Below are 72,089 nucleotides of genomic sequence, written 5' to 3'. Positions count from 1 at the left end.
TTTAGATGATATAAAGGACGAATGCCGGCAACATCGTCTGCGGTGGTTTGGTCATGTCAAACGAAGTAGAAACAGTGCCATAACTTCTCTTGCAGATGTTGAAGTACCTGGCACACGTCCCAAAGGCCGTCCAAAAAAGTCCTGGTCGCAAGCAATCGAGCAACACATGAAAGCTCTAAATTTAAATAAAATGGATACAACTGATCGTCTAATTTGGCGCAAAAAGTTGATGGCAAAGAGAACAACGTCCTACCTCGGGAAACCGAGTCTCTGGACGAAAAACGAAGATTGATTAATTGATTCCTGCAACATGCTCACTATGAGCCACGCATCCACCGTTCTCCTACCAGGCAGAAACCCACACTGCATTTCATTAAATGTCACCATATTTCTCAACCTCCTCTCAAGCACCCTCTCCACTACCTCCACACCCCTATATGACCCACAATCTCTCACATCTCCTTTGCCCTTATACAACGGCACCAACACACTGCATCGCCAATACTCAGGTATACCTTCATCATCAAACATACTGTTAGCAATTCTCATCATAACTTCAATTCCTATCACCCCACTCGCCTTTATATGTTCCGCCGCCACTTCCGAAACCCCTGTCGCCTTACCTAGTTTCATTTCTCTAACTGCTTTCCCTACTTCCTCCATCGTCCCTTTCTCTATGGGTCCGTGTGTGACCGCGGATTCCACATCTCCATCCCACTCATTCTCTTCATTCATCAACCTTTCCATATAGGCTTTCCACACCTGAGCTTAGCAACAACAACAACAATAATAATAGTATAGATCTTTTATCATCAGAAAAGCAAGTAAAAATTTAAAAGCCAAATCAAATTCAATGAAATAAATAAAAGTGGGTACATAAATAAAAGTGGGTATATAAACAAAATTTTGAAAATTTCCGACCTGCCCCCGCAAGTACGGTTAGCCAGTACGGGTTCTAGGTCAAAATGTCCCCGGTCAAAATGTCCCGGTCAAAATGTCCCGGTCAAAATATCCCGGCCAAAATGTCACCGGTCAAAATGTCCCCCGGTAGAAATGGCCCAAAAGTCATGTTGAAAAATACAGCTATAATAATAATATAATAATATAAGTTACTAGCTGTTTGCATACGGCTCTGCCCTTACCTTTGATAAACCTTGATTGATGTAATTCCTGTTACCTAATAAATCAAACCATTTTTTGATATTACATATTAATTAGAATCAATCGGATGTATAGACGATGATAATTTGCATTAAACTAATACCCTTTCTTTTTTCCATATCTTACCAACGACGATGATGGCAACGACGATGATAAATTTGCATCGAATCACGCATCGAACGAAAACCCTCTCTTTTCTCAATATCTTACCAATTGAACTGCGTCTTGATAGCATTTCAAATAAGTATACCAAATTTCAAATCAATCGGATATATAGTTTCTGAGATCTAGTGATTATTAGTCAGTCAGTATCTTTGGTGTCTTTGTTTCTTTGGTGTCTTTGTAGCCGGATGTAATAACCAATAAACACAATTAGAAAGAGCGAATTTTAGAGTCTTGTATTTAGTGTGTAAGTTCTTAAAATCTTTTATTACTCATTGAAAACCGTAAGCAATGCTTGAATTCATAGTCTCGCAGAAGGGAACGCGAAAATTGGTGATAGAAGGTTTCCTCTTTACGAAGCACCGGAATGGCGCAGAAGGTAAAGAAATTTGGAGGTGCGAAGAGCGTTAGTGTCATGTGAGAATCCACACCAAGGACAATGCGAAAGTAGAGGAAATAGGCAGTCATAATCACACACTTGTACATAGAAGAGCAGAAGTCGGAGGGGCATTGGCAAAAATGAGAAGAACAGCTGAAGAATCTGAAGATCCTACGAGACGTATTGTACAAAGAGCTCTTTTGGAAGTTACATCTGAGGCTGTTCACCTACTTCCAGATCGTGAATGTATGGCGCGAAACGTCAGAAGACGTCGTGCAGCTTCACAGAATGCTGCCACCGATGAAATTTGTCGACTTACGCATGAAGGACATCGGTTCCTGCGGACAGACGAAGGAGATGATATGCTAATTTTTGCAGCTGACGAGGATCTTCAATTTCTCCTGAAGTCTGCTTGCTGGTTTGCTGATGGAACATTTCGCGTGACGCCTGAAGGGTTTCATCAACTGTATACGGTACACGGATGGGACAAAAATTGTGCATATCCCTGCGTTTACGCACTGTTACCAGGACGAAGTGAGGATGTCTACCGTCGATTCCTTGATTTTGTATCGTCGCTTCGTGAACTCGGCAGTCCTCAGACTTTAGTCACTGATTTCGAGCTGGCTGCCATCCATGCCTTCCAGGCGAAATTTCCCACTGTTGTAATTGTTGGGTGTCTGTTTCACTTCGGGCAGTGTATTTGGAGGCATGTGCAAGGAAGTGGATTCAGTGAGCAATACAAGACAGATGCCGCGTTTGCTCTAAAAGTCAAACAGCTTATCGCCCTGGCATTTGTTCCCGTTGACGACATCATAGAGACCTTTGAAACGCTGATCGATAGTCCGGATTACAATCTACAAAATTCGATTGTAGATTATTTCGAAGACAACTTTATCGGACGTCTCCGGAGAAACCGAAGAGCAGCACCAAGACTTCCAATAACAATGTGGAACCAGCACTGTCAGGTTCTCCCAAAACAACCAAGAAGCAATAACTTAGTGGAAGGGTGGCACAATGCGTTCAACAACTCTGTTGGTATCGCCCACCCGACTGCTAAAATGTTATCAAGGAAGCTACAACTCGAGCACACAGCATGTATCTGCTTCGGAGACAAGGAGAACTTGGCCGTGAACGGAAAAAGAAAACTTACAAAAACATTGATTCGGCTCTGTTCACAATGGTCTCGGATTATGCGAACAGAGAAAGACTGCAATATCTGACTGATATTTCTAGAGTGCTGAACATCAATGTTATCTAACATTTGAATACTTGATTTGAACTACGAAGGCTTTGTGACTGTTTGAAAACAACAAACTGTTTTTATATGTGAACTTATATGTGAACTTTTGGATTTTTTAAACATTTTTAAAACAACAAACTGTTTTTATATGTGAACTTTTGGATTTTTAAAACATTTTTAAAACAACAAACTGTTTTTATATGTGAACTTTTGGATTTTTAAAACATTTTTAAAACAACAAACTGTTTTTATATGTTAACTTGATACTTGATTTGATTTTACATTTTGACCGGGAACATTTTGACCGGGGACATTTTGACCGGGACATTTTGACCGGGACATTTTGACCGGGGACATTTTGACCGGTCACGGCCAGTACGAGTACGAGTTAGCCAGTACACCATCTCTCACCACGACCAAAGGTGCATTACGCTGAGCACCTATCTCGTTCTAGTCGAGACGCGTTTCGTCCCTTCAATTCGATTTACTATATTAATAAACTAATTTTTCGCATATTATGAAAATTTCTTCCAGAAAATTAATTCCCAAAAACTGTTTGGGAATATATAGAAATAAATAAATTGATTATCTATATTTATGCAAATGGTTTTGACAAATTTAAGTTGCCCGAACTTAAATAACAATAATTTAAAATACATGATTTTAAAAACAATATTTTGAAAAAGAAATCATAACTAATTAATCTAACATAATAAATTGCATAATATAGAAAAAATGATACATTTTTACTAATATAGTGTAAACACAAGAAAATCACAAACTTTATTGAAGCCTTCTATCGAAGATGCTAAATGTTCTGACGTTCTCTATTTTAAAATGTTAGAAAAAATATATAAATCACCAAATATGCATATTACTGAAAGTAAAAGCAAATAAACATTAACCTTCATTTTCAATTGAACAATAATGATCCGAATTTACCCTGAAAAATTTTTAATCACAATAAAAGTGATAGCAATGGCAATAAAACAATTGGACAGTAATTTTTGCGCACAAATAATGTTTAGCATAAAAAGCCAACAATTTAGATCTATTTTTATTTAGATTTATTGTAAGTCAATATTGGTAAGACGAAGGTAATGGTGAGTGGGGAAGGTGGGGAGCGAGTGATAAGTAAAATAGACCCCTGTGGGGTATGTGACTGGAGAGTGAAGGCTAACTTGGTGTTGTGCATAGGATGTCAGAAGTGGGTGCATAAGAGATGTAGTGGTGTGAGGGGGCACTGAAAAAGGTGGAAGGCACGTTCAAATGTAAGAAATGTGTTCATGGTGTTTAATAGGACGGACGCAAGGACGGGGTTGAGTGGTGGTATTGAAAGAGTGGAAAGCCTTTTATTTAGGGGTTAAGCTGAACGCGGATGGAAGATGTTTGAGCGCTGTTACGGCTAGAGTTCGTGTGAAATGGATGAAATTTAGGGATTTTGGTAGGGTATTGTGTGGAAAGAAATGGTCAGTGAAGATGAAAGAGAGGGTATATAAAGCATGTGTGAGAGCAGCGATGGTATATGGTGGTGAAACTTGGGTGTTGATGAGAGAGGAGGAAAGTGTACTGCAGTGGGGTTAAAGTGAAGGATAGGAGGAGTAGAACAGAGCTGATGTCGATGATGGGACTGAATGAGGACATTGATAAGGAGATCGAGATTGCGGTGGTATAGACATGTGTTGAGAAGGGATGAAAGGGTCGGGATTAGGCGAGCGTTGGAGTTCGAGGTTGAAGGAGTGGTAGGAAGGGGTCGTCCGCGATTGGGATAAAGAGAGCAGGTGGAGGACAGGGTGAAAGCGGGGTTGCGTGATACTGAGGCGAGTGACAGATGTGGATGGCGTCGAGGGGTATTTCGGGTTTCATCATAGGTAGCCAAACGGCAACCCCCGATCTCGAGGAAAATGTCGTCTAAACGTGTGTTGTTGTTATTGTAAGTCAATGTTATATATATAGATACCACACATCATTAGTTTAATCATTACATCCTATATATGAATATGTGTATATATATATATATATATATATATATATATATAGTTAGAAGTAGGCCATATTTTATACAGTATTGTATATATAGAAATCAATTTGTGTGGTTGATGGTCCACTTTTGAATTTTTTGCAACATCCCCCGCTATTGGATACTTCCCAGGAATTCTTGGCCCCCCTTGACCACTTAAGGCCTGCTGGGGACTAGGGGCCGTTGTTTTTCTTTGTGATGGCATAGGAATAATTTGGAGGAAAATTTTTACATCCGGACACCCATCCTGACAACAACCACCAGTTATAAGCGGTGGGCCTAGCCTTTTGCTCAAAAGCATGCAAGGCAGTGTGGATGCAGTTTTATGTCATGCCCAGGACTAAAAACAAACAAGACTAAATAAATATAAATAAGGAGCTAAAATTTACCTAGATCTATTTTTAACTCTATGCTTACATATTTTGGGATTACCCAGTACTGATCTAAGATTTTGCAACAAACAAACGTTTTTGAAAACACGTTTGCTGACTTTCGTTTTTTAGACAAGTAAAAAAGTCTGAACTTGAAAATTTTCATAAAAGTTATTAACATAACATTCATTAAAATTTAAAAGGAGCAAGAATAGGAAAAAAAAATTTTTATCAGACTCCGACCTTTGTCAGTATTTTAACTTTAGTAATCAGATTAGTAATTATATCTCACAACTTTTCTTATCTATTTTTAATTCAACAATTTAACAAACAGCTTTAAGGTAATCTCGGAGACGGCGAAGTGGTTTTTCCAGCAATATATATTTATAGTCAACAGTTTAAAAAACAACACACAAGCTCCCACGGTACAACTAAAAGTTAAACTAAATAATAATAAAAAACATCGTAAGCTTGTGAAAAGATGTTGAATTTAAAAAACATATTTTAGAATTACAAAAGCTACAAAAATCAAATTTTTAAACCAATTTTGACTAGAAAAACAACAAAACCTCAAAAAAGTTATAAAAATATGAAACATTACAAAATGTGTAATAAAATTTTAAACGTGTCTGATGAAAATATAGTTTCACATAGAAAATCTTTGGAAATGTGCCTAAGATAAATTTAAACGGATGCATGGCACCTGCGATGCTCACATCTCATTGTATCTGGATGAGTTTATGTGGGAGTGCGGTGCTAAAGACCGTGACGAGCGGTTCCAAAGAGCTCTTAAGCTCATCCGTACATATTATTTTGTATGAATTATTCTTTTTTTGTCAAACGTTTTTCATTCATGTTTTTCAATTTTAAATTCAATAACATTTAAAAAATAAAAATTCTTCAAAAAACCGTTTATTTCCTTTTAATTTTTACTTTATAATCAGCAGAAAGATATATTTAGTTTAACCTAGAAGCCCCTCAATGATTATATCTCAATGGTTAAGTATTGACGTAGACAGAAACTAAGCTATAACATTTCTCAATGGGAACCAAACACTACAATTCAGGTTAGATTTTGATCCGAAATCGTTTAACGGTAGATTGCATTGTCAAGAGTTTTACATTTTAGTTTTTTTTTTATAATTCAATAACATTTAAAAAAAAATACTCAAAGAACCGTTTTCCTTTTTTTAGTATTCTTGCTGTTGTGTACATTATAAGGCCGCTAACCAACGAACATGCAAGCTGTATTTAGTTTATTAGTTACACCGTGGGTGGAGCTTGTGAGTCTTTTTAAATTAAACTGTTGACTATAAAATATAAATAAATATTGCTGGAAAAACCACTTTGCCGTCTCCGGGATTACCCAGCTTTAATAATTAGTTTAACATTAATTCTAATTCGATAACCGATATTATTCAAAATCATTGAAACACGAGAAAAAATATTCGGTTAATACAACTCCTACCTTGCTTCTATTAGAAAATTCGTTTTTCATAAAAAATTAATAAACATGAAACCAAACACACGACGCAAGCAACGAATAATAACTTGGTAACGTATCCAGTTTAATCATTTTTGTTTGTACGTATTATGGATATTATGGAATTGTTACAAGCCTAATAATTTTGCTTAGTTCTATGGAATTAAACGCGTAAACAAACATTTTTTTGTAGTAATTGACATTTTATTGATTTTTTACAATGAAACGTCTTACTATAAACAAATTTTTTAATTAAATGTCAATAAATTGACAAAAAAGCAACTAGAACGATGATCGCTAAACAACCGGCTAAAAACTGATTGTTTAATTTAATTTAAATTTATTTTTCAACACATATTTGTTGAATTGATTTTGATATTGTATATATATATAAACAATGTGTATATATATATATATAACGTGTCTGCCGACGACCGTCCCAGACATAAATACTTTTACCCAACGTCTCAACAGCTAACTTTCTAGCCTTATTAGTTTTTTTTCAACTCGCAATTTTAATATCTCTATTTCTAAATTTTTCATAACACTGTTTACACCGCACCTAGCCCAATTTCACTACCACTGTCAAGTCAAAATTAATGGGCAGCTCATGCCGCTTGAGCACACTCCAAAATTACTAAGCCTAGCTTTCGACACAATGCTAACTTACTTTCCACACAACAGATTGTCAGCCTCCAAATCTATCAGCGGCACCTTTTATGACCAAGATAAGAAGACGCAAATCTATAGGTCAATGAAGAAATATACGTGCTCCACCTGGGTGTCACTAACATCGGATTCTAGTCTCGACCGTTTACAAAATGCCGCCTTGCGCATTGCAACTGATTGTCATAAAGCCATTTCAGAAAAACATTTTGCTTTTTGAATGCTGAAAGCTCTCGATCAGAAAACACAAAGGTTTCCTCTCTTTACAATTCTTTGCACAATGCTACGATTTTCAACATCCATGCCATGTTCTCGTGACCCAAGAACATTCACCCCGGAAAACAAAAACCAACTTGACGTCGAAATGGACTTCAACATTACAATCCGCCGTGCCGATGTTCGAAAGCCGTGCCACACTAAAAGCAGCTTTAAATTCACTATATGGCAAAGCTGCTTGGCTCAAAGAAAATTTTTTCTAGAGCAACAAGAAGAACTCTGGCTCAACTTTGATCTGGCCATTGTATTTTCCACAGCAGCTACAAAGGAAAGATCAACAGCGGCATAGACACCCGCATGTGGACGACGTTCCCTTTTTGTTCAGCTGCCCTGAAAATTCCACGGTTCTCACTACAATAGATCCGACGGCGGTTGCTGATCGGCTCAAACGTCGCCTGAACCCGATGGAAATCGGCTGAAGAGGCAACAACAACAATAACAACAACAATAGTAATGATATTAACAACAAAAACAACGACAACAGCAACATTATAATGACACTAACAACAACAATGACAACAACGGTAATGCCATTAACTGCAACAACAACAATAAAATTTAATAACAATAACACAATTATACTATACTATCAAAATGTTATGTCTTCGTCCTACAAAACTGATTGAAATGATCATGAGGAAGATAATCCATAATAATATTAGACCAACAAACCGTAACAATAGAGTAAAATTGAGAATCGTTTACAAAAATTACAAACCATCTAATCTTTTAATTTTGAATAATTGCCTATCTTGCAATACTTCCTTTTTGAAACGTTGTTTTCTCGGATTTAAAATTTCTTTTCCTATTGACGACGGTGCGCGTCTTCAAATTTTCCATGTAGTAATGACTACTACAACATTATTGCGTAGATTTACTATGCACAAAAGAGACAATACAATTAAAAATCACCTTGGAACTTTTTACAACACTCCAATAACTAGGAACCTTCCAGATAACAACACGAAAATTTATACAGCCATCAACAACACTAGAACCTAAGAATCGCGGAAGCCATTTTCATCGAATAGAAAAAAACTTCCATCAACATCCAACAACGAATCACAGCCACACTTTCAACTCGAAAAATTGGCAACAGTAAAGTTAATCGGGTCCTCCAGCAATTTAGAAATGACGATGATGACGATAATGATAACAACATCAACAACAACAATAAAAGCATTAATAATAATAATAAAGCAATAATAATATTAATAGCCTTAGCCATGTGATCTCTGGATGTCCTGCCCTGGCATCAACTGAATACACCAAGAGACACAATCGAGTTTTGAGCTTTATCCACTGTTTGATTAGAGACATGTGTAGAATTATATTACAAGCATAAATCAAAAAATTAACAAATTATATCAATGGTAAAATTTTATAGGACAAACCAGTTATAACAGATAGAAGCAAACAGATCAAATTATATTGTCCAAAAAAACCGAAAATATATGCCTATTAATAGATATTTCTGTTCCAGACGATTTAAATGTTTTTCAAAAAGAGTCGAAAAAGGTCTGTAGGTACAAAAATTTTCAAATTGAGATACAAAGAAATATTGCTATCGATCAGAAAACTATATAAATAAATAAATTTAAATATAAATAAATAATGCGCTTAAACGTATGTTATATATGTCTATATCAAAATAGCATTAAAAGACAACAAAAAGCAATCAAACAACAATGTTAATTTTATGATCATAAAGAAAATCTTTGTTGGCCATATACAAGTCAAAATTCTTCTTGAAGTTGGAAACAGTATCTGATTCAACAACGCATGTCGGTAAATTGTTCCAAATATAAATCACTCTGTTAGAAAACGAATACTTCCTTGTATTTGTATGGAACTTTTGAATATGTCTTCTATAGCGATGCCCTCTTGTTGAAAATCATTAATATGTCTTCACGAACTCTTCTAAATATTAAAGTTGGCAAGCCAAGAAACTTCAATCGATCCAAGTAACAAAGGCCTTTGCAATCCCTGACCATCTTGATTGCCCATTCCTGAACCCGTTCCAATTTGTCAATTTCCTTTATTTTCCAAGGAGACCATACACTGACACCATATTCAAACTTTGACCTAATTAAAATTTATAAATCAAAGCAAATGACTCTTTAGTTAAATTTTTAAAGTTTCTGTATAAAAATTATAAAAGAACAAAACATTTATTAATGACATGATGTATATACTTAAAGAAGCTCAGTGAAGTTCAAACAAAACTCCCAAATCGTTTACTTCACCACCGTTTGATTAGAGACATGTTCAGAATTATATTACAAGTATAAACCGAAAAATTAACAAAATATCAATGGTAAAATTATATGAAACACACCAGTTATAACAGATAGAAGCAAACTGTTCAGATATTATTGTCCAAACTGAAACCAAAAATGTATACCTTTTAACAGATATATCTGTTCCAGACGATTTAAATGTTTTTCAAAAAGAGACGAAAAAGATCTGACTTCACTTACTTCACTTTACTTTATATGGTACGGTTACGGTCGATCAATCAATCAATCAATTAGCCTGTAAAGCGCTATTTCCGCGATGTTCAACAGCGCTCCTTAATGAATTTGAAAACAGATGGGTCTTGAGATCCGCTCTGAACTTCGTAAGTGATGGAGAAGTAGTCAGAGAAGTACGTAGAGAGTTCCAGAGAAAAGAATCAGTAATATTAAAAGAAAGGTGATCAAGAGAATAGTATGATCAACAGTATCAAAAGCCGAGGAAAAGTTAAGAAGAGCAAGAAGAAGAGTAAGATTACTATTGTCGCTAGAAAGAAAGATATCATTGTGTATTTTGAGTAAAGAAGTTTCAGTACTGTGAGCAGGTCTGAAACCAGATTGAGATACAGGTAGCAAGGAGTTAAAGTTTAAATAAGATGACAATTGATTAAAAACTACTTTTTCTATTATTTTAAAGATGAAAGTAGTATTAGTAACATGTCTATAATTAGATAAAGAGGTAGGATCTAAGGATGAGTTTTTAGAATAGGAATAACAATAGAATTATTATAAGAAGTAGGAAATTTGGAAATGGGAAGAGATAAATTAACTAATTTGAGAATAATTGGATAAAATATTGAAGAAAATTTTCTAAGTAAATTAGAAGGAAGTAGATCTAGAGAACAGGTTGTTGACGGCATAGAATTAATAATTTTAGTAAGTTCTAGAAGATTTATTGGAATAAATACAAAAAAAGATTCAGTAGTAAGTTTAGTAAAGTTATGAGAAGAAAAATTATAATTAGATGTTCTTAAAGAAGTAATTTTATTTACAAGAAAGTCATGAAACTGTTGAGCAGAAAAAGATGAGTGAGAGGATTTCTTATGAAGAAGTTTAGATAGAGCAGACCACCTATTTTTAGATGTTGAAGCAGATGTTATAGAATTTCTAAGAAAAAAAGAGAGTGTTTAGAGAATAGTAGAAATTTATAATTAATCAATTCAGATTCATAGATAAAATAAAGAGTTGGATGGATTTAACATATAGGATTTCTCCAGTCTTCTAACACTTTTCTTAGCTACTACACAAGCATAATCGAACCAAGGAGCTTTACGAGAATAGAGCCTATAAGTAAAAGATTTTAGAGGAATAAGCTTATCAAGAATAGAAGTAATGTAGATATTAAAAGCACAAACAAAAGGATCAACGTCAAAAAATAAGGTAGTATCAAAAGTAGTTTCAGTAAGAGATTGAAGAAAGATATCTTTATTAAGAGATGACCAGCATCTTTTAGAAATAGACATAGATGAATTTGAAAGAATGAAAAAGAGAAAAGTGAAAGAGGAAAAATCTTAGTGGTTCCAGATAGAAACTGGTTTCAGACAAAGTTGCATTCTATCGCCGATTTTATTTAATATCATTCTGGATTAAATACTGAAAAAACTGGAAAAGCTCGAGGATCTCAGAAAAAGCATGACTCCGATGGATATGCAGGATGCAGAATATGTCATCTACAACTTGTTCTCTAGATCTACTTTCCTCTAATTTACTTTGAGAATTTTTTCAATATTTTATCCTATCATTCTCAAATTAGTTAATTTATCTCATCCCCCCTCTAAATTTCCAACTTATAAGAATTCTATTATTACTATTTTTAAAAACTCATTTTTAGATCTTTCCTCTTTATTTATTATAATTATTAGACCCGTTACTAATATTATTCTCATCTCTAAAATAATAGAAAGTTTTTTAAAATCAATTATTTTATTTAAACTCAAACTCCTTGCTACCTGTATCTCAATCTAGTTTTAGACCTGATCACAGTACTAAAACTTCTTTGCTCAAAATACATAATAATATTCTTCTCTTTAGTTATAATAGTAATCTTACTCTTCCTCTTGACTTTTCTTCTGCTTTTGATAATTTTGATCATACTATTCTCTTGAGGCTGCTAGATCAATCTTTTAATATTACTGATTCTTGTCTATGTTGGTTTTCTTCTTATTTCTGTAATCGTTTTTTCTGTTGTTCTTAATAATTTTACTTCTAACTCCTCCACTCTTACTTTTGGGGTAGCTCAGGGTTCTATCATTGACCCTATTCTATTTATACTGTATACTTCTGAACTACCTCGTATTATTAATAATTTTTTTTTCACTAGTCAACTATATAGGGATGATTTTCATATTTGTACTTTTTTTCTTCCATCTTATCTCAACAGTGTTCTTCATAATCTATCTCTATGTTTTTCTTCAATTATCGCTTGGTCTGATTCTATGTATCTTAATCTAAATCCTTCTACATTTGAATTAATTTGTTTTTGCTATCCCTTCTATTATCCTACCTGATTTTAAAATTCTTTTTATTTCTCACAAGTTTCGTAGTCTAGACTTTATCTTTGATTCTTGCATGTCTCTTCAGATTATTAGTGTTGCTGCAAGTTTTTACTTTCACCTACGTAGAATAAAAAAAACTTTTGCCTTTTTTTGACGATCCTACTTTTTTCCTTCTTGTTACTTCTTTAGTTTTATCTAGGATTGATTATTGTAACTTGCTCTACTATGGTCTTCCTGATTCTACACTCTATCCTTTGAGTAAAGCCTTTAACTCTAATTGTCGCTTGTGCCCCTTTCCTTTCTCCATATCTTGTTCTCTTGCACCGGCCACCTATAATATATATATAATAATTTTTAAAATTTGCACATTAATGTTTACGTCTCAATGTAAACTATTTACTAAGTACTTATCAGATCTTATTAATTAAACTTAAACGCTCCACTTTACGATCGTCTTCTTATTTTTACTTCTTCTTAAATTGTGTTAAGCACATTTTTGCTTAATCTACATTTGCTTTTTCTGGCCTTTTTCTCTTGAGCTAACTTTCTACCTCCTTCTCTAACTACTTCTCCATCGCTTAAGAAGTTAAGAGCGGATCTCATGACCATCTCATTGAAAAATTCACTGAGATGAACATCGCGGAAATAGCGCTTTATAAACTAAATAATTCATTGAAAAAAAATTTGCATTGTTCTGAATCGTCGTGTGTAGATAAAAAACGAAATTATCCACCGCCAAAAACTTTGGGACGAAATAAGATATGACGATGTTTATATAGCGAAAAAGGCACGATTTAAAATTTTACTATAGAGACAAGCTCGTTAAGTCAATTGAATTAAAGTTTGAATGATTAAAATTAATTTAATTGAAGCTTATCGAATAGGACACGCTCGTTGGATATCTTATCCTGAAATAAACCCACTCTGAAAGTTTCAGCCGGCTAGATGAATTGGATGTGGTTAAAATTTTAAAATAAAACATCAATAAAAGGGGGAAAAGACTTAAGTTTTGATGAAAACTCCTATTGGGGGAAATCATGTATATATATATAGAGTATAACATATTGTTGCAACTCGACTCTCGTAACTACCGGCACCGATGTTATAACTTCAAAGATCTCTAAACACCAATTTTGTAGCTTCAGGTGTCCGTTAATCCGTAGGTTCGAGATTTCCGATAGATGGACACAACTGCTTCAAACGCAAACTTTGTTGAACGTTTGTTTGAATACTAACAATAAGAGAAACATTAAACTAATCCAAGTAACTACATAAATCACATTTATGACTTCGCTTTCTCTGCTGGAAACCTGACCGCAAACCTCATCGCTCGCTCCATCCAGCAGGACCTATAATGTAGCCTGAACGGTCGATCAAAAGATTACGAATATCTTTTTACGATCCTTTATCCAAAGATTACAAATAAAGCATAGATATTAATAATTATACAAATAATTATTGCGCAATTTGATCATTCTAGCGGTTATAACAATATATTGAAAATTTGCCGATTTTAAGATTAGTTAAGAAAATACTCTGAAATAACCCATATCGACTTCAGACTGGTAACTTAACAAAAAAAAACCTACGGCTTAACAAAAACGTAAAGAAATAAGGCAAGCAAAAAATATTTAAGAAACTGTTGTGCAATGTCATTTGGACTTTTTTTGACCATAAACATGTTTGAAAACTTAACAACATTCATAAAAAAATTGGTAGAATTGAGTGTCGGAAAATATTGTAAAAAAGAAAATTGAAACTACAATATGATTAAACGCAGAAACATTTCGAATACGTCCAATATTTATTTTGTTTCAAAATTATTCTAGTTGTACGTCATGTATCTAGGAGTAGCGCTAAACTTTGCATAAGCTTTAATAACTTTGTTGACGGCTTCTAAAAAGTCTTTTTCTGTAGCCATTTTACGTCGAGCTCTGATTGCAAACATACCGGCTTCAGTACAAACACTTCTTATTTCTGCACCTGTATAATCATTTATTTACAAAAAATTCTATTACCACGTTTGAAACACACATACCAGTGCTATTAGGACACAGTCTGGCTAGTAATTCGTATCTAATATCTTTCTCCACGCTCATTGATCGTGCGTGTATTTTGAATATATTAGTTCTGCCCTGAAAATTTAAAAAGATTTAACTATAGCTATTAAACCATAAATGAACTTAAAAAGAAAAAAAGGTTAAAATATATATATATACTTCAAGATCAGGCAGGCCAAATTCAACCTTTCTGTCCAATCTGCCTGGTCTTGTTAGGGCAGGATCTAATGTGTCTGGCCTATTAGTGGCCATCAAAACCTACAAGAAATCGTAACTCCGCTCTAAACATTGTTTAAATAAAAATAAAAACAAAATTCTTGCAAAGTACTTTAATGTTTCCACGAGGATCAAATCCATCAAGTTGATTTATAAGTTCCAACATCGTTCTTTGCACTTCATTATCACCTCCAGCACCATCATCAAATCTAGCGCCACCTATAGCATCTATCTCATCAAAAAAAACGATGCAAGCCTTTTTGGTACGAGCCATTTCGAACAACTCTCTTACCATTCTTGCACCCTGTGCAAACACAGACAAAATAATTTCCCAATTAGAACTAATTAATTTCATTTATTAGAGTGGAAAGCAAAATTATTTTCTAATTCAAATCGTTAAGCGTAAAATGAGACATAATAATCAAACACATTAACATTAGGCAACATATTAATCAAACATTATCAAAAATTTTGATAAAAAAAAAATCAACTTTACCAATAAATCTTGTGAATAAAAATTATGGGATTTACTTTTAAAATTTATTGATTTTTCATGGCTTTCTTATTTTTTCATTATTTTTTAAAATGTACGCCATTTAAAGATAAAGAGCAATGACAAGTCTAAAAAATGAAATATAAATTATAAAGACTAAAATGTAAAAACTGAAAAATAAATTTTACAAATTTCGCATGTTCAATTGATAAAAAATTTTAAGTGAAAAACAGTTGTTTTTAAAAGTTGATATTGTTACAAAAATAACGTTTTTGTGGTTTAAAACTTCTAATTTGATTAATTGACTTCTAGCAATAACTAAATCACTAACCTCTCCGACATATTTTTGAACTAATTCTGAACCTATGACACGAATAAAACAAGCATCTGTTCGATTGGCAACAGCACGTGCACACAATGTTTTACCAGTTCCAGGTGGACCGAAAAGGAGGACGCCTTTCGGAGGTTCTATGCCGAGGTTTACGAATCTTTCAGGCTGCATTAAGAAGATCATTGCGTTTTAATCATCACTTAATCATTACCAATCTTATTTTGTGAAGATCGAATGAATAAAAATTCTTCAGATTAATTTTATTCAAAAATTTGAATGCACCAAGAATGACTTATTGATAAATCATTACCTCTTACGTATGAACCGCTATAAAAAATAAGGTATACATACAGACTAGAAAAAACAACTAACATGCAAGAGAGGTACTTCAACAACTTCTCTTAATTTTTCAATTTGTTCTTTACATCCACCAACATCGCTGTATGTAACGTCAGGCTTTTCTTCTACCTAATGGATAACATCAATCTATAAAATTAAAAAATCACTTCCAACATATGTCATCATCATCATCATCATCATCATAAACGTTTAAAGGCGCGTAAAAACCCAGGACTTAAACCAGAATTCAGTCGTTCAAAGTCCTGGTTAGACCATGTTAGACATTAAATGGCTTTAATTAAAAAAAAAGGCTTTTTTAATGAAAGCCATTTAAAAAATGAAAATTCCTATATGGGTAAGTAAATAAATATAATGAATATGAAACCTCCAAAACCCACTTGGATCCTGGCATAGGTTAAAACCTAGATTAGATAGCAGTCAATGCGTCCACGTCCTGGGAGATGGGCAACAACATAGTAGGAAATGTTAAGACGGGAAAAGGTCGAGGCTGAGTTCAATCACAAGCCCAAATTACTTGGACTGTAAAAACGGTTAACCTGGTAGCACCAGGTGCTGGCTAAAGTTAGAGTGATCAGAGGAAAGCCTCTGTAAAAGGGAACATAGCTGCCTTGCTAAGAAAAAGCTAAAGATGACCCTCCAAATCTGTCAACCAAGGCATGAAACTATAGCCATTGCTGAAACTGGAAAGAATACCCTATCATCAATACAAGTTGATGATAAAAACAGGGAAGGAGGCAGTTTACCTTTATCGACAAAAAACTTCTGCGTTTTAATGTTGATGTTGCTGCCCTACAGAAAACTCGACTTGCAGAGAGTGGTGTTATTAAAGAAGCCAATTATACAATCTCTTGGCAGGGAATGTCATTGAATCAACCTAATCAGTACGGTGTCGGCTTGGCAGTAAGGCATACGCTTTTTAGTTGTACCAAACCGCCTGCTGCAGGCTCGGAAAGATTGCTTACCCTTGGCTGTCGACGTCTTCTGGCACAGTCAACGTTCTCAGTGCATACGCTCCAACCCTCTACTCTGCTCTTAAGAAGATAGACCAATTTTACCAGGATTAGGATAAGGCGATATCAAGAATACCTCAAAATGAAAGCCTCGATCTTCTTGATCATTTCAATGCAAGGTTGGGTGTAAATCTGGAAGCCTGACCAGTATGTCTAAGAAACTTTGGAATCGGAGAGAAAAAAATGAAAACGATCAGAGACTGCTAGAGGCTTTAAATTACCACGGACTGTGCATGATAAACACAATCTTTCAGTGCAAGAAAATTCATCAGATATCATAAAGACACCCACCTCGCGCAAGTGAGATCAACCGAACCTCGTCATCACCAAAAGGGCAAATATTAGTAGCGTCTTATTTCATTCATTCATTTCATTTTCAAAGTTTATTCATAATCAACAACATATCAAACAAGTGAATGAAAGTTATGAAGTTGAATATGCGGAGACTGAATAAGGCTGTATGTCTTGTGGTGGTCACCGCAGATACCACGGACTGTGGTATTCTTATATGAATAGTTAATGAAATAAAATAAGAAAAATAACTGAGGCAAAAAGATAACTGAAGATAAATAAATAAACGTTCGTGCATATAAATTTATAAATGTCTGCTCAGTACATATGTAAACATACAAATGTTTAATCATTCATGAAAACCATTCATCCGCTCCATTTGTTCTCACGTATTCATAATATAGTATTAGGTGGTGGAGTCGAGATCCAGTGTCAATAAAAAAAGCATTACTTGAAATGTTATAGGTTTATAATGGCTTTTTAATGGGGAAGTACAAGTTCAGTCTATATTTTAGGACCAGCTATTCTTATGCTTGTCTGGATTAATTTGAGGCGGTGGTTGTAGATTGGATGGAGTTGCTTAATGTGTAGAAGTTAGGTGGAAGAAGATTGCTGATAAATTTAAAAACGAATAAAGCAGAGCAGTAAAGGTAGATGAAGTTAAGTGGTAAAATATTTTTTTGCTAGGAAGAAAGGTTTAGTATGAGAACAAGGTTTGAGGTTAAAAATTAAATGTATTGATCTTTTTTGGGAGAGTATTAAATTATTTAAACGACTTTTTGGACTAGTTCCCCATAGTGTGATGCAGTATGTTATATAAGGGTAAATGTAATATATAATAAAGCGTGTGTATAGCAGAAAGAGAGAGTTTATATTTGATTTTTTAGAAGACGCCAATGAGTTTGTTGATATTGTCAGAGGTAGTTTGTAGGTAAGAATTCCAGGAGATTTTCTGTGACTGTGATTCCAAGGAATTTGGTTGACAGGGTGCGGTTTATAGAAACGCCATTAATTAATTAATAGGTTTAAGTTAGGAGCTTGGTTGATAAGTATTTTGGGGCCAAAGATAATGTGAGCACATTTCAAATAATTTATGATTAGTTTGTTGTTGGATAACCAATTAGAGTAATTTAGGAGTTCGAGAGCAATCATGCTCTGGTGGTTAACAGGCGTCTTAAGCCAAAAGGTTGCATTATTCTAAAAGGAAGGGACGCCCACGCATTAATACTAAATGTATTAATAATCCAGAAAAAAACAGCAGTTCATCAGAGGTTTGGCGGACGTCTTTAGTGGGAGTTGTAATATCGTGACTAACATCGCTCTCGACTCCATCTTAAAGCTATTTGCTATGGTGGAGTTGGACAACCTGATTACTGAAAAAGTGCTCGGTAAAGCCATCGACCGTCTTACCTGTAGGAAAGAATCCCTCCGAAGATCTTATAGAAAAGTAGAGGGGCTAATGCACGAGTTGCTCTGTCTTTGCTGGAAGCAGGGTCACAGTCTTCAAGATATGAGAGACGTCAACATCATCACGTTGTGCAAAAACAAAGGCGACATGGCGAATGCGATAGCTACCGAGAAATCCTATCGCGTTGTCGGTAAAGTGTTTGCTCATGTTGCGGTTCTCACTGAGGCGTCTTAGGTGGCTCGGCCATATAATAAGGATGGATGGTCGTATCTTCAAAAATCCCCGGTACGGTGAATTGGTCGAGGAATGTAGAACAACAAGGCGTCCAAGGCTTCGGTTCTATGACATTTGTAAGAGAAATATAAAAAGCTGCTCCATCGATTTCAGATCTTGGAAAAACTTAGCCGTCGGTCAAATAGGGTTTATTGCGTGCTGAAAATGTTGAAAAAACCGGATTGCTGCTATGGGAAGATCTAGGCGGAATAATCGCCTAATCAACAGCAGCAGCCGACGACCATTATATGTGGTAGAGATTTTCATTCCAGAATTGGATATAGTCGGCGGTGCAGATCCACTAACTTTGGTTATAGTTTCACTATCGTCTCTCAAGATGGGAAGATGCCGATAAAAAATATAAATACATATATATACATATATTCAATTCAATTCAATTTATTCAGCAAAAAGCATGGAGACACAGAAGCTCAAACGAGCTTGTACGGCCACCCAATCCAAACCAAATAAAAACATAGACCTACATGAAAATAATAAATTAAATGAAAATAAAATCGTATAGCTAGCCAATGAAAACAAGTTAAATTTAACCAAAAATGAACAGAAATTACTTAGAACAAAAATGATCAGCAAAATTTATCAAGTTAAACAAAACAATTGAATTCATATTAAAAGTTTTTCCTAATAAAACAACTTAAATAATTGAAATAATTAAATCATATCCTGTAAAAAAAAGTTGTTCCTAATTAAGTCAAAAATCGATTTTTTAAATAGCCCATAGATAGATACTTGTGAAACTAATCACGGTAATTTTGACCACAGTTTTAAACCAAAAACTGAAGATGAAAATAAAACAGTTCGAGGAAAAATACAATTGCATAAGGGAGTGTGCCGAGTTGTTCTTTTGCAATATTCAGAAGATTTAATTAAATATGAATTAAACATAACAATTTTCTTCTTAACTATAGCACTAAACAAAAATAATAATAATCTGAGAACGTTCAGTTTAGGAATAGACAAAAAATTAGACAACAATAAATAATCTGAAACATGATCATCATATTTTTTCAGGTCATAAATAAGAATAAAAAAGTATAAACATCTATCTAAGATAATAATATGAGACTTAATGTAACGACCCCAAACTACAATACAATAAGTGAAATAAGGATAAATAAGAGAATAGTATAAATTAAGTAATACACTTTTCGGTAAGAGAATTTTAGTCTATAGATTATTCCTAGATTTTTAGATAAATTGTTGGATATGCTAATTGTTGCTCTTTCCAACTTAGATTGCTTGAGATTGTAACACCTAGAAAGACTAATTTGTCCAATCGACCTACTAAATTGTTATTGTAGAAAATAAAGAATGTTAGTAAATTGGTGACAATTTTAGGACCAAAAAGAATCGCAAAAGTTTTTTTTTGATAAATTAATTTGCAGTTTATTATTTATCATCCACAAGTGAACTCTTGCTAGCTCTAGTTAAGAATACATTCAACTTCGGCTATGGAATCGCCAGCCGCCAAAATGGTAGTGTTATTCGCATACATAATATACTTTACAGCATTTTCTTTTCAATTCTTCTCCATTCTGTGCCAGCATAGACCGGACGCATTGCTTGTCCTATTCCTGAAAAAGTCACAAGCCCTCTTGACGTCATGATGTCCCTGAGGGATTTCTTTGATGTCGACCTGAGTGACCTGGGGCCTCTCACTCCTCTAGCGTAGAGTGTAGATCTCCCGATACTCGAAAGCTTCGGGAAATCCCATATGATTTTTTATTTTTATTGGTACTCATACTAGGTTTAGGAATCCATACAACTAGATTGTCAAGTAAAGATTTTACCTCCAACTCACCCTCACCACTTTACCCGGGCTTGGGACCGGCATTTATGAGGAGAAGAATCATTCTGATTGACATGCTTCTATCTTCTAACAACAGCATTGATACATGGCGGGGATATACGGACACTGGGCGGTTAAGCATCCGTGGCTGAGCGCCTTAAAACGTACATGATATATATATATATATACATATATACATATATAATACATATATATAATTAGGTATAAGGCCATTACGTAAACAATTATCATTAAATTCAATCGCTGCATTATCATTTATTAATAAAAATAAAATTAATATATATATTTATATATATATATATATATATATACAAATCTAAATTGGACAAGCCTGCATCATGGTCACTGTTGGATCAATCTTTGGTGGCAATGGAATATGAATCTGGTATTTGTTGCGATCGACACTATTGGACAAAAATTAATTAAATATTAAATATAACATTAATCAAGTATTAAATATAATTATAATAAAAATAATAATGTCATTTATTAAAAAAAGTTGAGCATTGGAAGATCAAATTGGTTTATGTCGTGTATGCATATAGTAGGTTATTGAGGTACGCTGGGGAATGTGCAGAATGGAGTTTGATGATAGTGACAGAAATTTTGAAAACAATGCAATAACGAAAAATAGCCAATACAGTTTAGAAAATTTGATGAAGTCGGTGAAGTCAATGTTGAGTTTGTGTTTTTGCGATATGCCAAACATTATTGAATTGCGAAAAATCAAATTTGGACAATACAACACTGTGAAAATTGTGCTAAATTACTTGTAATTGTGCTAAATTACTGACAAACTCAGTAGATAAGCACGTCTGATATGTCGTGTTTTTCTTATGTAATAATTACAAGTTCTTGTTATTAATGTGAGTAGAAAAAGCAAGCTTTTTATCTGTAAATCAAAGGTTTTGAACATATTTGATAAAAGGACCAAAGCGAAACCTGAATTGAAATCAAGTTATGTAAAGCCTAGAAAACAGTAGTAGACATGTGACGCAATTTATTCAGAAATCGTTTTGATATATACGATAAATCGTTTTCGTATATACGATGACCAGCGGCGTTGTTCTTTGTCCCATCTACCGTCGTTTTTATAGCAAAATGTATATAAGATGAAATGAAATCTTCATTTTGAAAATATAGAGGTACTCCCTATTTACGACTTTGAAAATGTCATAGAAATCAGGCCTTAAAAGGGAGGGGTCTTAAATGGGAAAAAAGCATATTTATATACATTATTTTTTATTAGTAAATGCACACTGCATTGTATTATATTCATACAAAATATAATTTAAAAAACCTATGTTGTATTGTTAAACCAAAAATTTAATTTATTTTGGGAAAAAATGAAATGGAGTTTGCACAACTGTTGACTTCTTTTGAAGATGTTTAGTTTGAATTTGATCATGATAATTTTCCAAAATTTCTGGAATGGCTTGAAATTCATGAGTCAGTGAAAAATGAATCAACTGTGTAGTACTTTTAGCAGAAACAGAAAAAGAAATCATTGGCTCAATTATTTCCTCAGTTCTATCTTTTTGTGACATTTAAAAATATCTAGATCTAACAAAGTTATAAAACTAATAAAATTATTTAAGAAATGAAAACAGTTTAGCTGAACTGTTTGATTAAGCTTGGCAGGAATTGCTAATTAACTGGTGGCGTTGGTGATAGTATTAATAAAAATTTCACGTTTGTTTGTTGTTATCTTGAAACAGTTCTAGTTCTTGGTCCTGGGCATGACATAAAACTGCATCCACGCTGCCTTGCGTGCTTTTGAGCAAAAGGCTAGGCCCACCCCGCTTATAACTGGTGTTATAACCAAAATCCCTAAATTTCATCCATTTCACAAGAACTTTAGCCGTAACAGCGCTCAAACATCTTCCATCCGCGTTCAGCTTAACCCCTAAATAAAAAGCTTTCCACTCTTTCAATACCACCACTCAACCCCGTCCTTGCGTCCGTCCTATTAAACACCATGAACACATTTCTTACATTTGAACGTGCCTTCCACCTTTTTCAGTGCCCCCCTCACACCACTACATCTCTTATGCACCCACTTCTGACATCCTATGCACAACACCAAGTTAGCCTTCACTCTCCAGTCACATACCCCACAGGGGTCTATTTTACTTATCACACGTTCCCCACCTTCGTCTTACTAATATTAATAATATTAGTAATATTAGTCTTAATAATAATATTTTAACCCTTTCTTTTCGATAACACTTTTCCATCTGTCAAATTTCAACTGCAATTATTCCATGCTATCAGCCATCAGGACTAAATCATCTGCATACAAAATCTCAAATAACAACCCCTCCATTATGTTTCCACACACAACATCCATCAAAATTGCAAACAAAAACGGTGATAACACTGATCCTTGATGCACTCCTACCTTAACACTAAAAGCGTCCGACATCCCCCTTCCGACCCTCACCTTTGTCTTCGCCCCTTCATACAGCTGCATCACAGCTTTAACAAGTCTCTCATTCACTCCTTACTTCCTCAACGCCCATTCAATGACCTTCCTCGGTACTCGATCAAAAGCCTTTTCTAGATCCACAAAACACATGTCCAATCTTCGTTTCTTTTTTCTATAATTTTCCTGCAACATTCTACGTACTTAGACTTAGTATGGTACTTGGTATGGCTCTATGGTACTTAGACTTGGAACGCTCAATGTTGGATCACTGACTGGCCGCAGCATGGAAATCGCAGAAATGCTCGAGCGTAGAAGGACTGACATCTGCTGCCTTCAGGAAACCCGATGGAAATCAAATGGTGTCTATCATGTCAACTCAGACAAAGAAAAATATAAACTATTCTGGAATGGTCAAAAGACGGCCAAAAATGGTGTTGGAATTTTTGTCAGAGAACTGCTAGCCCAAGAAGTACTGGATATTAAAAAGATTAATTCACGTCTCATGTGGATCAAGCTTCGCCTAGAAAAGCAAACAATGATTATTTTTTCTGCATAGGCACCACAGACAGGCGAATCAGAAGAGATGAAAAATGACTTCTGGGCTGCATTCTCTGACTCCATATCAACATTACCAAAATCTGAAACAATCCTGATTGGAGGCGATCTCAATGGCCACGTTGAAGAGAAAACAGATGGTTTTGACAACGTACATGGCGGTTTTGGCTATGGAAAACGGAATGAACATGGCAACCGCATCCTTGAGTTTGCTGAAAGTCACGGGTTTTGTTTACTGAACACATACTTTAGAAAGAGGTTGGAACATCTCATAACATACAAAAGTGGACCATCAGCCACGCAAATTGATTTCTTCGCTGTCAAGCAACCACACCGATGGCTGTTCAAAAACGTCAAAGTTATACCTGGCGAATCATGCGTCGTCCAACATAGACTCCTTGTGGCAGACCTGGTTGTCGAACTGTCAAAACATAAGTCTAAACAAATGCCTCGGAGAATCAAAACGTGGAAGCTGAAAAGCAATATTCATCGAGAAAAATTTCAACAGATTGTCACCCTACAGTTAGACCACCAATCGCAAGCCAGTACAGATTGGAGTACATACAAAACCGTTTTAATGAACGCTGCAACTACAGTTTGTGGGAAAACTGGTACAAAACGTCAGCATGAACTTGGTGGTGGAATGACAGTGTACAAAATGCAATAGCTGAAAAGAAAGTTGCATACAAGCAATGGCAAAAATCAAAGTCTGTTGATGACCATAAAATTTTTCGTGAGAAGAACAACTATGAAAGACGTCAAGTTGCACTGGCTCGGACAGATCAGTGCAGAGAGTGGCTCACTAAAAGCAAAAGTAAATAAATGAAATCTCTGTATCGTATAGCAAAACAAGCAAAGCGTACGAAAAAAGACATAGTTGGTGCCTCATGTATCAAAAACGACAAAAATGAGATGGTTCTTGAACAAGATGAGATCAAGCTACAGTGGAGAGAATACTTCAACCGTCTGTTAAACGAACTAAATCCCATCAATGTTAACTGACGCTCCACTCATCGAAGGTCCGATTTATGACATCACTGTAAAGGAGCTTACAGAAGCTCTGAAAGCTATGAAGGTTGGAAAGGCAGCAGGGCCCTCGGGACTCACAAATGACATTATCAAAGCATCTGGTACTGCAGGTATCCAAACGTTACTACAACTTTGCCGTGAAATCTGGAGAAATTGCTCAATGCCGACTGAATGGAACTATAGCATGACAGTTCCGCTATACAAAGGCAAAGGTGATCCATTTTAACTGTTCATCATATCGGGGTATACGTTTAATAGAACACTCCTTGAAAATTGTCGAGAAAATCATTGAGAGAAGATTAACGTCGTGCATCACAATTATCAATTAGGTTTCCTAGCGGGGAAATCAACAATTGATGCAATTCGCATCCTTCGGCAACTGCAAGAGAAGTACCTCGCAAAACATCAACAACTATCACACATTTTTGTAGACATTGAAGAAGCATTTGATCGAGTTCCCCGTGAAGAAATCAGGTGATGTCTACGTCGACAACTCATTCCAGAATACCTTTTTCGACATGTGATGGAAATGTATACGAATACTAAGACTCTTGTCAGCACAACAGTTGGAAACACAGATGCATTTGACATCGGCGTTGGAATTCACCAGGGCTTGATTCTCATTCCACTGTTATTTATAACTGTGATGGAAGAAATCACAAAACCGATACGCCTTAGTGACATTTGGAATCTAATATATGCTGATGATATCGTTTTAACAGCCACGTCTGAGCCGAATGCAGCACAGATGTTTGAAGATTGGAACACCAGACTCACCGATCATGGTTTCAAAGTCAACATCAACAAAACCAAAGCAATGAATACTGGTGAACACATCCAATCCACAGCTACTGGATGATGGCCCTGTTCAGTTTGTAAAGCTGGTGTAGGTAACAATTCAATCAAGTGTCAGCGGTGTAACCAGTGGTGTCACAAACGTTGTTCAAACATAATTGGTACTTTATCTAAAATGTCCAATTTTGTTTGTCCTGCTTGCATCAATCCAAAACAACAAATTCAAAACAGCAATGTTTTTGAAGCTATTAAGGTAGAGAAAGTCACATCGTTTCAATATCTAGGGGATGTTCTGGATTGTACTGGAACTGCTGAAGCTGCCGTTCGAGCACGCATACGTGCAGCCTGGAATAAATGGCATCTCCTTGCCTCTATATTGATGCGGCGTGACATCCCACTACCACTACGATCAAGACTATAAATCTGTGATACGTCCGGTGTTATTATATGGTGCAGAAACATGGCCAATGACAACCAAACTGGAACAACAACTTCAACGAACCGACATGAAAATGCTCCGATGGATGCATCGAATTAGTCTGAAAGACAACATCAAATCTACCGAAATACTGGATCGTGCTTGTTTAGATGATATATAGGACGAATGCCTGCAACACCGAATGCCGGCAACACCGAATGCCGGCAACACCGTCTGCGGTGGTTTGGTCATGTCAAACGAAGTGGAAACAGTGCCATAACTTCTCTTGCAGATGTTGAAGTACCTAGCACACGTCCCAAAGGCCGTCCAAAGAAGTCCTGGTCGCAAACAATCGAGCAAGACAGGAAAGCTCTAAGGAAATGGATACAGCTGATCGTTTAATTTGGCGCAAAAAGTTGATGGCAAAGAAAACAACGTCCTACCTCGGGGAACCGAGACTCTGGACGCAAAACGAAGATTGATTGATTTCTATCTTTTTGTGGATATCCTTCAGGCTGTGTGAATATCCAAGTTATTCAATAGTCTATTCCAAGATTTAACATCTCAATGCCCTGAAAACACTTGGGTTTGGCACTTTTTTCTATGCTTCCTATGCACATGCCTTTAATTTTTCTCATGTGACACTTGCGCACAGTAAAACAGTGTTTTGATGTTTTAATGCCAGCTACGTCATCCCCTTTAACAATCATTGATTTGGCTGGCAACGCTCGAAAAAATGTCCGGTTTTGTCAGCATTAAAAATTTTTTCAGGAGCATAGCTTTCACAAATGACTGGCATTTTTTGTCCAATCCTCTATTGTTTCCTCAGAAACCTGTGCTCTGTCTTCGGAAAGAACAGACGAATGAATGTTGTGACGTTTCATCCACTTATACAGCCATCCGTTTGATGCCGTAAATTCATTGTGTTTTTGGTTGTTGGTAGCGTCTTTATTATTGACATGGATCTTGTTGATATAAATTTTTATCTTCGTACTTTGCATTCTAGATTTTGTTGAAAATTCCTATTTCTGTAATGAATGGAAGTATTATATTGGTGATTTTTTGGTCTTAGAAAAAATTTTGAACGTCTTTTGGAAATAGATATTTTCTTACAAGTTGGTCATATGCAACAGTCTGATATTGCATTCGTTACAGTTTAGAGATGGCTTTTTGTTGAGAAACCAAGATGTGCTAAATTAGTATGTCCTATTTTTGTTTGGAAAATTCTGTCCATCAATAAATTTTTTGTTTGCCTTTTTGTTAATTTTGTTGTGGCTAGATAAATGGAATTGATGTATTCATATCAATGTAAATGCCATTTTTTGGTGACGTAATGTTTTACAGGTTGTTTACTATCGTTGTATGGTAGCAGTATGTTGGAAATTGAGAATGAGTAGGCCAATGTAGCTGCTTTATTTGTTTGCTCATTTCCTTCAACGCCTATATGGCTTGGTATCCATTGTTATTATTAAATTGTTACTTTCAATTAGGATGTTGTGTATTTTTGTTTGAATCAGGTTTATCAGAGGATGTTCTTGTTTATAATTTTGTATCGCTTCTAGACTTGATAATGAATCATAAAATATTATGAATTTGTTATCCTTACTTTATATTACATATGGCTATCAATTCTGTGAAAATAAACGTTGGTTCAGGTAGATGTTGCATGAGTGTAACTTTATGATTGTTGATTGCTGCTGCTGTCTTTAAATTGTTGATTTTTGATCCATCGGTATATATTTGTGTAGTTTGAATATTTATGAATTATTTTTTTAACGTAACTTTTACTATAATAGAATATATAATACGGTTATATGATTGAATATAATAAAAGAAAATAACAAAAACAGTTGAAAATGGTGAAAAAAATCCTACCCAACTCTCATGCCTTCCTCGATGTCAGTGGGGGCAACATGATCACTTAAGTCAACAACAAACTTTGCAAACTGTTTAACATTTATTATATATTTTGGATCATCTGAATCTGCATTTATAATTTTTGTGCAACGTGCCACTTGCAACGGCTGTTCACCTTTATAAGCAATAAAATTAAAATTATTGTGTTATTCTCTTTTGTAACAATCATTAAAAAATAGTTTTTTCTATTCAGAAATCACTCAAAAATTCACATTATGAGTTAATTTGGCAACTCGATAATATAATCAAATTAAAATATGAGCGAGGAGCAACATTAGCAAGTATTTCTGTTTATGAACTTGTTCTATAATATTTGCATATAATTTTATACCCATTTTAAACAATTGTAATTTTTTAGGATAATAAAATACACAATTTGTAAGAATTGGAACTGCCAAATTTTCTGGCAGTTAAATTTTAGAATATCTTACTATAACATTATATATAGCTATTATTATTATATAGAACTATAACATGTAGCATATAAAAGTTAGTACTATAACGTTTTCTAAAGTAAATTAATAGTTAGTGAGTTAGTCCAGTCTGTATAAGCCACTGTTGTTGCACGATGGCTATGTTTGAATACTGTTTGATGAAATGCAAAAACTATCTTATGCTTTATGCATATAATAATGCAGTGTTGGTTAGTACTTAAAAGTGTATGTGTACGTCGTTCGATGGAGATGTGCAGCGTTTGCAGCAAAAAATTTAACTGTAACTAAATAAAGAATAAAATGTAAAGTTGTGCGGTTGTCAAAACTGGTTTACATACCAAAAATGTTACAAATAATAATATTATTAGCTATTTTTAATAATACAAGTGCTCGCCAATTAATTCAGCATTTAACTGCTAAATAAAGCATTGAAACTGTCATAAAAGTTCATCACGCTAAAATTAAATGTTAAAAAAAAATTTTTAAAATATAAATGGAAAATGTCAACTTTGTAAAGTTTGTTTGTCAGCTGCAAGGTCCCAGTGTGCAGGGGGAGCTAATCCAGTGTCTGACTCTTTGATTCCTGTCAATTCATTAACTCTTTTTAAAATCCCTTGGATATCATCTTCTGTACTCTTTATTGACTTGTAATACATGCCAACCCCCTTTAAAATTAACACAAAATTAACATGCGTATCGATAAAAAAAAAAGAATACTTACATATGTCTTCAACAAAGCAATATCACCTTCATCAAGCACTGAAAAAAATTATTTAACAATCTTCATCAGTGAATAAATAATGACTAATTTAAAAGTTGAGATTCTTGGAACACATTTCAATTATAAATTTTTGGTTATGTAATGACAACATTCACATCTGAGTTTATAACTCGAAACCAACTTGCATAAAGTTAATTAAATCTGGTTGTTTTTATACAATACGTTTTGTTTTTTATTGTTTGAAAAATAGTGCTTAAATATTTTTAACAAATTTTTATAAATGTTATAAAAAATTAATGACAAAATTATTTACACGTTTATAATTTTTTGTGCTTTTATTGCAGTGCTGTTAATTTAGATGGATTTAAATATATATTAACTAAAAAAAGAATCATATTAGATAGCATGATCCAACATGGAAATTATTTTTTCTTAAATGTGAAACTAAACTGCAAGGAAATTTTTTTGGGCTGTAAAAAAATGAACTAGTGGACTACAGTTTACTAGACTCTGATCTACATTATTATTGACAATCATAATTTTTATATGATTTTCAAAGCAGCAACTGTACTTGATTCACCATTAAACTTTCAAACAAGTCAACGACATTTTTACACCAGACATTTGTAATATAAATTTATTGCAGCTTAATAATATACATCAAATGTTGTGTAACAAGTAGCAATGTACACGACAAAAAAATATAATTATACCATGATAGCTGACAGTTAAACTTGAAAGATAAAAAATCCTACATAACGAAATTTCGAATATAACAAATTTGTTCCTGGAACTATCAAATTTGTTACCCGAAGGTCCAACTGTACTTTTTTAATCATCATGATAATCAAATTTAACACATTAACAATCATATTGATCAAAAAAAACCTTGAATTGGTTTATCATCTTCATTGTTATCATCAACAGTTTTCCTCTGATCTTTGCCTAGATAGTCTTTCATTATGGAATAAACTAATATTGAAAATTTTTAGTCAATTAATCAATGAAAAATATTAATGTAGATGATTTTACAAAATAAAAAAAAGAAATAAATAAATTTGTATGTTCATAACAATCATTTACATTATAATTTCTAAATCCAACAATGCAAAATAATATTAAATATACTAAGAAACCAGGGAGGTAGCTGCTGAGGTAAAATGAAATAAGAAAATAAAAAAAGGTGAGACAACAGGAGTTGAACTCAAAAGATGCAAAAAGAGGGTGCCCATTATTGTAAAGCAAATGAATGCAAACCACTCGGTCAAAGTTCCTAAGAAAGAGTATGCAAAATTATTTAGAATCTATGTAGGCGTCACTTTACACTTAAGTGGTTTAGTATAGTGACAGAAATGCAAAACATTCCAATTGATGAAACAATACCCAAGCATATGACAGATAACTTCTTTATTCTTTATTTAATAGATATCAATACAATAATTAGGTGCATGAAGTTAGTTAAGAATTTTACAGCCAAGGATTTTAATATTAGCATTACATAAAAAAAAAACTCAAGTAACTTGTAAATTAACAATCAATAAAAATGCTAAAATTTAATGAATCTATTTAAAAAAGGATCTATTTTTTCAAAATGAACATTATTCATTTTATTTTTATTGTTTTCAGATATTCAGGCAGAGCAACAAAAATTTTTACATATTTTTTTATATAAATATAAAATAAACGTTTTGCTATATTCGTTAGGTGGTGAAATGACAGTGTACAAAATACAATAGCTGAAAAGAATGCTGCATACAAGCAAAAGCAAAAATCAAAGTCTGTTGATGACCATAAAATTTTTCTTGAGAACAGCTATGCAAGACGTCAAGTCGCACTGGCTTGGACAGATCAGTGCAGAGAGTGGCTCACTAAAAGCAAAGGTGTGAACAAAATGAAATTTCTGTATCATATAGCAAAACAAGCAAAGCATACGAAAAAAGATATAGTTGGTTCCTCATGTATCAAAAACGACAAAAATGAGATGGTCCTTGAACAAGGTGAGATCAAGCTACAGTGAAGAAAATACTTCAATCGTCTGTTAAATGAAACAAACCCATCAATGTCAACTTTGACACTCCCCCATCAAAGGTCCAATTCCAGACATCACTGTAGAGGAGCTTACAGAAGCTCTGAAAGCTATGAAGGATGGAAAGGCAGTAGGGCCCTCTGGACTCACAAATGGCATTATCAAAGCATCTGGTACTGCAGGTATCCAAACATCCAAACGTTACTACAACTTTGCCATGAAATCTGGAGAAATTGCTCAATGCTGACTGAATGGAACTATAGCATGACAGTTCCGCTATACAAAGGCAAAGGTGATCCATTGAACTGTTCATCATATCTGGGTATACGTCTGTTAGAACACTCCCTAAAAATCGTCGAGAAAATCATTGAGAGAAGATTAACGTCGTGCATCAAAAACAGAAATGATCAATTTGGTTTCCTAGCGGGGAAATCAACAATTGATGCAATTCACATCCTTCGGCAACTGCAAGAGAAGTACCTCGCAAAGCAACATCAGTTTGTAAAGCTGGTGTAGGTAACAATTCAATCAAGTTTCAGCAGTGCAACCAGTGGTGTCACAAACGTTGTTCAAAAATAATTGGTACTTAATCTAAAGTGTCCAATTTTGTTTGTCCTGCTTGCATCAATCCACAACAACAAATTCAAAATAGCAATGTTTTTGAAGCCATTAAGATAGAGAAAATCACATCGTTTCAATATCTAGGGGATGTTCTGGATTGTACTGGAACAGCTGAAGCTGCTGTTCATAGCCTAAAGTATGGGTTGGCAAACTACAGTCATTTTATACCATTTTAAGCGGCCAAACTTGGGTATAGAAACTTGAGGCAAAGGCAAATTTAAGAAATATTTATTTAAAAGCACTGATTGTATATATAGTCGACAATCAGGAAAACAATATCATTCTTAGTGTCACTATTACAAGTCATTCAATAATTTCCTAGTTAAATACTGAATATTACTATTTCTTAAGCTTTTTAAAGTTAAAACTGCATATCAATAAAATATAATTTTTCTATATTTAATATTAATATATGAAACTTCAAATTTATCCAAAATGTGCATGTAGAAATCTCATATTTAGTTGCTTTAAATGAAGCATTGGAGCTGTCTGCATATTTATAAAAAAATCAGTTATTTTTTTATACTGATAACAAATTTCTAAACTTTCTAGGTTTCTAATATGTTATGTTTGAACAAACAAGTATTCAACCTCCCACAGAGAAGAAAGTGAAGTGAGAACGCTTGAATCAACTCATGAGAGGTAGTGATAGTCCAGTGATATAGATGCAATGATCAAAATATCAAATTTACTTTTATGTGAAGATGATTTTAATGATTTAGGAGAGGGTAGGTTCTTTCATACCAACCTTTTAAAGAATGGTAGCATGACAATGACATTGAAACTCATTCTCAAATGGACTTGCCTAATTAGTGCATCATCATTGATATATCACTCTATTATTATATATAGAACTGGGTTAATTTTATTTCAAAAGTATTCTTTAAAAGGTTGATAAATGATGTTATCTAGACTTAGGAATTTTATGTTTAGAATCTTTAGAACTTCATCTACTCTTATAGTATAGATAATAAGGATGGGGAAGGATTGAAATACCTAAATTATTAAGTCACCATCAATTTAGTAATATTTGATTATCATTATATTGTGTAAAAATAAATTAACGAGTTCAGGTTGTTGGGATAAATTTCAAATTCGAAGCATGTTGCTTTCTAATTGTGATAATAGTGCATAGGCTTGTCAATTACGTTAGTCTACGATTAAATGTTGCTGCTGTAGAACGTCTGATCATTTTATATCTATCACATCAGTGTAAAACTGTAAATTTATATATATAATAATAATATTCTAAGCAACGTTTAGCTTCGACAAAGAAAACAAATATGCCGTGGTTATGTTATCGTTATTTAACGCGGACGTAGCCTCATGCTTATACTTCAATAAATCTTATGTCATTCTTATAAAAGTCTTATATCATTAAATCAATAATCAAAAAAACTAACACTAAGCAAAAGAAGAGACGTAAACGGTTAACTTATTTAATTAGCCTTTCTAAACAGTGAAATTACGTTAAGTTATCACCGAAAAGGCTATTTTTGCTATGTCATTCAAATCTGATGTAGTTATGGAAAGACAAAATAATTTGTTACAAAAAAATGTTTTTAATTTTTAAAACAATCAGAATCTGATTAACGAAAAAACCGTTACAGCATGCAAGTCAATTATATAAAATGATAGCAAAAAATAAATAACAGAAACAAAATGTTGAAGCATGAAAAATATGGAAAAAAGTAATTGTTTAAAAAGACAAATAAACAAATAACTTATTACTAGACTAGTTATTATTTTTGTAAAAGCATTTTCTCTGGTAGCATTTAAAATACTACAAAAGGTGACAGTGACATAGAAGATATTTACAAAAATGACATATTATTAAAAACAAATATTACTGATTTAATGGAAATAGAACAAATTGATGCTGATAATTCTGATGATATTCCTTTTTTCTCCCGCATAAACGATGTGGTAATCACAATTTGAATCTGGTAGCAAGAGTAGATGATCTGAAAGCAAGAGAAAATCAGCAAAACAAAAAGCTCTATGATAGAACCATAGCAAAGGTGACATCACTGTCAAATTCGAAGTACTAAAAATGCTGATATTGTAAAAAACATTACTGGTTCTACATTTATTAAACCAAATGTTACAAGGTGGTGTTCAAAATTTTATGCAGTAGAAAGAGTTGTTGACATAGGATTCGACAAAACTTTTAGTTGTCAGAAAGAATTAAGACAAGCTTTATTTGCAGAAAATATATTTAGTTTTTTGAAATTTTTTCTCCAAGCCATCAAACCAATAGTAACTGCAAATAAAGCTGTCCAACCTTTATTGCAAGCACTGACTGATGGTATAGAAAAAAGTTTTGGGCAAATTTTAAAAAATGATGAGTATCCGTTTGCCTCTATGCTAATTCCACAATTTGAAACAAACATTCTAACCTGTGAAAATCTATCTATCTATCTTCGTTTTGCGTCCAGAGTCTCGGTTCCCCGAGGTAGGAAGTTGTTTTCTTTGCCATCAACTTTTTGCGCCAAATTAGACGATCAGTTGTATCCATTTCATTTAAACTTAGAACTTTCATGTCTTGTTCGATTGTTTGAGACCAGGACTTTTTTGGACGGTCTTTGGGACGTGTGCAAGGTACTTCAACATCTGCAAGAGAAGTTATGGCACTGTTTTCACTTCGTTTGACATGACCAAACCACCGCAGACGATGTTGCCGGCATTCGTCTTTTATATCATCTAAACCAGCACGACGCAAGATTTCGATAGATTTGATGTGGTCCTTCGGACTAATTCGTTGCATCCATCGGAGCATTTTCATGTCAGCTCGTTGAAGTTGTTGTTCTAGTTTTGTTGTCATTGGCCATGTTTCTGCACCATATAATAAGACAGGACGTATCACAGATTTATAGTCTTGATCGTAGTTGTGGTGGGATGTCACGCCGCATCATATAGAGACGAGGAGATGCCATTTATTCCAGGCTGCACGTATGCGTGAAAACAAAAAGAATTCTCTTAAAGGAAAATTATTGACTTATATGAAAAATATACACAAAAAAATTGAACAATCAAGTAATAGTTTTTTTTAATGCAATTGATAAATAGATATTCAAATTAACTTTTGTTTATTAATGATTTGATGTCACACATTGAAAATATTTTTTCATAGATGGATATTTATTTACATTACACGCAAATTGCAAACAAGTGAGTCCTGTGCCTTCGTCTTCTAAAGAACGCGAACCTTAGCAAATAAATAGTGACAATTTGTATGATTACCTGGAAAATAATCAAAATTTTTCGGATTATGTGTTGGCTGATGAACTCAACAGTTACTTGGCTAAGAATATTGAAAGTTTATTTCCCTATCCATCAGTATGTGCAAGTTTCACTAAACTAAATTCAACATTACCTTGCTCTGCAGCGGTTGAGCGTCTTTTCAGTGTTGCTGGACAAATTCTAACCAATAAACGTTGTAGATTGTCTGATGATCATACCAATAAAATGATTTTTTGAGAGATCATCTTAAACACACACTTAAAAAAAACATTTATTAAAAAAAATATACATGTTGGTTAATAAATTTGCAAAAATTTTTCAGAAGGGTTTTTTAATAATAGTAATTAAAAGTAGTTAAAAAAAAGTTAAAAAGTAGTTAACTATTATGCAAGAGTTAATAACTCCTTTTTTTTAAAGTAGTTAAAAAGTTGTTACTATGTTTTTACTCAAGTAGTTAACTACAGTAGTTCACTACTTTTTTGGGGTGGTTAACCCATCACTGTGAAAAAACTAGTATGCTTCAACTATCTATCTACATTATGATTATATCTTACCGTCACTCAAATATTCAAGATACTATCGATTCAAGACTGTTCAAGAAAGTAAAAAATAACAACATCCACGTCATATATCACAAGACACCTTAAATATATTAGCACTCAATAAAATTTTGTTATTTATTATTTATTTAATTTAGTTTTTTTATCAATCACTTAACTAACATACTAAGTCATTAACTAAAACAAAATTTGCAGTAAAATTTTTATCGTCGTCTTTCTTTAAAACGGCGTCAATAACGCACAATTTAATAATTTGAGAATTCATATTAAATAATTAATCAAACGCAAATTATCTGCATCTCGTACACAAAAAAAACTTAAAAAGAGATGGCGTTGACGCGGAAATTAATGAACAAATTTGAAAATAGGGATGTGCAATTAAAAAGATAAACATTAATTCTGAGGAAAAAATGGTTCAAGTAGTTAAAAAATAGTTAACTATATTAGTCACTAACTACAGAAATAGTTAACTATTAGTTGACAATTATTCAAAATAAATAGTTATTAACTACTTTTAACTACTAGTTAATAGTTATTAACTACTAGTTAACTATTTGTAGTTAGCAACTATTTTTATGAGATTGTAATTGCTGAAGTTGTTTTTGTGTAGTGAAACCAGACCAGGAAGGAGCTGTATATGTGATTCATGAGATGATGAGTTATTCCAGAGCCGGCTTTAGGCATAGGCAAACTTTATTTACTTTTATCCTACTTTGATGAATTAATTTTATATACCTAACTGTTTTATTTTTAATTAATCGCAATATTATGCAGCAAGAATTTATCATAAAACAAACGTATTCCGGTTGAAAATTTTTTTTCAATGTGTAAAATTTTTTTGTGCACATTTGTAAAAAATGTCACTTGGTGCCACCAAGGGCCTCCTACTACCTAAGGCCGGCCCTGGTGATTCAGTGATGTCGAATAATTTTATGCTTCTGAGACCATGTGAGCAAAGTGTTTTGAGTGTGTAAAATGTTTGAAAACCTTTTGTGATGATGTGATTTATATGAGGTGCTACATTACGTGTGTAGGTAAATGTGTTGTTATTATTATTATATTTACATGCCTATTATTTTTAATTGATTCGTTCGAGTGATTGATGGGTGCTCTAAATGTAATGCTAATTTCTTACGACTATTACGAATTACCCTTATACACATATGTAAAATAAATATATATGCCTTTGCAAGAGGAAATGATTCATCATGGATTCCGATAGCTTAATGGTGCAGGTACATGATATGCAATTTCCTGTCAAGTCCAAAGAACTTATTCGTCAACTTTATTCCAAACATGTATTAAATTTTTTATTTTAATAAAAAATAAATATTTAATTTGAAGCTAACAACATTTAAAATTGATTTACCAAGTTTTCGTTAATGCCCCGACTCAGTCACACAAATCAAAGCTGTTACCACCATAGCATTGTAGGTTCTTAGTTTGATTTTTAGTCCAAGTCATGTCTTTTGAAAACTTTGGCGTATAGTTTTTTTAATATTCCTTCCGCTAGCGCTTTTCTTTTTTTCAATTCCTCCTCTATTCCAATTGCCTTGATTGAATAATTATGATACTGTTTCTATTTCTTCTCCATTCACTTTCACTTGTTGCCATGGTCCGTATGTAATTGACATTACCTTTATTTTCCTGATGTTTATATTCAGACCTAATTTTTCACTTTCCTGTTAATACTTTTTCACTTTTAATATGTCCATTAACTTTGAGCCAGGAATCTGAAACTTTGCCAACAGCAATCAACTATGCATAGGTCGCCGAATAAATGACATTATTATTATATTTTCTGCAAAAGTTTAATTAGTGCTGTTAAAGGGTCATTAGCGTATTACGTATGTTTCATTGAGTTATAAGAATCCATCATTGATATAGAGCCCCTTGGATTTTCCAATAGCAGAACAACTTTTGAATGTAACATATTTTTTGATTATTAAATTCGAAATCGTATAACTTGCCAAGTAAAACCTTGGGTAGTCTCCACATTTGGAACAACTGTACTATCTATCAACTACTTTTTGCCGTCTGTCTTGTAGCCAGTTTATTTATCCATGTGAGTACCTACATTGCATGGGTGGCACTCACTTCCAACTTTATTGACAAAATGCCTAACCTTGTCAATGCCAAATGTATTAACCTTGCCAAATACCTTGGAAAAAAGAAACATACACTGCTTTACCGTTATTCATTTTATCATGCACCTCTTTCGAAAAATCAAGCAAATGTGTTACGCGAAAACGCCAATATACTTAATCATGTTGACTTTTGTTAATGATATTCTTTTTGCTAAATATTTCACAATTTTTGATTTAATTATCTGTTTTACCATTTCTCATACATCCAATGTTTGTAAAACTAACGGGTTTATAATTACGTTGATCACGACGATATTTTTAATACCTTGGCACTATTGTTTAAAAAGTCCTACCAGTGTTTTGCGATGTCAGTCAAATTTTGTTAAAAATTGCAGATTGAGTCATCACTTTCAAGACATTTCATCTTCATTTAATCTTCGCAATTTTCAGGCGCTTGTTTTTATGTAGTTACCAAATAATCTAATTTGATTTTTGAATTATCAACTTGTTTTTGCGAGAATATAAAAGCCTCACTAGTAAAAAGCTGAACTAAATAAGTAAAAAACTTTTACTGTCGATTTTGTTGCCATCAGTAAGTTTATTCTCATAGTTATAAAAGCCACACTATTAAAATAAAAAGACTCCAGATTTTTGTTTATATTTTTTAGCTGCTGCATTAGCACTAACTTCTCTGCCTATGCGAATGTGATTTATTATACATAGTTTTATATTCCTAAAGTGCCTTTTACTTAGCTCTTTTTTATACTTCCACTGTTATCCAGGACCACTTATTTCTTGACATCTTATACAGCGGTAATATAAATTATGCCTTGCCGTCTTTTTTCTACCTAATTAAACCAGTTTTTTATGATAATCGAAATCTCCCATAAAAATAAGAGCTTCAACTGACAATGTTTTATAAAGTGTGCAAACAAAAACAGAACAACAAATCAGCAGCAGATTGTAGGAGTAGCCTTTTTTGTCTTAATGAATGTATTCTATAATTTACATAAACCCAATTCTTCAAATTTTCCACCGATCAAATTGATGATTTTCAATTTTTCTTCCAGTTGCGTCAGCCTAGCAATCGTTTTAAATAATTTCTGTAACTAAAAAAATTTGCTTTTCCCCAAGAAAACTCAATGCAAATAACCACCTGATTTAGTTAAAATATAAAACAAAATTTTTTTTGAGTTTGAAAAAAGGCTAAAGGTATATAATATTGTTCCTAGGTTCCGAGATATTGTCGGGCGATTGGGTGAGATAGATTAAGTAGATTAATCTTTGGCTGGTCATGGACCTGGAATTTTTGTTTTATTGAGTACAACTTCTTTCAACATCGCACGAGGGTCAATATGACAAAATTAACATAAAAAATCAGTTTTATATCGCACTTTAAAGTTTCTTTAACCTGTTGCCGTTGTTTACTGACACATTATGACGCATTTACCAATTTTCAGTTAGGACGGCTTTTGGCTGCGTTAATTTCAGGGTTCACAATATTCTTTCCGTCGTAACCAGGATTATATCTTAATTATTTTTGAATGGCCAGACTCTAGCACCAAGCACATAGATTAAGACATTTGTTTTTCCAAACGTGTTAACATGGGGAGCGCATGCATGCATAAATCACACATGTTGCTGTAATGTATGCAAGTTTTAATGTATGTTTGTTTTCATGTGTATGTTTTTATATGGAAGTTTATACGAAAATTTATTAAGAGGTATTAATTCAATTTTTATTAAATTCAAGCTTATTTATTGGTAATATGTAGTAAGGTTTTACGCTGGATTTGAGACAAACCGCAGGCAAGCTAATGAAGCCATAGCCACAAATTATAACAAAATGCATTGTGAACAAATCTGCCTGGGGCTGCGTCCTGTTGTTTATACTCAGTTCAATTTTGTTGACACTATTTTTGCTAATTCCATCATACATTTTATTTTAATTTGTTTTTTGATTTTCCTGTATTTGTTTGGCGAAGGGCTATGCCCGTGCCACTTAAAATAATAATAAACCCGGTACATTCCTAGTAACAATATGCTGGAATGAATTTTTTATTGATTTGGAACATAAGTCATTTATTTGTTTTGTTGTTTAGTGTTCTCTTTGTTCTTTGTTTTTCACATTTGAAATAAAAGTACTTGTACTTCTACTATTATGCTTGTACTTGAGGTGTAGGTACTTAAAATTGGATTTTTTTCGGTACTTGTATTCTTGAGTATGAGCACTTGAACTTGAGGAAAAGAACTTGAAAACATCTCTGCTTCGAAAAAATTATTTTTTCCTTAAAACTTTTGGGGGTAGGATAAAACAATTAAGGAAGCGAAATGAACGTCCATCCAAACGTTGGAGTGGAAACAATTACGTCATTACATAGCACATTCACATTGTCCCTCAGCATCAATTATGATGAACATATGACGTCACTGCCTCTCCTGCTTCCAGTAGAGCGTACAATGGGAAATACAACAGGACAATTTCAACTTAAATTCCATGGGTATAACAGATTATCTCAAAAAAATTCGTTATCAGCTGAGACACGTATTGTTGGTGTAATGAGACAACAAGTGTCTTCTTTCCAAATAAGGGCGATTAAAGAAATTGAGCTGTAAAGCGAGCATTTTTTCTATGTTATTGTAAACTAATCTCTTCATTTTAAAAAGCAAATTTCTGGCATCAAAATCTGCTTCATGTTTTAGTAATCTTCCTTTCTTTTCTCATATATCTCCACATCTCGTTCTCTTGCACTGGCTACCTATAAAATATAGAATATAAAATTTGCACATCTATGTATGTCTCAATTTAAATTACTTCCTATGTACTTATCAGATATATTGATTGAACCTAAACTACCCGGTTTACGATCGTCTTCTTGTTCTCACTTCTTCTTAACTCGTGTTGAACACTCTTTTGTTAAATCTGCATTTACTTTTTCTGGCCCTTTTCTCTGGAACTCTCTACTTCCTTTTCTGACTACTTCTCCATCACTTACGAAGTTCAGAGATGATCTCAAGACCCATCTGTTTGCACAATTCATTGAGGGGCGTTGTTGAACATCGCAGAGATAGCGCTTTATAAACTAATTGATTGATTAATCATCTGATAGCCATATCGCCTGCCCCTCCTTTACTTCACGTTCAAGTCTAACTCATTTATTTATTACGATCGATTTTTATGCATTGTCTATATCATACAAGTAAAGTTGTTTGTGAATCGTGACATCCCTGTTTTGACTTTCCAGGTTACAAGCTGGATGGCTGGTTTCGTTTACACGCTTTTTTGACTCGCTTTGTTGGCAGATACAATTGATTTGGCCTAATTTCCGGTTTTTCCAATTTCGTGTACCTAACGTACAGAACAATTTACTGACGGGAAGTCGTCCGTTTGAAGAGGGCGGTAGTATTTTTTTTTAAATTAATCAACTCGTACCGTGAAAAGTAATCCATGGTGCCAATCTCTATGCCAGCTTGAGTCGATGACATAAACAGTAAATGTCACTTTCTTACCGCCTTTTTAATTGATTGTTAGAGGTTAAGAAGGAACATTAGAAACAACAAGTCTGGCAAAAAGTTTTAAAAGAAGGACCATAACAAAACTTTATTAAAACCATTGACGTCAAAAGTGTTTAATCAATCAATCAATTAGCTTGTAAAGCGCGTATTTTCGAGATGTTCAACAGCGCTCCCCAGTGAATTTTACAAACAGATGGGTCTTGAGATCTACTCTGAACTAAGCAAGTGATGAAGAAGTAGTTAAAAGAGGTAGAGACTTCTAGAAAAAAAGACCAGAAAAAGCAAACGCAGATTTAGCATAAGAGTGTTTAACACGAGTTAAGAAAAAGTAATAAGAAGATGATCGTTAACAGGGGCGATTAGGTTTAATTAATATATCCGTTAAGTATTTAGAAAATGATTTAGATTGAGACTTGTACATTATTGTGAAGATAATAAAAATTATTCTATATTTCATAGGTAGCTAGTGCAAGAGGACAAAGGGCACGATCAACTAGACAAGCAGCAGAGTTAAGAGCTTTACTTAAAGGATAGAGTGTAGAATCAGGAAGACCATAGTAAAAATCAATAATCGAGTTACAATATTCAATCAATCCTAGATAAAACTAATGAAGAAACAAGTAGAAGAGTAGGATCATCAAGAACAGGCAAAAAAAATTTTTATTCTACTTAAATGAAGTAAGAACTTTCGGCAACACTTTTTAATCTGAGATAAAAGACACATGCTAGAATCGAAGATAAGCCTAAACTACAAACTTATGAGAAACATTGAGAGTTTTAGAATCAGGTAAGATAATAAATAGAAGGAATAGTGATTATTCCTTCTATTAACATTTGGTATTAACAGTTGGTCTCAAAACAACCTGCAAAAAAATATTCAATAAATAAAAACTCCTAAAATTTAATCAGTCTCATGATATTAATATAGAAACATGTACTTGATTTTTTAATCACAACATTAAAAAATATCATTCTAAATCTTCATCCAATTGATAATGGATTTTTCTTAATTCGGCAAGACGTCTCCTTTCTTTTTCCAAATTACTCTCAAGTTCTAAAACCTTTATTTGTGAATCCATTTCTTTTCGCTTAGCTTGGTGCAGGGTCAATTTAGTGAAATCAAACAACTCTGCAAAATAAAAAAAAACGTGACAATGAACCTTTTTTGTGATGCCTAATTAATTAATGCTTATTTTAAATTTATTCATAATGCATAATTAGTTAAGACGATAATGACAAATTTATCTTGAATGTATTATAATTGTCGTTATTAATAACAAATTTGTTTAAAATTTAAACCCATTTCGTCCATTCTTTCAGCTCCACTTTTTGCCGAAGCAACTACAAGTCCTGTAGCTTCTGATACACCTTTAGAAGCTTCTGACATCTGAATTAAATTTAAACTGCCTGCGGCAGCCTTTACTTTTGAAGCTGCCACTAGTTGTGCAGTACTTGCGGCTATTTCTTGGGCACAAACAACTAATTCTTCAAATTTTCCCTGACCATTAACTACATTATCGGCTGCATCGCTATTGTTTCACAAACCAAAAGTATATATTAATGTTTTAATAAAAAAAATAAAATAAACATACACTAAAATGTTAGCACCAAATCCAACAGCTTTGGCTGCTGAAATCAGACCTTCAGTCCATCTGTTGTGTTTCTTATAAAAGTCTTTAATAGAACTCGTTCCCTAACAGTTTAATTAAAGTATATTTAATGAAAATCAGCTAAAATATAGTTAACTTGAAGGAATCTAAAATTAACATAAATATTACGACGTGATGCCTTAATTGTTAAAGGCATCGGGTCTTGCTTCAGGACGCCATTTCAGGTATGAACAAAATTTGTTTAATCTCCCGAAACTCACTCTGACACTGGCATAGATAAAATATAATGTAGTTATCAGCCAGTACGTACACGTCGTGGGGGATAGGCAACAATAATGCGGAGATTGTAAATGGAGAGTATGCCGGTGGACCAAAAAAAGCTGGTGGGTGCAAAAGAAAATACCACAGCAGTTCAAAGAAGCATCCATCAGTCACTTGTATAAAAATGAGAAATGGATATCGTAGAGATGCCGGAGTATTTAAATTATACAGACTGAAAACGAAAACAAAAATCAAATATGGTTGTGTATAGGAAACGTTATATGCTGACGACTGCGCCTTAAGGCTTTATCTAAAGAAGATCTGTAAAAAAAGCTTGTCAATTTGCTAAGACCGAAGTTCTGCATTAGTGTTCCCTAAATACAATAGCACGAAAACCTGAAATAAATATTGATGACCAGAAATATACCAAGAAAGATAAATTTGTCTACCTGTAAAGTAAAACGTCAGCAAATGCTGACTTGGATGAAACTGAATTCCGCATTGCATAACTGGCGCCGTTTTTAAAAGACTCCATGAGCAATTCTGGTCAAGAGATTTAGGTACCGCCACCAAACTGAAAGTCTACAATGCCAAAGTTCTTCAATTGTTGTTGTATACTTCAAAATGCTGGACCTAATACTCCCAGCCTATAGAACAATTAAATTATTTCCATCAACGTTGTCTGAGAAAATAGCTGTTGTCGGTTATCGCAAACGAAAGCATTCATGACATATCAAAACGATCGCAGCTCCGTTGGACCGGACAGGTTGTCCGCATCATCAATAATCGAATTCTAGAACAACTTTTTCATGGAGAGCTGTCCAATGGAAAACGTTCAGTAGGGGACAGCGCTCAGATATAAGGATACGATATCTCTAATACAACGTGGAACCAAAGTCTTAAAATGGGAAAAATTAGCTTGCGATCGCTCATTTTGGCGTCAGGTAGTTGCTGTTTCGGAGTACCAATCAAAAAAAATTTCCGCCGATAAAAACAGGCTAGAAATCGCAGAGTAGGCTCAAGCGTAATGCCATTGGGCATCGGGATCAGCCTATTCTTGTCCAAAACCAAAAAGAAATCGGATACTCAAAGCAAAGATCGGACTTACCAGTCCTTTACGAGTTCACAAAAGATAACAAACAACGTTCATCATCAGAAAATTGAGAAACCGAAAATAGGCTCATCTTCGACTAAGAAGGTGCAGCTAAATAGGGGAGGGGCAAATTTATTTAATGCATGAAATTGAAGAGGCAAGTTTTTGTGATCTTTGTTGAGGCATGAAAACAGAATTATTATTATGTACGTATTATGTAAAATATATAAAAATAAATTGAACATTGATTCCTGGCAGGCAATGCCCTCTACAAATGATGCCCCTGTATCACTTTACAGTGACCTGATTTAAATGTGAAATGATTCTTGCCTATTATATGCAATGTAGGTGATTCTTAGATTTTACGATTAATCTCGTACGCATTGTGTGTGTCGTTGACACACCTTTGATACTTCTGAAGAAGAATCAAATGAAGAATGACTTTTAACTTTTAACAAGTTACATTTCAAAATATTTCATCAATAAATTATAAAGCAAAATTAACATTACTTTTCCCTGATCCACTATTTCTTTTTGCAAAATTTTAGACTTTTCTATAAGAATTCTTATTTTCTTTAAAAAAAATTTTATTTAAAATTTAGAATTTATAAAAGTTTATAATATTTATGGTACAAAGTCCAAAAATAATAAAGAACAAAATTACTAATGTAGCTGTTGCATGTTTAAAAAAACACTTTTCCAGGATCGATAAGCCTTTCGACAAACTGGCTCATCTACAGCCGCTAACACTTATCTTACATCTAAAATTACTTTTTTCCTTAATAACAACGTGTTTGTTCACCTGTTTGCTTTTGTCTTTTCAAAATCCTTCGATACTTTAAGTCACTACTCACTTGCCTCTACCTTCCTCTACCTATTTATAAACTTTTAATTGCCTTTTTACTTAATAGAAAATACTATACATATTTCAATTCAAATAATTCACTAATTCTAACAATTAACTCCAATTTTGTTCACAGTTCCGTTATTGATCCATTCGCTTTCATCGTCAATGCATCCACTTTACACCCCCAACACCACTCATTAAATACGCGGACGACACATACCTCATCGTCCCTTCACCAAACACCAACTCGATCCAATCTAAGCTGGGCTTGCTTCTTACCTGGTCCAAGCAAAGCAATTTTTCACTTAATCTACCACAACCACACTAACCAACTCAAAATTCTAAGTATCACCTTTGCATTAACACTCACCATTACTCCTCTCATCAACCACGTCATTACAAAAGACCTTACATGCACTCAAAACATTACTCTCACAGGGACTTAGGGGAATTAAACTCTTTGATGTCACAGAGTCTCCCATAATCTTATACATAAATATTCTGCTACATTGTTGTCTGGCTTTGCCACCCGGCAACAATAACATCAACTGCAATCACTTATTAACAAATTAATAAAACTAAATTATTCACCATCACCAATTCTTCAGCACATTAAACGCTCGCCTTTTTAAGAAAATTGAACCCAACTGTAACTATGTCATTCACCTATTGTTACCACTATTCAAAACCATATTCTAAAACCAGTCAACGCAAGCACAACCACGCAATCGCCACACACCCTCAACGTAATCCATTATAACCATTACTATTCACAGCATTACTGAGAAAACAATGGAAAAATGGAAGCATCGTTGATCGGCGGCATTGACAGTAAGGGCATACGCAAAAATTAAGCTGGAATTAAAGCGTAAGAAAAACTTTAAAAATAGTAAATCAGTTATTGGAAAAAAATAACTGAAGGGGTATAGTCATGTAAGAATGACAGCTGATATATTCCCACTGAAATCTTTGAAAACAATATTGAAAGAAAGAAAACGACCTAGAAAACATTGAACTGATCAAGAAGAAGGGGCCCTAGAGCGACTAAGACTAAAATGGAAACAAATCCAGAATTGATGTAAAAATAAAAAAAAAATAGTTAATTGATGCTGAACAGTCATGGACTCAACAGTCTATATTGGCTTATTAATACATGCAAAACTTAAAACAACAAAGAACAAAGATCAAAACACATTGGGAAAATTTGAAATGAAATGCTATAAAAAAAAATTAAAAATCAGCTGAAGACAGAAAGTAAGAAACAAAGCCATAAGAAATGAGCTTAGAAAATTAAATTATATACAAAAATTCAAAGTATGAAAATAAAGACAATTGGGATAAATTTACAAAATGCCAGATAACATAAAAGCTTAATTAAACATGTACTAATAAAAAAAATAAACTGGAAAAAAGGTTGGAAGACCTGGTAAGATTTGGATGGATGACGTTACAGATTGAACAAGAGTGGGAATGTAGAATTCAATAAAACTGACTGAAGACCAAAAATATTTGATTGATTGATTCATTCAATTCAACGGAGCCTAAGAAAGGGTCAAAAATCGATCACAAAAGAGCACATATAAGTGAGTAAAATGCACAAATCTATATTTCAAATTTTTATTCAACCTTGTATTTATTTTTTACCAAAAAATATCTAACTTAACAAGAACAGTTAAAAAAATTGATAAACTACAGTAGGCAGTTTAAACAAATTGGTTAACATAGTATCACAAGAGACGACCAAATACTGTTTACAGATCATATCTAAGGCTGTTTATTTTCATATAATTTATCAGCTGATCAAGATCAATTCTCATTATTTCTTTTGTCACTTGAACTTTCTTTAAAAGTACAGACTATAAGTAAAAGCAGCTAAAAATTATATTAAATAAAAAAAATAATATTAATAAGCTTAATTTTACATACAAAGTAGAATAATTTTTTCACAAGAACAACAAAACTTTAAAAAATTGTATATTAAGCTCGAATACCATCATCAGATTATTGCAAGAATCCAACAGCTTTTCATTTACTTCCAACTGAAATCCACTCTGATTCGACTTTGAACCTTTTAAAATTTCCTACATTGAATATTAATGAAAGGTAAATAAACATAAAAAACATAAATTGAAAAAATGAAAAATGGTCCCCACAGCTAGTCTATTAGCTGCCTGTTCAATAGCAATTGTGGTTTGCAGCATTTCCTTGTCAATCATGTCGTCAAACTTTTCAACTTCAACATCATCTATTTTGGGCAGTAACGCGGTAGTCTGAACGATAATTCGGTCCAGCAACTGATTTATAACAGCAGAAATGTTCAAATATTCATCGGATGAACCTAATAAATTTGAATTTAAAATCGATTATCATTTCACCGAAAAGTCATAAATGTCATAAAAAATTATTTTTACGCTCAGCCTAATAATAATACAATTGTTATAATGTTTTTCTCAAAATGCAAAAAACATTGTTTCAACTCCGGCTGCCAATGTTCACATTATGCAAATTATTTCTACTCGTGTAAAACTTAACATTTTATTCATTGAGAAAGCAATTATAAAGCACTTTCAGATTTGTGCAAACAAACTTAATAAACACGATTAAAAAAGTTATATCGGTTAAAAGCTAAAAATTTTAAATTACAAAATTTCATGGTAGTTTTCTGCCTATAATGTTAAAAGTCAAACTATCACGAAAACAAACCTCCACAAAAAAAATCCCTCTTCACAACAACAAAATTTAACCTTTTTTTGAGAGTTGAGTCAATTGAAATTATGACTACGTTCTCTGTCTAAAAACCACTATTTACAAAATTTCATGCCAATCAGTTCTCAGGTTTAAAATTTATAAAAATCCTTATCAAACAGATTCTTTCCGAAGCCGGAGCAAGTTAAAACCAAGCCCACGTTCTCCACCTTTTTTAAATTTTTTTTTAAATATACCGAAATATTTCCTGCCCCCTAGAAAACCGATACTGCTAGAAAGTGGAGCAAGTTAAAACCATGCCCGACGGTTATTTTTTGTAAATATTATTATTAAAACCATTATTTACTCCTTAAAACCATTTGAAAAATGGTTTTAAAAAGTAAATAATGGTTTTAAGGAGTGAATTTTTAATTTTTTAGTCGCATTTTGTGTCCAAGCCAAGTACAAAGATCAAATTTTTTGACACGTGATAAGAATTTTAGTAGATTTGAAAAAAATTATAAAAACTGTATTTTATTACAAACATAAACTTATACTTATGAAAGTTAACGTTAAGTTAGTATTACCATCAACTAAACTTTGCAACAGTCTTGTTTCCTCCAGTCCGATTCTCTCGCATAAAGTGATCAGTTCTAAATGTGGGTTGCATAAAAAATGTTCAATAAACAGCTAATAGTAATTTTCATAACCTGTTACGGTTCATTATAAAAAACAAATTTTCACAAACATGTTTAAGAACGAGTTGTAGGAAAATAAACTACTTATATGAAAGGTATATGATACTGATATTGAATTCTCAAAAATGACGTTTCGTTGTGCTTCGTTAAGGGATAAAATAAAAATGGTTTTAAGGAGCTAAGATGTTTAGCCAGTTATCGAGTGAATAATTTTCTATGACAATTAAAACAAAAAATAAGAAATAGTGTGCTGAAAAATAAAAATAAATGAAAATTTTTTAATCGGTTATGACGGCGGCATGTAGTTTGCTACCGGACGGAAACTACCCTTGCGTAGGCCCGAGTAAGGTGCCAGCCAAAGCATGAATTCAAGCGTGGTTGTTATTTAATTGTACAACTACGGAAATTTCCAAGTTTTTTAATTTTTTTTATAATTTTTAGACAAGATGTGGTATAGAAATCGAAGTTTAAGTACAAGAAGTGCTTATTTAATTGCAATTTATTATATCTTAACAGTCTCCATCTTTGTTTATTATTTACGTCTATTTTTATGGTCTAGAAAAAAGTTGTCAAAATCCTTTTTTTATATCTTTCATCCAAATGTGGTTAGAAAACAGAAAATCCCTTTATTACCCCTTTGCCATTATATACTCAATCTTAATACCGCCGTCTATTTTTTCGCCACTCCTATAAAAAGCGAATCGCATGGATTAATTTAATTAGTTTCGACGTTCGACCTTTGTAGGATTGCTACGAGTGGTAGGCAACCGTTCATACCATCCATCTACAACTTTGTTAACATCGATCTCCCCCGGTGGATATTTTTTAGAGCCGCCATTAAATACTGTTACCATATCACACTGTCAAGTTCGATTCACTAATAAAAGAGATAGTTTTCGATTCGAGGAATTTGTAAAATTGTGCATTCTGTTCAAATCCGCTTGAGTCATCAATGGCACAGAAAACGAAATCTCGCTTAAACTAAACTTTTTTGCATTTAAAAAAACGCTTCACCGAATGATATCCACTCAAAAATCCGTATGCAATTTTATCGTAATCCTTTCAGGAATTGAAAAAATTTTAATGGAAAGATGAATGCAAAATTGCTTTTTAGTCGGCTTTTGAATAAATACGCCAGTCTAATTTTAAATCTTATATTTACATATATAGTTTCTCCTATATGGTTTTTGCGTAATTGACTGAATAATATATCCTTAGAAAAGTAGTAAAAATACTTCAGCATCCCAAACATCAACATGATTATTTAATAATATCCGCTATCTGTAAAAGGCGCCTGTCCCAGTTTCGTAGTGCATGCAGTGACCGGCTTCGAATATGATGAAAAGACTCCCATCTATCACATGCATCGTGTGTGTGACTCCAGTAAGAACCACCCAGCCGGACGAAGCAGTCACAATGTCTAGCGTTCTATTCGTCACGTGTGATGCACCATGTATTCACTGAACCACATCAAATGTTAACAAAAGTACTTCCGTTCGACTGCTGTTCAGATCATTAATACTGTTCAATCAATCAATCAATCAATCAATCAATCAATCAATCAATCAATCAATCAATCAATCAATCAATCAATCAATCAATCAATCAATCAATCAATCAATCAACCAATCAATCAACCAATCAATTCTGACATTTCTCATGCGTGTGTGTGGTTACGCAATTTAAATGAATAGCTTTTTTTATATCCGAACGATGCATAACAAAAAAATATTTTCTCTATAACATGATAATAATATCTTACAATTTGAATCACTTTTGAAAAATGGCTCATTCAAAAAATGTGATCTTCCTATTCAGCGTTATCTAAATACATTACTCACAATGAAATTAAATAGGGAACGTTAATTAAAATCAACCCAATAAAAGCAAATATTAATAAACCTTCTGAAGCTTCTGATGATGAAGAATGAGCAGTTGCAAATCCAAAATTTAAAAGCATATTAAAACACTGAATAAAATCACAAAATTTTTCAATAAAGTTGTGGAAAGCTAAAAGAAAAAAATATTCAGTTGACAACAAAAACAAATTGGAAGCTATATGAAGCTTTTACTTGAAGATGAGGTATCATACAATAATTTAACATCGAAAAATTCCTTGAATATTTTTTTAGTTGAAGATACAACTTCAAGTAAATATTCTGAAAAACAATTTTATTTCTTTTAAAGATATCGTTATTATTAATAAATAACATAGATTAAAAATGTTTGTCACTTAATAAAGTCATCAAAATTTTTTTTGAAAATTTGAGCTTAAACGTGACCAGAAAAAACAAAAATTGCACAAATAATAAAGCACGGTAAAAGCAATTACAATAGAAATTATCGCAAAATGTTTAAATATTTTTCAAATATTTTTTTGTTTCATTTTAATAGTGTAAAATTTTTTCCCATTAACCATCAGTCAGTGTTTTACACTACTAATTTCAACAATTTTATCTTGGGATCTGAATTTTTAAGATTGTTGTTATAATTAATTTTATGATAAGGTATTTGTATAGAAACTTTTAACGTAAACTTCCTTAAAAGAGTTTAACAAATAAACATTAAACATGTTCAAACCAATATCATCATCATTCTCCTCTTTCCAAATGTGACACAGCCGTTGTTGTTCTCGAATTCAATCAATCTTCGTTTTGCGGCCAGAAACCCGGTTTCCTGAGGTAGGACGTTGTTTTCTTTGCCATCAACTTTTTGCGTCAAATTAAACGATCAGCTGTATCCATTTCCTTAGAGCTTTCCTGTCTTGCTCGATTGTTTGCGACCAGGACTTCTTTGGACGGCCTTTGGGACGTGTGCTAGGTACTTCAACATCTGCAAGAGAAGTTATGGCACTGTTTCCACTTCGTTTGACATGACCAAACCACCGCAGACGGTGTTGCCGGCATTTGGTGTTGCCGGCATTCGGTGTTGCCGGCATTCGGTGTTGCAGGCATTCGTCCTATATATCATCTAAACAAGCACGATGCAGGATTTCGGTAGATTTGATGTTGTCTTTCAGACTAATTTGTTGCATCCATCGGAGTATTTTCATGTCGGTTCGTTGAAGTTGTTGTTCCAGTTTGGTTGTCATTGGCCATGTTTCTGCACCATATAACAACACCGAACGTATCACAGATTTATAAAGTCTTGATCGTAGTGGTAGTGGGATGTCACGCCGCATCAATATAGAGGCAAGGAGATGACATTTATTCCATGGTTGCACGTATGCGTGATCGAACGGAAGCTTCAGCTATTCCAGTACAATCCAGAACAGCCCCTAGATATTCTCGGATTGCCAACAACAAGGTTTTGCATCATCATTGCCCCGTTTTTAGATGAAAGAAAGCAAAATTTCATCAAAGTTTATGTTTCAGGTGTTCAATGACATTGATGCCACACAGCTCACAACATTGCCGACATGGTCGATTTTTTGGAAATGAATACTTTGCTAGCCGTTCTTTTTGTTTTGCAGGCCGGTCTCCAAGGAATGATAAAACTTTAAGCAAACACTTTTTGATTGGTAGGTAAAAAATCTATACTGCCGGCCACCAAGGAATGATGAAACTTTAAGCAAGCACCTTTTGATTGGTAGGCAAAAAATCTATACTGCCAGCGGCGATGTTGTGTAGCATTGTGAAATCGCCGCTAATGCTTTTGAACTTTAAGGCGGGTAGATTCGGTAATGTTGCGGTTGCGCTGATGTAAGAGAATACATTATTTGTTTTGAAAGGCTGGACACGTGTTTCGTCTATACCAGGGACTCATCAGCAGCCTGAATACTTATCAGAATAGTATCGCAGTTTTCCCCCTATATAGCCCCCACGAATTACTTTGTTAGTTTGTGGTGTTTTCATTTATTTTTGAGGATCGTTAGTTTACATCTTTAGGATTTGTGATCCGGCAGTAATCTCAAGCGATCTGTGCAACAGAATGTTTTGCATTTTTGAATCATTTTTGTTGCACTCTTCGGAACACTTTCCAATTTTTCTATCTCCTAGAAACCACACATTTAAATTAATCAAATAATGAAAATATCAATCAATCAATCTTCGTTTTGTGTCCAGAGACCCGGTTTCCCGAGGTAGGACGTTGTTCTCTTTGCCATCAAATTAGACGATCAGTTATATCCATTTCATTTACATTTAGAGCTTTCATGTCTTGCTCGATTGTTTGCGACCAGGACTTCTTTAGACGGCCTTTGGGACGTTTGCAAGGTACTTCAAAAATGAATAATAATAAATAATGAAAATAAATATGAATCAAAATTTTGTCGACATGAAAATGGTACGGAAGTCAATCAATCAATCTTCGTTTTGCATCCAGAGACCCAGTTCTTCCGAGGTAGGACGTTGTTTTCTTTGCCATCAACTTTTTGCGCCAAATTGATCAGTTGTACCCATTTCATTTAAATTTAGAGCTTTCATGCCTTGCTCGATTGTTTGCAACCAGGACTTCTTTGAACGGCCTTTGGGACGTAAGCCAGGTATTTCAACATCTGCAAGAGAAGTTATGGCAATGTTTCCATTTCGTTTGACATGACCAAACCACCGCAGACGGTGTTGCCGACATTCGTCCTTTTATCATCTAAACCAGCACGACGCAGGATTTCGGTAGATTTGATGTGGTCCTTCAGACTAATTTGTTGCATCCATCGGAGCATTTTCATGTCGGTTCGTTGAAGTTGTTGTTCCACTTTGGTTGTCATTGGCCATGTTTCTGCACCATCTAACAACACCGGACGTATCACAGATTTATAAAGTCTTGATCGTAGTAGTAGAGGGATGTCACGCCACATCAATATAGAGGCAAAGAGATGCCATTTATTCCAGGCTGCACGTATGCGTGCTCGAATGGCAGCTTCACCTGTTCCTGTACAATCCAGAACATCCCCTAGATATTGAAAGGATGTGACTTTCTCTACCTTAATTGCTTCAAAAACATTGCTATTTCGAATTTGTTGTTGTGGATAGATGCAAGCAGGACAAACGAAATTGGACACTTCAGATAAAGTACCAATTATGTTTGAACAACGTTTGTGACACCACTGGTTACACTGCTGACACTTGATTGAATTGTTACCTACACCAGTTTTACAAACTGAACAGGGCCATCGTACAGTAGCTGTGGATTGGATGGGTTCACCAGTGTTCATTGCTTTGGTTTTGCTGATGTTGACTTTGAATCCATGATCGGCGAGTCTGGTGTTCCAATCTTCAAACATCTGTGCTGCATTCTGCTCAGACGTTGCTGTTAAAACGATATCATCAGCATATATTAGATTCCAAATGTCACCAGTGCGTATCGGCTTTGTGATTTCTTCCATAACAGTTATAAATAACAGTGGACTGAGAATCGAGCCTTGGTGAACTCCAACGCCGATGTCAAATGCATCTGTTTCCAACCGTTGTGCTGACGATAGTCTTACTAATCGTATACATTTCCATCACAAGTCGAACAAGATATTCTGGCATGAGTTGTCGACGTAGACTTAGACTCCACCTGATTGTTTCACGGTTCACGGGGAAAACGATCAAATGCTTTTTCAAGATCTACAGAAATGTGTGATAGTTGTTGATGCTTTGCGAGGTACTGGAATAAGTTGTCGACGTAGACTCTACCTGATTGCTTCACGGGGAACTCGATCAAATGTTTTTTCAAGGTCTACAAAAATGTGTGATAGTTGTTGATGCTTTGCGAGGTACTTCTCGTGCAGTTGCCGAAGGATGTGAATTGCATCAATTGTTGATTTCCCCGCTAGGAAACCAAATTGATAATTGTGATGCACGACGTTAATCTTCTCTCAATGATTTTCTCGACAATTTTCAAGGAGTGTTTTAACAAACGTATACCCCGATATGATGAACAGTTAAAATGGATCACCTTTGCCTTTGTATAGCGGAACTGTCATGCTATAGTTCCATTCAGTCGGCATTGAGCAATTTCTCCAGATTTCACGGCAAAGTTGTAGTAACGTTTGGATACCTGCAGTACCAGATGCTTTGATAATGTCATTTGTGAGTCCCGAGGGCCCTGCTGCCTTTCCAACCTTCATAGCTTTCAGAGCTTCTGTAAGCTCCTCTACAGTGATGTCATAAATCGGACCTTCGATGAGTGGAGCGTCAGTTAACATTGATGGGATTTAGTTCGTTTAACAGACGGTTGAAGTATTCTCTCCACTGTAGCTTGATCTCATCTTGTTCAAGAACCATCTCATTTTTATCGTTTTTGATACATGAGGCACCAACTATGTCTTTTTTCGTACGCTTTGCTTGTTTTGCTATACGATACAGAGATTTCATTTATTTACTTTTGCTTTTAGTGAGCCACTCTCTGCACTGATCTGTCCGAGCCAGTGCAACTTGACGTCTTGCATAGTTGTTCTTCTCACGGAAAATTTTATGGTCATCAACAGACTTTGATTTTTGCCATTGCTTGTATGCAACTGTCTTTTCAGCTATTGAATTTTGTACATTGTCATTCCACCACCAAATGTCCCGTTCATGCTGACGTTTTGTACCAGTTTTCCCCACAAACTGTAGTTGCAGCGTTCATTAAAACGGTTTTGTATGTACTCCAATCTGTACTGGCTTGCGATTGGTGGTCTAACTGTGTGGCGACAATCTGTTGAAATTTTTCTCGATGAGTATTGCTTTTCAGCTTCCACGTTTTGATTCTCCAAAGCATTTGTTTAGACTTATGTTTTGACAGTTCGACAACCAGGTCTGCAACAAGGAGTCTATGTTGGGCGACACATGATTCGCCAGGTATAACTTTGACATTTTTGAATAGCCTTCGGTGTTGTTGCTTGACAGCGAAGAAATCAGTTTGCGTGGCTGATGGTCTACTTTTGTATGTTATGAGATGTTCCAACCTCTTTCTAAAATATGTGCTCAATAAACAAAACCCGTGACTTTCAGCAAACTCAAGGATGCGGTTGCCATCTTCATTCCGTTTTCCATAGCCAAAACCGCCATGTACGTTGTCAAAACCATCTGTTTTCTCTTCAACGTGGCCATTGAGATCGCCTCCAATCAGGATTGTTTCAGATTTTGGTAATGTTGCTATGGAGTCAGAGAATGCAGCCCAGAAGTCATTTTTCATCTCTTCTGATTCGCCTGTCTGTGGTGCCTATGCAGAAAAAATAATCATTGTTTGCTTTTCTATGAGAAGCTTGATCCACAAGAGACGTGAATTAATCTTTTTAATATCCAGTACTTCTTGGGCTAGCGGTTCTCTGACAAAAATTCCAACACCATTTTTGGCCGTCTTTTGACCATTCCAGAATAGTTTATATTTTTCTTTGTCTGAGTTGACATGACAGACACCATTCGATTTCCATCGGGTTTCCTGAAGGCAGCAGATGTCAATCCTTCTACGAACGAGCATTTCTGTGATTTCCATGCTGCGGCCAGTTAGTGATCCAACATTGAGCGTTCCAAGTCTAAGTACCATAGAGGGGCCATTCTGAATTTTTCTGCAACATCCCTCCGCTATTGCATACTTTCCAGGGATTCTCGGCACCCCTTGACCACTAAAGGCCTGCTGGGGACTAGGGGCCGTTGTTTTTCTTTGTGATGGCATGAGATTAATTTAGGGAAAAGTTTTTACATCCGGACACCCATCATGACGACAACCACCAGTTATAAGCGGTGGGTCTAGCATTTTGCTCAAAAGCACGCAAGGCAGCGTGGATGCAGTTTTATGTCATGCCCAGGATCAATAATCAATATTATTATAGCAACATGCCTATAGTTAACCATAATAGAATAAAATATCTTTTAAAATTATTCTAAACATGAATATTTCTGATTAAAATGAGCAAAGATTTATAATCTTTGACCTCATGAATCCTATGATACGGATCCTATGATACGAAAATGGTACGGAAGTGGTCCAAAAAATAATTTAACTAAGTTTAGGCTGGGTCATAGAATAAAAACGCTCGAGAAAATTGCACTGAGCAGTAAAAGTCAGGAACATGTATTTCTAACATACATATTTATAAAATATCCCAAAGTAACAAACCTGCTGTTGACCTGATTGTTAAGAAAACTGGGTCATCTATTTTAGACGAAATTTGTCGAACGACAGCAATATTGCTTACAGCAATCTTTTCTAATAGGATTATTAATAAAAAAAACAGCATGAATGACAAAACTATAAATCTAAATTTTTAAGCAACATAAAAATTGCAATTAATTTATAACAGTAATTACCAATAGTTTGTTTTCTAAAACATTCTTCTTCTATTTTTCTTTTATTTTCTTCCTCTATTTTCAAAGTTTTTTCAAGAATTTTTTCAGCGTTAACAAGTTCAATTTCTTGAGACAATTTTTTAAGCTCATCTTCAAGGAATGTTTTATCAAAATTAATTTTTTTATTAGTTTCTTCTGAAACGTTTAATTGGAATGATTGGACGGCAAGATTTTCTTTAAGTGTTGTAACTTCTGACTGAGTTAATTTTAATTCTTCACGAATTTTTTCTAACTGCAAGCTTTTTTCAGTGGAAAAACTTTGCAAATCCTCAAACTTTGTTTGTAACATAACTTTTGAATCATTTAGTTCATTAAAACGTGAATTTACAGCATTGAAATCGTTAACGAGTTTTTCAAACTCTGTCTGCAAGGTAATTAACCTTGAATTTTTATCTGTGTTTTCTTTCGATAACCTTTAGCAAAACAAATTAAATTTAACCTCAAAATATGTCAGTTAAAATTTAATAAAATAAATAAAACTTGATTGTTCCACATCAAACAAATAGAAATATAACGGTTCAATATTAACAATATAAGACGAGTGGTGAAAGCTAGATTAGAAAATACACCGTTAAACGACCAAATTTCCTCAAACCAAAACTCATGCCAAAAATCTTCAAAACAATGTCATGAAACCCGAACACAATAACACAAAATCCCTACCTCAAAACTCAACCGGATAAATCCCCACCATTGTAAGAACCACGTGCATAAGAAACCTTGAACTAAAGCCACCAAACTTTAAATGATCTAAGCAAAAAAATCCACAATTGAAAATTCTGAAGAATAAGTCTTCTCAAAGAAATCTTTGTAGTATAAAATGTGTATATCACCCAAAAGGAATTTTCCGCATTTATATTTCTAAACTTGTGCTTGTTTTTCGTGAAAATTTATTACAAATTTTTAATCGCATCAGGTGAAACTGGTCCTAGCACCGTATCGTATGCACCCGACGGTAGTTTGTCAAGATAAACGGAATTAAGACAAAACCAGCGGAGTAAACTTTTTACCATTTGGGACAGCTCTACTGTTTTTTTATTTAATTTTGAGATTTTTTTATTTTAATGAACAAACTTTTCTCAATGCCGTATTAGATCTTCATTCTAAAAACATAAATTTTTGAATGTATAGAAAATGTACATTACTTATTAAAATAAACACCGACGATGATACATGAACTGAGATTTTCAACCAAAAGTCATTCACCAGAGATTTTTTTCTAAATTACAAATCACAAACTAACTAAATTAAATATTGAAAAATCGTTAAATATCAATGACATTAAAAAACCCGAACATTTTTTAATTTTCGCAACTATAAACTTAATTTCACATAATTAAATGTATAACTGTTAAATAAATCATACATACATCCGTTAAACTCATACAAAATTTTTTTGAAAACATTAGAGAGAAAATATAAATATTTATTAATTTTATTAATAAAAAAAAATAATGAATATTTACTGGGATGAGATTAATAATAATACAACGTATGGCATTCCAAAACAAATAAAAAGTTTGTGTCCAAGCTTTTTGATTAATGTATTTCTATGTTAAATTAATTGTTTTATGGGTTCTACCTAAAAAATTTTGAGAAGGATTTGAACTGGAGCTTCTGTACTGAAATTGAGCAAAATATTCTTCCTTGACAAAGCTGGCACGCCCGCAGCAGGATAGCAAATTAAATGCTACGAAAATTGTTTTAACTCCAAATTTAAGTGAATAAAAAAAAAGGGAACGACGAAAAACCGAAAAGAATTTAGACAAAATGGTGTTAAACGAAATAATAAACTTTAAAAAAACTTTAAAAAAACGCAATATTATCTGACGATGGTTTTAAACTTTGTCAGATGCCATCGCTTCTTTAAAAAATAAACAGGACCCTGGTGGGTAAGTTAATGAATTAAATGCTGACCTTTTAGCATTTAAAATTTTGTAAGGTAGTTGTCATCAAAATACAAAAACAGTAGCGGTAACGACACTTAATAAAAAGCATTATCTTACGTTGCTATTTGATCATCAGCGAGTTGTTTGTATCTGGCCATTTCATTAACTTTTTTTAATAATTGCGATTTTTCTGTTTCTGCCAACTGTAAATTGTTTTCAGTAATTGTATTGGAGTTAAGAAGTTTCTCTAACTCCAGTAACTTTTCAGAATTGATCTCTTTTTCATGTTTCAAAACCGTGTCCAAGCCATTTAAACTTTCCTCTAATTCAAGAATTCTTTGTTCCGAAATCTTAAAAGGATTGTTTATATTAATTCAAAAATTAGAAAAAAAATCAGATTAATGAGAAATCATTATTAAAAGTTTTTTAATTTTAAAAAGATTAAACTAAGGGTTTTCAATGAAAAAAAATATAAATTGGACATAACACACAACATATCGCAACACAATATAATATATATTGTAACATAATATAACGTAACATAACATAACGTAACATATCGTAACACAACACAACGCTTTAGAAGTCAACCAATGAGAAGTAAATTAAATGTAGCACAATTAAATGTAGCACAACACAATACAACACAAGAAAAAAATGGCGAAACATCCTTTGCTTATTCTTTATATAAATATTCACGAATGATAAAATAAAATTTATTTCTAAATTCTATTTTCAAGGTTTCAGGGGGAAATGTTGAGCCCCGCATCATTTAATTATATTATTGCTGCGGGGTAGGACGGCGCGTCGGGTAAATAAAGGCTGGTCTCGTCAGACAAAAAAAAAGTTCATTTTATTGTAGAAAATTGGTTGGTAGAGTTAGTTATTTTTATTGTAGAAAATTAGTTGGTAGAGTTGGTTAATTTCATTGTAGAAAATTAGTTGGCAGAGTTGGCGTTTTTGTTGGTGAGAAATTGGACACGCAACCGTGGTTGGTGAAGTAACTGTTGGTTGGTAAGGTATTATTGGGAGAAGTTTCATTTTTTGGTACGTGGGTGGTAGTTAGTCAGTGGTTAGACGAGAGAGCTGGAAATACGGTATGGGGTTGTTACGAGCTCAACGACGACAAACGTAAGGTAGCGAACGAAGTAGTTATCTGTTGCGTTGGAGGGTGGCGAACAAAGTAGTTGCCTTTCAACGTAACAAAAACGTTTGTCGGTTGGGTAAAGCACAGGTGGTGCAATATTGGTACAGAAGACGGCTGGAACCGAAGGAGTCAACCCCACATAACACCAGTGTTCGAAGGATTCTACATTGTTGTCAAGTGAAGAAGTTGAAACAGTATCCGCTCGTACGTGGTCACAGCACTGGCAGGAACAAGTCTGCATACTAACCTCGAACTTTAACTTTTATTTTGGTTTTCTTTATTGACATTGTATATTTATTTGATATAATTTTCAGTTTACAGAATAAAATTTTTTTTTGATTTGTGTCTACGTCTCAACCTTGCCGCTAAGAACCCGCTACATCTATATAAATTATAGGTTAAATGTGAGCTGGAAAATTAGTTTATTAAAACGCGTTAACAGTGAAAATTATAATAACAGCTTAGAAATGGAATTCATACCGTATTTTTAATCAGCAGTAATTCATTGCTTGATAAAGCTTCTGAAAGTTTTTCAGCTGCGTTTGATGATTGCAATAGTTTCTCTTCAACTTTGTTTCGGTCTTCCTTCATTAATGTCATTTCAGTTTGTAATTTCTGTCCAAAATGAACATTATAGCTCAAATTTATAAAAATCCAAATGTTACGAATTCTCATTAGAATTTTGTCAAAATTATTAGCCCGATATTCCTCTCAGAGCCCATTTGAAAAGTGTTTGCCAGAGAAAGATTATATTGTTTAACGTGGTAAATTAAAATCTCAACTGTTTTATTTTTTGACCCACGTACATGTTGTCAATACTTTACAAAAAAATATATAAAGGCATATCCTATAAATGATACATTCTTTTTTTTACAACTCCCTATATCAAAGTTTTGTTTAATTTTGTTTTGGAAGCCTACCAATTTCGTTTTGTATGAAAACTTTTAGGCAAGCAAGACATTTCGTAGTGTGAACAAATAATTAAAGGTTTAAAGGTCAAAGGTTTCTCTCTCTCTTTTTTGCGTTTGCTTCAGAGGTTTCAACGACAAACACACACAGCGTATATGAATACGCGTGCAAACCACGCATCATACACATTGCATATGATAGGCGGGGATCTCTTTGTATTCGAACCCAGTCATAGCAATAGCAAGACCAGGCGCTTTTAACCATTGAGCCATCACGCCGCCATTACTGACCTGGTATAAAAAAAACTATTAAAAAAGGCTAACACATTTCTGTAATCCGATGAAAATTGTAATTGAAAACAATCATAAAATAAATTCTTTTGAGAAGATTAGGAGACGATATCAATCAGAGCAAGATTGCAGGTTTGCACTTTTTTTTTCATAGGCAACATATTTTTTTTAAATCCAATTTTCATCAGGTTTTGCAGTCTCTTATTTATGCAACTTTGAGATTAAAAATGAAACGATCACCTGGTAAAGTTGGTCGCCTTAGTGTGACTATTTGTTTTGCTCACGAGCATTGTATTGCATTGCAGATTTGTGGGGCGCTTCTGCAGAGCAACCTTCATGTGCGCTAAATTATATTAGATACATATATACATGAATATATGATCGAACTTCGAAAAACGTGAAGAGGTTTAAATTTTTAACATGTTCAATTAATTCTAAATAAATAATAATTTTTAACATTTCAAATGCCACAATTTCTATACCTCAATTTTTTCTTTGTGAACTTCAACTTCTTTTTTAGATGCGGCAACTTGCTTTAATGAATCTGTGTACTAATTTCAAAGCATTTAACAAAAACAATAGAAAGAATATTCAGCGTAAATTTTTTAACAATAAAAATGATTAATTAGAGATTTCAAGTTACCTCATGATACAAATTATGATATAAACTATAATTATAGTTTTCCAGTTACCTCATGATACAAATTATGATATAAATTATAGTTTCCAAGTTGCCTCATGATACAAATTATGATATAAATTATAGTTTGCCAGTTATTTAATGATATAAATGATAATCTCTTTGGTGGATTTTTCGTAAGAAAAAATTAAGAAACACTAAAAATACACAGCTCCAAGTAAACCAATCAGTAATACTACACTACTACGCTTATTATTATTATAATAACAAAAAAGAAGAGTTTTTTAATAGTCGATTAATCAATCTTATAGCTTATCGAAATAATATCTAATCATATAATAATGGCGTGAAACTTCAATAATAATAACAATAATAATAATAATAACAATAATAATAACAACAACAATAATAATACAAGAATAAGGAGAACAATACTGGCAGCGGGAAGAGAAGTTTTCGATAGATCTTCCGTAGACAACTGATACGGACGCAGAGGCAGGTGGCGTTATGTTACGTATAATAATAATAATAAAATAATCATAAAACTTCACGTTGGCAAAGGCAAGAGTGCCGTGTCTTGTGCTGCTATTACGCTATGGTCTGGTTCGAATACTGTCTGTCTGAAACTCAAGGACCATCACACGCTTATGATGGGGTGCTTGCACGAGCATACATAATGTGTATGTGCGTCGTGTCCCGTGGCGTCGTGTAGAGGTTTTGTGGCACGAAGATTTAATCATAAGTATATAATAATATGTAAGCAGTTCTGCGTTTGACAGAGAATAAAAAAATAATAATTTTGAAATTTTAACCAAAAAATATTCTAGTCGACCTGTAACATTAACGGTCAATTGTTTTAATTTACTTAAAAAGTTTATTGCTAATTAGATTAAGCATCCCATGTTAAATGTAAAGTAGTCTGAATATATAAACAATTTTAAAACGGCTTTTGATGAGAATGAGAAAACACGCAAAAAATTAAAATTTTACCAAAATTTATAACAAAATTCTAATTTAATTGTAACCAATGTACGATAGCGACATTGTTTAACGAAGTCCCGCCCAACGAATATCTATTATCTAATTGAAAAGCGCTCAACAGAGCCGTTGATAAGAGATGAAAAGACAAAGCGCATTCAAATGTTTAAAAAATTCATTTAACTAATAAAAAGCTGAAACCGTTTTCAAAAGAGTGACGTGCTCCTCACGCAACTTGACATAAATATCTTTCATCTTTACAAATCTATCTTCATTCACTTGGGCAAGTTCTTGAAAATGAATATAAAATAATCGAACATAAATCTAAATACGTGAATCTTTTTCGCCACGAAAATCAAAAAACCGAATCAAGATTATTAAAGATCATCTCAAAAAACACCTAGCCTTAATATTTCAGCTGGCTAGGTGTATCGGAAGTGGGTACAATTGTTAAATAGAACATCACATGACAAGATGTCATAAAGGAAAAGAATACAAAAAAAGAAAAAAAGAGATGTTTTAAAAAAGGATTATATAAAATGTACTTGCTTTCTAAGCTGGATGTCTTATCAGCTTCTGTCGGTTTTTCAAATTCTTTTATTGATGTTTTCAGCATTTCATTCTCCTAGCCCAAGATGAACGATAATGCAAATAAATAATGTAATTTAAAATCGACATTGTGACATAAACCTTTATTTATCACTACAAGTTTACTCATTTCCTGCACCACTTGACCTTCTAATCAAAGGTTATTACTTAAACAATGAAAAAAACCTTATATGTAACCGACAAAATTAGAGCCCCTGTAATTCTTTATATTTTACGCGAACGCAGACAAGCAACAGCTCGGTTACGTGAGAGCGTGCTTCTAGTTTGTGAAATGTGAATAATCATTTACATCCTGAAAAAAAATTTACTTGAGATATCGAGTCAATCAAACGTTTTTGGGCTTCAAATTCAATTTCAAACTCTCTGATTTTATTAGTTGCTGAAAGAATCATTGCTTGGTGTTCTCGTTTAACTCGTTCAACTTCAATTTTGTTATTTGCAATATCCTGATTCAGACGTTTTATTACTGCTTCCCTGTAAATAAATTAAATTAATATAAGTTATTTTCCACATTCAGATGGACTTGCATTGAAATATATTTTTCGAATATCTGGTTAATAACAAAAGTTACAAAAGAAAAATTTATAATGAATTTGAAAATAAATAAAAATCACATATATCCAGTCAATGAGCATCAATTAAGTTGTGGTTCATTTATGATATGAGTGGCATTTGACAGCATTACAAATCTTTCAGATAACGATGATATTTTTAATGGCATAAATGCGTACAAAGTTTCACGACGAAGCATGATTTCAACAAACGATTAAAATCTTTCTGCAAATGGTATCTCGAACAACAACAACAACAACAACAACAACAACAACAACACACGTTTAGACGGCATTTTCCCCGAGATCGGGGGTTGCCGTTTGGCTACCTATGATGAAACCGAAATACCCCTCGACGCCATCCACATCTGTCACTCGCCTCAGTATCACGCAACCCCGCTTTCACCCTGTCCTTCTCCACCTGCTCTCTCCATCCCAATCGCGGACGACCCCTTCCTACCACTCCTTCAACCTCGAACTCCAACGCTCGCTTAATCCCGACCCTTTCATCCCTTCTCAACACATGTCCATACCACCGCAATCTCGATCTCCCTATCAATGTCACAATGTCCTCATTCAGTCCCATCATTGACATCAGCTCTGTACTACTCCTCCTATCCTTCACTTTAACCCCCCACATCATCCTCACCATAGCTCTTTCAGCCCTCTGCAGTACACTTTCCTCCTCTCTCCTCAACACCCAAGTTTCACCACCATATACCATCGCTGCTCTCACACATGCTTTATATACCCTCCCTTTCATCTTCACTGACCATTTCTTTCCACACAATACCCCACCCAGTTCCCTAAATTTCATCCATCCCACACGAACCTAGCCGTAACTGCGCTCAAACATCCTCCATCCGCATTCAGCTTATCCCCTAAGTAAACAAAGNCTTTCCANCTCTTTCAATACCACCACTCAACCCCGTCCTTGCGTCCGTCCTATTAATCACACCGTGAACACATTTCTTACATTTGAACGTGCCTTCCACCTTTTTCAGTGCCCCCCTCACACCACTACATCTCTTATGCACCCATTTCTGACATCCTATACACAATACCGAGTTAGCCTTCACTCTCCTATCACATACCCCACAGGGGTCTATTTTACTTATCACTCGCTCCCCACCTTCCCCACTCACCATTACCTTCGTCTTACCAATATTAACTTTTAACCCTTTCTTTTCAATAACACTTTTCCATCTGTCAAATTTTAACTGCAATTCTTCCATGCTATCAGCCATCAAGACTAAATCATCTGCATACAAAATCTCAAATAACAACCCCTCCATTATGTTTCCACACACAACATCCATCACAATTGCAAACAGAAACGGTGATAACACTGATCCTTGATGCACTCCTACCTTAACATTAAAAGCGTCCGACATCCCCCTTCCAACCCTCACCTTTGTCTTTGCCCCTTCATACATCTGCATCACAGCTTTAACAAGTCTCTCATTCACTCCTTTCTTCCTCAACGCCCATTCAATGACCTTCCTTGGTACAAAAGCCTTTTCTAGACGGTCTCTCGAAAAGGTATCTCGAACATCCATTAAAATTTTAAATCATCCATTTATTTAGCGGCTGTCCCTAGACAACGTTGCTTAAATGATTTATTTCCAAATCTGTTACCTCCAGAAATTAGATTTTCCTTAGCTTTTTCAGCCGTCTTTTCGTGAAGATTAAGTCCCGCCTTCTTCAAATCTAGCTCTAAGCAGTCGTTTTTTTAGTTTTATCTAACTTTTGACCTTCTTTTTCTTCTAATTTGGTTGATATTCTAAGACATTTTCGACATTTTTGTTTTATCTACTTCAAACAGGTAAACCGACCATTACATTCTTTTTCTTGTGACAATTTTGATGATTCGTTTGTTAGGCGATTTTTATAGCTGGTCTTCTAATCCTTCTAAGTCATTGATTTCTACGCGATGAAGGCCTCTAGCTCTATGGCTCTATGTTTCAACATCAATATTTGATCTTGATGGCACTGCTCATATATTCTGTAACCACAGTAGTTTTACTTTTAAAGGAATGTTGTCATTTTCTTAATTTTTGAAAGGTAGTTTTTGCTAGTGCATTTTTTTTATTTCTACGTTTCCCCTTCATCTACTTCACTTCAAGATAACCATTTCAATATTTTGGCACAGTCCACTTTGCCTTATCACTTTATTTTCATATATGTCTATAGTCTGTGATTGTTGCTTTCTTCATTGGAAGCCTAGCCAAGCCCCATAACTTTTAAAATGCATTCAGCAATGAAATGTATATGTTGCTTGCCTACTTCGCACTCCTTAAATACCACTTACGGAATCTGCGATTGCTTTCAAAATTTCAACTTTCCTTCAGCTATGTGAGTGAGTAGCTCAGGAGAGGATGTTGAGGAGTGAGAGTCAGAAAGCACTCCAAGGAAAACCCTGATTCAACCAGAAGCCAATCCGATTTTGTCATTTTAATCTCTGTCATCGCCGTTCAGGGACATGTGAAATGGTTCCGCGTTAAAGTGATTGGATTCGGGTGCAGAAAGATCTTCGACTATCACATGCATTGTGTGTGCATTCATTCATGCAAATAACCATTGCCACGTTTTCAATGGGCTTTATATATTATCAGTAAGTATTCTGATGGATTCTGGAAAAAACACGTTCCATATTTTTACGTTAAACTGTTCTTGTATTTCAAAACTGTTAGGTTTCATTGTGCCTTGCCCTTTCACTAAACCCATATTTTCATCTACCTTTAGCTTAATTTATGACACCTCGAGATTGGTATCCTAGTCAGCCTCAGATGTTCACGCTGTTAAATCTTGCCTGAAATTAAAATCTTTTTAAACTTGAGTATATTTTTATTTTATTATAAACACATTATATTATATTATAAATATTTTAGTATAACACTGGTTACGTCAATTTTTCTGATTGTAAGTAACAACACGTTGAAATATCCGAGCCAGAAGTTTTTGGTCTGTGCCAACAATCCACTGATGTTTGTAATCTAAACATTTAAACTAGATTCGAAATCGCAGTATCCATTAATTGCACTTAATGTAACAAAAACCTAAACAAACAATTGAAGAAATATAAAAAAGATCTATGAATTAGCGGTAATAAAGTTTGATCATTTAATTAGGACCCTGGTAATATATTTTGTTATTAAAAACCTATATATATTTAATACAAGAATGAATGTTTATTTTTATTCTAAAGAAACAAAGTATAATTTTAATAACACAGTTCAAACAGCAGGTAAACGAATTAAAACACCAAAAAAAATATTTTCAACAGCAAAAAGATCATACAAAATGATTTTATATTAAGACAGTTGTATGTTGATGATCTAAATTTATAAAATATAAAATGAAAAAAACAAATACTTTTCCATTAGCAAAGATTGCAACAGAGCAATTTCCTCGGCGTGATCCTTTAAAATATAAAGTTCAATTAATTAAAGCTAAGCATTATAACATTTATACAATAAAAATTATACAATTTTTTGGCCTTAAATTTCCAAATTTAATTTTGAAATTAGAAATAACTCAATTTACATTTTATTTAACGATAAGTAAAACAGTTTTGAATAAGTAATTTGAATGGTTGTGAATTGAAGGGTTTGAAATGCACTCAGAAATTAAAGATAGAGAATGTTTGTATTGCATTCAGTCAATCAATCAATCTTCGTTTTGCGTCCAGAGACCCGGTTCCCCGAGGAAGGACGTTGTTTTCTTTGCCATCAACTTTTTGCGCCAAATTAGACGATCAGTTGTATCCATTTTATTTAAATTTAGAGCTTTCATGTCTTGCTCGATTGTTTGCGACCAGGAATTCTTAGGACGGCTTTTGGAACGTGTGCTAGGTACTTCAACATCTGCAAGAAGTTATGGCACTGTTTCCAATTCGTTTGACATGACCAAACCACCGCAGACGGTGTTGCTGGCATTCGTCCTTTATATCATCTAAACCAGCACGACGCAAGAATAACACCGGACGTATCACAGATTTATAAAGTCTTGATCTTAGTGGTAGTGGGATGTCACGCCGCATCAATATAGAGGCAAGGAGATGCCATTTATTCCAGGCTGCATGTATGCGTGCTCGAACGGCAGCTTCAGCTGTTCCAGTACAATCCAGAACATCCTCTAGATATTGGATGTTTTGCATTGCATTGTATTGCATTCAGTGCAAAACCGATTTTTAATTAGAAAATACTGCAGTCGAAATAGATTCGGTTCTAGTTGCACAAAACGCGGTTAACTTTAAATGATTCTGCAAAGCTTCTACTACCTGTTTATAAATGACACTCTTAAATCGTCAACGCTAACAACAATCAATCAATCAATCTTCGTTTTGCGTCCAGAGACCCGGTTTCCCGAGGTAGGACGTTGTTCTCTTTGCCATCAACTTTTTGCGCCAAATTAGACGATCAGTTGTATCCATTTCATTTAAATTTAGAGCTTTCATGTTCGATTGTTTGCGACCAGGACTTCTTTAGACGGCCTTTGGGACGTGTGCAAGGTACTTCAACATCTGCAAGAGAAGTTATGGCACGGTTTTCACTTCGTTTGACATGACCAAACCACCGCAGACGATGTTGCCGGCATTCGTCCTTTATACCATCTAAACCAGCAAACGCAAGATTTCGGTAGATTTGATGTGGTCCTTCAGACTAATTCGTTGCATCCATCGGAGCATTTTCATGTCGTTTCGTTGAAGTTGTTGTTCCAGTTTGGTTGTCATTGGCCATGTTTCTGCACCATATAACAACACCGGACGTATCACAAATTTATAAAGTCTTGATCGTAATGGTAGTGGGATGTCACGTCGCATCAATATAGAGGCAAGGAGATGCCATTTATTCCAGGCTGCACGTATGCGTACTCGAACGGCAGCTTCAGCCGTTCAGTCAACGCTAACAACAATGAAGTTAAATCAAATAGATATCATATTGGTTGACAAAACCGAATTAAAAGAATGTGCTGGGAAGAATTTTTTAAAAATCGGGTTAAGGAGTCGGTAGAAAAAACAACACAAAAAAAGACTGAAAAAATATATTTAACAAAATCTGGCTATCCAAAACAATAGGACCAAGGCAGCAATAAAATAATAATTTTGTTTTTCAAAATCAGTAATAGATTCAAGATAATTTATATCATTAAAATTGGGTAGATCCATTTCATCAGTTCTGTCAAATGCATAATGAAGATTCACTCCAAAATATTTTGCATAATTACAGTTACCGTAGTTATAAAAACTTTGAATTTAACTACTGAAATATTAATTCTTAGTAAAGTAAGCTTATAAATACTTCAAGATAACATAAAACATGATATACGTGCACCATTAATTTTTAAATCGCAGCTGCTTGCTTATTTCCAAAAATTTTATATTATTGAACAAAAAACTTTGTGTAACGATAAAGAAATCACAAAAAAAAATTAATAACCAAAAGTTTTTGAAAGCCTAACCCAAAGCAAGAAATTCGTGCACCCTTATTTTGTAAACTAAAGTCCCTTGAGTTATTTGAAAACTTTTCAAATATTTTCTTAAATGTATTACTATGATATGCTATGATGTGCTTACAGAGAGGTGCTACAATATGCCCTGTTTATAAATTGATAATTGTAATTTAGGATGAAAATCTGCAGTTGATATAACAAAGCTCTACAAAAATTAAAATCGCTTTATGGGGGTGAATCCGTCAAACAAACGGAAGAATCGTACTAAAAGTCATCTCAAAAAGCGGTTAAATATATTAGGCTTAATAAGATATTTTCTAACAAATTATCTCTTAATAACACTCTTGAGGGTAACAACATGGTGTCATTTGGAATGAAAAAAAAAATAAAAGTTAATCTACAGCGTTGGACTGGTTTGATGAATGGAATACGATAGCCAAAATTGAGAAAAGTTTTAGTCAATCTGAGAAGGGTTTTAATCAGTCTGTCACCAGCGTCCGTCTTGCAAATAAGTCCAAAAAAGTTAAGTTTTGTTTTACTTTGACTATTACACTCTTCGTTGTTTTCCAACCAAGTTTCTTATAATTTCGTTTCCAACCTTCTAATGTTGAAAATTCGAAATCATTAATGGCCAAAATAAGAAATCTCCCAATTTGACCAACGTGGTTATAACAACTACAAAAAATATATAAAACAATAAATAGATGTGAAAGAACCGAAACTCACATTAATTTCAGCTTCAGTAGTTACCTCCTCCTGCTGCTGCGGGACCAGCGCCATCGGTTTAACGTGAGAATTTAGTTCAGAAGCTTGTAAGAAATTGGGAGGCGACTAAAAATAAGTTTATTAATTGTAAAAAAAAAAAAATAAAATTGTAAATGTAAAATAAATAAAATTGAGAATTTAATTGAAATAACTGTTGACAGACTTTTGAATCAACGAATAGTTTGCAGGATTCAGCCTTTTTATTATTATTCTTTAAAAAATCAGAATCTGACATTCAGAAACTGTTACAACAAGCAAGGCAATAATATAAAATGAAAACAGGATTATAACGGAAAATAAATAACGGAGCAAGAGTGTTCAAGTGATGAAAATAAAATAATGATTTAAAAACAAATTAATTAATTGACTAGTTAACGACTTAATAAATAGGTTATGTGTACATTAGAGAAGAAGAATAAACAAAATTAATGATGCTGAATCTCTTCAAGAAGCTTAAAAACCTCATTCCAATAATTTACTTACAATAAGTATTACTCTATTTCGGACGATTTATTTTTAGAGTTTAATTTTGTTAACAAATCACCTTCTTTTAGTTAAATATTTCATTTGCTCCCATATATGCTGTTAATAACTTTTGCTTTTTTCAATGTTTTCCCACGTCTACAGAATTGATGAAGCGACTTTTTTTAATTATTCATTTGATACATTGTAATAATAAATTGTTTGAAAAGTTTAAACCAAAAAACTAAATTGCCTCTATCTATAGTTCATCGTCTTTCTGCTGCAGCCTTCAACCATAAGGTTCATAGAGTAACGCCGTACTGCACACGCTCATGCATTCAAATCTCTATGTTCTTTATGTGCTGCGAATAAGTTTTTGAGTCACATGAATGAGGAAGAAATTGTTAGCAATTTTGCTTTTGCTTGCGATGCACAGCAAAGAAAAAAAACTTTGACTTTCTTCTGACTGAGTCACAAACAGAAAAATTAGTAATATACTTTTAGAGTACCAAAACTTTTTAAACTTTAAATTGGTTTAAGTTATTTCAAATTTTAATGAACTTTATTTAGACATTAAAAATTTTCTTTATTTACTTTTTTCATATCATTATCGCTTTTTACCAACACGCATAAACTATAAAAAATTGAATCTTAATAAAATCAATCAATTTTTGTTGAAAAACAGAACAAATATAATGATTACAAATTGAGAAAATAAGTTTGGAAATGCAAATTTAACATGACCAACCGTGGGTAAATCCGGAATCTGAATTAAGTTTTTAAAATATTGGAGGTTTTTTGCGTTTGTGTAAAATTGCTTTAATCTGCAAAAATACCATTCATTATACACATTTTATCGATCATTAAATCGGGTTATAATGAAAAACGAGAAAATGCTTGTATAAATAGAAGCTAAATTATCTTTTATGACTCAAACTCATATAGACAATCACATGCAAGACGTAAAATTAATTTGACCAGGATGGGACTAGGAAGTGGTAAATGGACCAAGCAAACGGTGGAACTGGTTAAGTAGTTTATGTACGAGCAGATTGTACTGCACCGTTGAACCACGATATAGAGGGCGGTTTAAAAAATAAAATGGCCACAAAAATGAGTTGTGTTAATTGACGAGCTGCTTGAATAATGGTAACGTTACATATGTGACAACGAAATATTATAAAAATAAAATACGTACGCATTAAAGGCTTTATAAAATCTTTCTCTATGACCGGCTAAAGTTTCAGCAGGTAAACCTAATAAGGGTCAATTTTTTAAGAACTACAAAAATGTGCGATTCAAAGTTTATAAAAATTTACAACCAGAATAGTGAAAAACAAAAGTAAAACAAATAATAATAAACAAATAACTAAATAAATTTTTAAATAAATGTTATTTCGTTCACGTCCATCTTAATGGTGAAATTATTTTTTAGCTTTTCATTATTAACGTCCGTTATTTAACCTCATTGGTTCACAATTAAAATTAAACCGATAAAAAAAATCAGAAATTTTTATAAACCACTTTTCTAAATAGATAAACAAAATTTTCAATGACGTAGAAAATAGAAATTATCAATTAAATTGCACATTTGATGAGAAAAACTTACTGGAATGCAGTTTGAAAATTATCTGAACGAGGAAGTGATACAACTGACAGGAATCTTGAATGCAAATAATTAACGGGGCTAATTTGCATTGACCAGAAGACGTCATGGAATTTGTTCTGGTGACATCAAGAGAATTGAAAACTGCGGTTACAAAAATTATTTGATAT

The 72,089-nt window shown here is 33.7% G+C and overlaps 3 protein-coding genes across 3 annotated transcripts; all 3 read right to left on the bottom strand.

Annotated features, from left to right (window-relative positions):
* Positions 1 to 14,372: 14,372 nt before the first annotated feature.
* On the bottom strand, positions 14,373 to 30,078 carry HELRODRAFT_156580 (hypothetical protein; the record flags this gene model as incomplete). Its single annotated transcript, XM_009015002.1, has 12 exons — positions 14,373 to 14,530; positions 14,586 to 14,682; positions 14,767 to 14,865; positions 14,936 to 15,127; positions 15,648 to 15,812; positions 16,020 to 16,115; positions 18,591 to 18,592; positions 21,148 to 21,224; positions 27,921 to 28,077; positions 28,905 to 29,061; positions 29,118 to 29,155; positions 30,006 to 30,078. 12 exons carry the CDS (start codon positions 30,076 to 30,078, stop codon positions 14,373 to 14,375), a joined length of 1,311 nt encoding a protein of 436 aa, XP_009013250.1.
* Positions 30,079 to 42,138: 12,060 nt separating this feature from the next.
* On the bottom strand, positions 42,139 to 47,212 carry HELRODRAFT_74772 (hypothetical protein; the record flags this gene model as incomplete). The annotated part of the gene is made up of 6 exons (XM_009015001.1): positions 42,139 to 42,299; positions 42,470 to 42,699; positions 42,763 to 42,863; positions 44,645 to 44,707; positions 46,973 to 47,062; positions 47,135 to 47,212. Coding segments are annotated over 6 exons (723 nt in total), but the record flags the coding sequence as incomplete, so codon positions are not given.
* A 5,035-nt stretch (positions 47,213 to 52,247) lies between these two features.
* On the bottom strand, positions 52,248 to 60,255 carry HELRODRAFT_169123 (hypothetical protein; the record flags this gene model as incomplete). The annotated part of the gene is made up of 7 exons (XM_009015000.1): positions 52,248 to 52,358; positions 55,115 to 55,389; positions 55,552 to 55,931; positions 56,401 to 56,479; positions 56,581 to 57,032; positions 58,626 to 58,858; positions 60,136 to 60,255. 7 exons carry the CDS (start codon positions 60,253 to 60,255, stop codon positions 52,248 to 52,250), a joined length of 1,650 nt encoding a protein of 549 aa, XP_009013248.1.
* Positions 60,256 to 72,089: the final 11,834 nt, after the last annotated feature.

This window comes from Helobdella robusta, assembly GCF_000326865.2.
Source record: "Helobdella robusta unplaced genomic scaffold HELROscaffold_15, whole genome shotgun sequence".
In the NCBI taxonomy this organism is placed as follows: domain Eukaryota; kingdom Metazoa; phylum Annelida; class Clitellata; order Rhynchobdellida; family Glossiphoniidae; genus Helobdella; species Helobdella robusta.
Note: the sequence above shows the minus strand (reverse complement) of the source record. Positions and strands in the feature narration are given on the sequence as shown.